The following is a 71,301-nucleotide window of genomic DNA, read 5'->3' on the forward strand; positions in this document are numbered from 1 at the left end:
CACCCTCTAATCAATGGAGGTTGATGCCATCTCTGCAATGCAGGATCTGAACTCAGGTCTTCTTGGTTGTAAGGCCAGATCTCTATCTACTCTGTTATATAGACACACACACACACACACACACACACATACACAAACACACAATGGTATGCTGACAAATGTTTGTAAAATAACCAGGTTGTGGGGAAAAAATGATGTGTGTATGTGTGTGTGTGTGTATATATATATATATATGATCAATTTTACTTATATAAAGAATGGGTAGCCCACAATGTATAAACATGATAAAATATTTATTTATGGAATATAGAATTATATATAATAAAAATTAAAATAATTTGTTTATAATAAAATAATTAAAAACAAAAATACCCATATACTTAAAAAAATAAACCTTTACCTTCCATCTTGGGGTCAATACTGTGTATTGATTCCAAGGCAGAACAGTAATGGCTAGGCAATGGGGGTTAGGCGACTTGCCCAGGGTCACACAGCTGGGAAGTATCTGAGGCCAGATCTGAACCTAGGACCTCCTGCCTCTAGGCCTGGTTCTCAACCCACTGAGATACCCAGCTGCCCCCTCATATACTCTTTATTGTAAATTCCATAAAACTAATTGGTTCTTGCAGAAGGTTTTCCTTGATTTTTGGCATGCTGTTGTATCCAAAGCCAAACTATGGTTGCAACCATGATTTGACAAATGAAGCTGCATCTTAATCCATTAACTCTTCCCAATAAATTGATATATATTTCTCTCCATCCATCCATCCATCCATCCATCCATTGGTTTATCTGTTCATTAGTCCATCTACCTGGATATATCTACATATATCAAGTCAATTAACCTGGTATGTGACCTACTATTAAGTTATGTCTCACTCACTTCTGTACAAATTCTGCTCATTAAATGGAAACCTCTTTCCCTTCAGTACCACTAAATGCAACAATGCTACTGATTTGTTAGTTTTTGATATAATAGCAAGGATTGGAATGTTGTTTGATTTCTATATTATCTGCATAACCCTAAAAATGGCTCAAATAAATTTTATGTTTTCAAATTCCACTTAAATGACATTTTTTCCAGGGGGCAGCTGGGTAGCTCAGTGGATTGAGAGCCAGGCCTGGAGGCAGGAGGTCCTGGGTTCAAATCTGGCCTCAGACACTTCCCATCTGTGTGACCCTGGGCAAGTCACTTGACCCCCATTGCCTAGCCCTTACCACTCTTCTGCCTTGGAGCCAATACACAGTACTGATTCCAAGACATTAGGTGAGGGCTTAAAAAAATAAAAAAATAAAAAATAACACTTTCCCCCCCTAATCAGCAGTCCATGGTGAATTTAGTTTTTTTTTTTTAAGGCTAAGTTAATGGTTCTGGTAAATCGAAACAATTAAAAAATGCTTTCATGGTTGTTTCTGTCCAATAAAAGATACACGTTCATCAGCTGAATTATATTTCTAGTTAACATTCTTAGAAAAGGACATTATTAAATTTATTAAATGGAATGTCTTTAAGTGTATCCATTTCTCAAACCTTCCATTTGAGGCAGCTAGACTCCACAGGCCTGGAGTCAGGGAGGCAAGTCTGATTCTCCTTGTATGTCCCTGCCTCACTCACTTAACCTTTGATTGCCTCAGTTTCCTCAATTGTAAAATAAGGATAACAAGAGCATCTAACCACCATTAAAGGAGATAATTTGTTAACAGTAGGCTCTAAATAATGCTCGTTTCCCTCCTTCAACTTAAGAGCTGTCTAGATTTCCAGAACCCTTATGGTGTCTGTACTTTCTGAATGTTCGTTGATCTTGGCTGACATGCTGCTGAAAGTCATGAAAATTCAAGACTGCCAGGCACTAAGGAAGGGCTCGCAAGGAATCCGTGTTGGCTGATCTCTTCGCCAAACCAGAGTGAGGAGAAAATGCACCGAAGATGCGAGCTCCGAGCGCACGGCTCGTCCATTACACGCCGCCTATCCTGGACCAATTTTCGTCAATTCCACTTCAAGGTCTCTTCGCTGCTGTTTCTGTCTCAGGGTGATTTTTATTAGAAGAGTGAAAAACAGAATCCACTGCATTCAGAAATATTTCCAACACGATTAACTTACTCTACTTCAGATGTGGAAATGTTAAGAGATGGCTGCAGCTGGCGATTTAAACAGAGCCAGGTGAGGAGTTTAGGAAACATTTCTAACAGTTTTGTCGCTGGACTTTTTTTTAACTCCCACCTTTCGTCTTGGAGTCAATACTGTGTATTGGCTCCAAGGCAGAAGAGCGGTAAGGGCTGGGCCATGGGGGTCAAGTGACTTGACCAGGGTCACACCGCTGGGAAGTGGCTGATGTAGCTGGACTTTCTTCCTGGTACTGTAAGAACAAAATGCCGTTAAGTTTGCTTTCAGATATTCATTATTAAATCACAATCATTTAAAAGGAGACAATCGTGTTTTGAAAATACACGCCGCTGTGGTTGACATCAGTTCTTCTACAGCGACAAATACCATTTGTCAGGAGCTGTGATTAACAATTGGCGTGCAAAATGCCTCAACATGGAATTAGCTCTTGGGAGCTGCTATGAACCGGCTCCAGCATGTGTGCGCGCACACACACTAACTAGGAGGCACAATGGACAGACAGAGCGCCGGGTCTGGAGTGAGGAAGACCCGAGATTAAGTTTGGCCTCGGATACTTCCTAGCTGTGTGACGCCGGGCAAGTCACGTAACGCTGTTTGCCTCAGTTTCCCCATCTGCAAGATAGGCCGGATAATGGCCGACCACTCCATGATCTTTGCTACCCCTCCCCCCCCAGAACAAAAACAAAACTCAAAACAACTGAGTCACGAAAGGCTGGACGGGACTGAACAACAAAATGAACATGCATTTGTGTGTGGCTTGTAGAGAGGCTCTCCTAGGGATCTCCAGCATCTTCTCCCTCCATTCCTGCCAGAAGCGGGAGGTTGGGGATCACACACTTGGCCATTCTATGGATCAAAATTAGGTCTGCCTGCTCCCTTAAATATTACTAGTCTGGGTGATGTCGTTTTAGGTTCAAGATAAACTTCTGAATTCGATTTCCTATGGAAAAATCCCTGACCTTCTGTTTTAGCATCCATATCGTGTATTAATTTCAAGGCAGAAGCGTGGTAAGGGCTAGGCAATGGGGGTGAAGGGACTTGACCAGGATCATCCAGGTAGGAAGTGTCTGAGGTCACATTTGAACTCAGGACTTCCCATCTCCAAGTCAGGCTCTCCATCCACGAGGCTACTTGCCTCCCTTCTGAATGTGATTTCTTAATGCAGAAAACAGGGCTTCTTCCCAGTGTTTCTCTTACAGCAGCAACCTTAAGAGATTCTCTTCTCTTGAAGGTAGACATTAGAACCATCCCAGGTTACTCTCACTGACTCTTCCTCTGCCCCCACCCCCGCCCCAAGCAGGCAAATAGTCGCTCTCCACCAATGAAGAGAGGGTCCCATACGATTTATCTGAGCCACTGATGTTCTCCAAGTTGAAAGACAATTCCTGATTATAAGGAGTTCACAGGCGAATGGGGAGATATACAAAAATTACAATCAATCCGCCACATTCCTGGGTTTGACTTTCATGAATGACTTCTAGCATTTTTGTGATTTTACTACAAATCTCATTTTTACTTTTGTGTTGGTATACTGAGCACTTTTCTGAGCAGGTGCAGTAGAGAAGAAAAATGAGAGGCAACTAGGGCAACTAGCTTCACCACCCTGCTGTAAAGTCCCTGTGCAATCATCGTATATTTTTATTGCTTACCTTTAAAACTCAAGATTCACATTGCAATCACGCAAGTCTTTTGGACTCTAAAGTCCAAGTCTGCAGTCAGGGATGTGGTTTAGGGAGAAAATAAAGCAATTTGGTAAAATTTATTGCCAGAATGTCTATGGCTCCTGTTGGTGTTCACAAATCTTGTTTTATCTCAAAAAAGGGAAGTATTTATGGGAATGTAGATTTCATGTATTATGAAAAGTAAATGTTATCTGAAGTGAAATTAAAAAAAAAATTGACATGGTAGCTCAAAAGGTCAGAGAATTCCAGGGAATTAATTCGTGAGAATAAATGTTTTGCATGTTACCAATTTTATTTTGTCTACTGCATTTTATGGGTTATTTCATGGTTACTGTATTAGGAAAAGTGTATATTATTGGAATTAATATTTTGTTACAAAAATTGCATGCAGGAAAGTAAATTTTTAGTACTCTAGTGAAAGACTACCATTTTGGTGATCTCAGGAACCAAATTTCCTATTTTGTACATGTTCAGTGTATCAACATTCACTGTTTTCTAGTGTAACATTTAAATTTAGTTTCTCTGCTAAAAGTATTATATTTTTATGAGGTTTATTAAAGATTAAGAAATAAAGAAAATACAAAATAAGATAGCACGTGCCTGGGAGGGCCGAAAGGCCCATTCTATTTCACCTACTACATCTCTAGAGAAGCGTGTGCTTGGAAGCAGAAGCAGGAAGGGCCTCAAGTAGGCGGTACAGTCAGTTTAAATAGCCATTGTGTTCTCGAACTCAGGTGAGGACTCAGGGAGATTATAGGGCAATCTGGGAACTAGCAAGGACTTCTGGGGATTGAAGTCTGGGGTTCAAATCTCCATTTTTACACTACGAATGTTTTTCCAAGAAAGTTGGGGATTATTTGCATGTACAAACAATAGATAGACAGGATAAACTGGAGATAGTCAACGGAAGGAAGGCATTATCACTATGGAAGATTAGGAAAGGAAGATGGGATTTGAAAAGAAGCCAGGAAATGGAGAGGAAGGTGGAATTTACAGGTAAGGGGGAAGAGACAGTGAGTCAGGAGATGGAGAGTGTTGGGGAACCACTCTGCTGTTCCTCATTGTTTGAAAAAGACACTCCAGCTCCCTACTCCATGTCTTTCCAGTTTGTACCTGTTTGTCCCTAACCCCTAGCACATAGAAAAATGCTTACTGAACAAATGAATCCTGTTATAACAAGGGGCTAGTGTCAGTGTCCTAGCTAGGTTCTCTCAGACAGTGGAATGAGCCTGGGGAGATCACAACTAGGGCATTTTCTGTCTTTTTCAAATCACGAGTCTCTGGACCTCATTTTCTTATCTGTTAATGGAAATAATCTCACCTATCTAATTTACCTCAGAAGGTTTCCTTGAACTTCAAAAGGGGAAACAAGAACTATTAACGTTCCTTGAAGACTAACTCACTCCCTAGAATAATTAATAATTAAGCAAATTTAACCTCTGAGCCTGTTTCCTCATTTATAAAAAGGGGGTGGAGTGGTCTATCTGGATGGCCTTTAAGGACGCTTTCTAGCTCTAACTCTCCGATGCTATTGTCCAAGCTGCTATCAAAATTACAGTTCAAGTGGGATTATTAAGAAACATTTTTTGAATAGGAATAAGGATGTTTCAAATAGTTATGGATTTATTTTTCTTCTCTAAGAAAATTTACGCACACATGTTAGAGATAAAATAGCACACGTGTCAACTACATTTTTGGGAAATGCTTTAATGCTGCTCTTCAAAAAATAAAAGTTTCTTTTCCCCAGCAATTCCCACCCCACCATAGTAGTCTCCCTTGTAAGATATATAGTTCAGCAAAACAAATGCATACATTTCCCACATTTCCCCCCATAGTTACATGATTCTCCTTCCGCTTTATCTCAGGGCAGGGTATGTCTCTAAAGTGCTTCTCGCCATTAGAGATTGCTCTATCTAAATGCCAGTTATCATGAGATGCCCCAAAGGACCAAGGAACGCCCTATGTGCATTGCTGTCCTCCTTCCCCTCCCCTAGACTGAATTTGACTCTCTTAGGGTGGGTCGGGGGGATGTAGAGCCCTTGGCTGACCAGGCAAGCTTCAAGCTCAGGGCGAACGCGAGGCAAAGAGAAGCAAATCGCCAGTCACTCCCGACTTGCATCCAGGGCACCGGCATATTCCCTTGGCACAGAAATGACTGACGCACACTGTCCTCCACGTTCTCGCATCCACTTTTTATCAGCAACCCCTGTCAGACTACGTGCTTCAAGGCTAGCTGGTCCTACGAAGGTCAGAAGGGCTGCGATTGGCCCCTGATGGATGCCAATTCATTTCCTCTGGGAAGTATATCTCCTAAGCCTGCAGAACCACTTGCCCACTCAAGACACTGCAGTTGTGGACACAGTGGTGCGATTTTGTTCCCGAGGGAGCTCGGCTAGGAAGCTGCCTCTTTGTCCCCAGTTCTAAGAATTCGCCCCTGAAGGCTTTGTGTTCTCATCACGGGCTGCGGGCAGGAAAAGGGTGCCAGCCAGGAGTCCCCCTGGGTGGAACCACGCCGCACACAAGGGGGTCTGAGCTTACATTACGGGGGGCCTTTTACTCATCCAAAAAAATCTCTAGCAGGGTCCCTTCCTACCGAGGAGTCTCTTTATAAGGTGCAGGAATATAACAAGGTGGAAAAAATGTCATTGTGTGTGTGCGTGCGCACACACACGTGTCTGACCATTTCAAACATTCCTATGTGGGATCCGCCCATGTGATGGAAACTCATGGTTCACTTAACAGTCAATTAGCCTTCTGGGATATCATCTTTCCTCTCTCATATAGATTCTGGGCCCAGAAGACCCACGTGAAGTCCTCACATGACTGCAACCGAATTTCATGGACAAAAGCAAAGCTGGAATTTCGGCCTAACTTAACATTGACTTTGAATCTGCCATTTGCTTTCCTAGATGAAACCTGGCTTTGGCAGACCGAGTCGGTGGGACTCTTCTAATACTGGAGAACTACGCAGAAACTACGCTGTCCATTTAAAAAAACTCCTTACCTTCCGCCTTGGAATCATTATTGTGTATTGGTTCCAAGGCAGAAGAATGGTAACAGCTAGGCAATGGGGGTTAAGTGACTTGCCCAGGGTCACACAGCTAGTCTAAGGCCAAATTTGAACTCAGGACCTCCTGTCTCTGGGTCTGGCTCTCAATCCACTGGGCCACCTAATTGCCCCCTGTCCATTTGAAAAAACAAAACAAACACCAAACCAAACCAACCTTCTTGATAACTTTTGCCAACCCTAAAAAGAGAAACACAAGGATTGGTAGAAGTGGATTCTGGTTATCTGGAGCTTCACCACCGTGTGATAGCAAATGGACCACTTTAACCTCTGCACTTCGGCTTCCCTGTTACCCAAAAGAAGCTGTGCCCACTTCATCAAGATGTGAGAGTGAGAACTAACAGATGAGAAGGAGGAGGTGAGCTCCCCCACCAAAGGGACTGATGGCCCAAGGTGGCAAGCAGTATTCATAACCATGATTTGGTGATGCCAGATAATTTTAATTTTTTCTCTTATTTGCCTGCTAAGAGGAAAGCCAGACACTTGAAAGGGTTCAGAGAAAGGGTAGGGAGGGCTCCAACAACCCAGCATTCTCTGGGAGAAGTCAGCTCAAGAGAAATCTAAAGGTTCTCAAGAACAAAATTCAGTGGGCAGCACTGGGTGAGAGTATGAAGAGAACTGTCCAAGGAGACGGATGTGGCCACACAGGGAACTCACGTCCACACCAGACAAAGATCCTCAGTGAAAACTGTGGAGGAATGCAACAGAGAGCCACCTGCCCGTAGGAATAGTGTAAAACCAGGTGAAGCCTAGGAGCTGAGGCAAGGATGAATGCTAAAGATCATAAATGTGGGTTGGGTCCACTGGAGGCAGAGGAGTTTATCAAAGAAGAGAGAGAACTCCTTTGCAATGGACATGAGATAATAACAAAATGGAGAGAGGCTGAACTAACCTTCTGGTCAACTTCTAAGAAGCAAACTATGGAAGGAGAGAAAAAAGTGAACAGGAAGTTGAAACTCAAGATAAGAAAGAAGATAAGATGCATCTAGCTTTCTTAACAGAGCTACAATGAAATCTTGGGTATTGGAAAAACTGGCAGAGGTGACTGCTAACTGTTAAGTTGATTTGATGACCTTTGAAAGATCCTAGAAAATGGGAGAGATGCTACAAAACCGGAGAAGACCAATGTAGTCCCATTTGGGGCAGAGATGAGGAAAATGCTTTACGTGGAATAAACTGAGATTCCGTACAAGTCCTTGTCAAAACCTCTCACACTATCCATGTAGACAGGATAGAAATGTGGGGTAGAAGACAGCCCAGTTGGGCAGCCCGAGTTCTGCCAGAATGCCAGGACCCAAAGGACAATCATCAATGGACTCATGGAAATCTTGAGGGATGTCTCCAGTGGAAAGCCCCACTCTTGTTAGTTCTGTGCTATTTAATATTTTACCTATCTATGACTTGGATAAAGGCAGAGAAGTTGGGCTTCTCAAATATTCAGATGCCATGAAGAGAGAGAGAGGAGGTGGTACATTGGATGGCGGGACCCCAAAAGACCCCGACGACATATCAATAAAAGGAAGTGACGTTTAGTCAGGGCCCACTCTGGTTAAAAATGAATCTTCACCAAACTTGAGGATGACCAGCGAAGTGTGACTGGCAAAAGTTCCAATGGAAAAAAATCTGGGCATTTTTCATCTCCAAGTTTAAGATGTGTCCACAGTTTGACAGGCCAGTGGAAAAAAGCCAGGGCTGTCCTGGGCTCTGCTAGCCCCAGCCCGAGAGTACCCTGCCCTCCCCGTGACCAGGCGGCACTTAGCGCATTGCATTAAAATCTGGACACTTCATTTTAGGAACCGCATAGACCAGAACACATTCAGAAGCGACCATCAAGGATGATGGGAGGAAGGGAGAACATGCCATACGAGAACTGGTCGAAGGAACTGAGGAGTCTGAGGCTGGGGGAGAACCGGATTATCTTCCAATAGCTGAAAGGGCTCCCACATAGGAAGTGGTTAGTAAATGTTTGTAAAACTGGAAGGCCATTATGTGTCTCTATACCTTCTGCTTGGCTCCAGAGGGCGGAACTCAGAAGAAAAAAAGGAGAGTTGGGCTTGAGACATTTTCTTTTCCTTTTGAAAACAATCAGAGCTGTCCCCAGCTGGAGGAGGTTGTCGCTAGTGAGACAGTGAGATGCTAGGCAGCCCCTGGTCACTGATTGCCTCTCGAAGCCTTCCTAACTCTGAGGAGGAGATTCCCACCAAGGAAGCCCCAGTGGGCTGCACGAAAAGTTGGCTAGATTTAGACTCAGAAAAGTCAAGGTCCACATCCCGGCGCTGCTGGGTGGCCTTGGCCACAAACTGGGGAGGGGCACGGGAGAGGCTCTAGGGTCTCTTCCAGCTCAAAATCAAGGCTCCTAACCCCTCTAAGCCCATTTCTTTGCTCGCAAAATGAAGGCGCTTTGCTAGACGATTTATTCAAGAATTTTAGTGATGGAAGACCCCCAAGAACACCTGACACACTCTGCCGGTTGTTCCCCGTCTTATCCAATAGGGTCTACACCTGTGCCGATTTTCAAGTCTGCCAGAGCTCCACTTCTCCACCCAAAGGAGGTGAGGGCGCCATGCTTCTGCAGGGGGCATGGCCCCTAAGTCCCGCCCCTTCCGGTCTCTGGTTGGGCCTGTGTCTCCAGGGCCTTCTCTTGGGTCACGTGTGCTCAGTCACATTTGTCTTTGCCTGTGGTGCCGATGGGACAGTCGAGGATTGATGACCCTGATGCGTTGCTGGGTGAACACGGGCCTTTGTGTGGGCTGCAGAGAGCCTGGACGCGCAGTAATGGCAGGGTGGCCTGAGGTCCTGGGCTGGAATTCTACATCTGCCTGGGAAAGCCACTTAACTCGAGCCTGTTTTCTCATCTGTAAAATGGGTGCGTTTCTACTTGGGCTCCGTCCTTTCTGGGTCCAGGGTGCGGATCCACTGAGGCGGTGAATGTAAAGTGCAGGCGTGAGCATAAAGCGCTAACTAAAGGTGCGGACGTCCTCAGCGACAGAACAAAGGAAAATAAATACTTACTCACTGGAAGGCCGTATCTTTTCGGATACTGTCTCAAAACCATCATCACAGAGCCCGGGCGGGGCTGCCGCACGGGGCAGTGCAGTGTTCAAAGCGCCCGGGGCCCGAATGCGCTCCCTCGGGACTTCACGGCTGCGTGGGGCCCTGGCCGGCGAGCCCAGGCCCAGCTTCTGAAGCGCCAGGGCGCCTAGGGGGGCCGAGGCTAGGAGGCAAAGAGCCAGAGCTCGGCGTCCTCCGGAAGGGCCTCGTTCTTGCAGTAGAGGTAGCAATCGGCCTGTGCCACCTGCGGCAGCTGTCCCAGGGACGCCACCACGGTGCAGTGCTCCCGCAGCCGGTCTGGGTAGTGGGGCTGCGCATGCTCAATCCTCAGGGAGCGCCGCACAGGCGTGACCAGCTTCACGCCCTGGGCCTCGGGCATCCCAGGGGCTCTGCAGGGGAGGAAGATGGGAGTGAGGAGGGGGAGGAGCCAGAGGGAGGAAGGGGAGGGACAAGGGTGGGGGTGGGGTCTGGCTCTCCACAGTTCTGGCACGTTTCTGGGAAGTGGAGAAAGACGCCCTCGGGTGATGGACGGCTCAGACTGGATGGGTGTCCCTGGGACAAGGGAACTGCCAGGACAGGGCGTGGATCTGCGGAAATCGGGTGAGGAAACTCCTCTCACCAGCGCCCGGAGCACCTTCTCCACTGCCCTGGGGGCGGCCCCGGAGCTGCGGGGAACAGAAGTGGGCCAGGAGCTGGGGGAGGAGCCCGGGGACCCAGACCAAGAGTAAACCGTCAAGTCTCCTGGGCCCTGAGAACACTTCTGACGGGGGGCCTTCTGGGCACGTCCCTGCCAGTTCCCTTCCACACCAGCCCCAGCCCACTCGCTGTATCCCCGGGCCCATATCCGCTTCCGGGGTCTAGCCTGGGCTTGAGGAAAGGGAAATGAGCAGTGATGCGGCGGGGAGGCCCACGGAGCAGGAGTAGGAGAGGGCCCCTTCCTGGCATTTGGGGAACCAGAGCCTCGGCGGGCCGCCGTTTAGTCACCTGCCCTGGCCCTGTGCCTCCTGGAGCAACAGCCCCCCCAGTCCTCCGAGGTGGCCCCGGGCTCCTCCGTGCTTTGGACTTAGGGGAGACTCCTCTGCCTCTCCCCTCCTTCCTGACCTGCCCGAGGCCCCCATCCTCAGGGGCCTGGAGCTGCCCGGCCCTGTCAGAGCCGCTCTTGTCGGAGGGTTCAGTTCTGAGCTGTCGCCTCAGACCTCTGGGGCCACAACAGCGGTTCTATGGGAAAATGTGCTGCCTCCCACGCCCAGAGACGTGGGAAAGTCCAAAGGAAACCTTCAGGACCGGCTGTCTTAGAACCGTCCTAAGCTTGGTTCCGAGGCAGAAGAGCGGTCAGGCGGGGTGAAGTGACCTGCCCAGGGTCACACAGCCGGAAGTGTCTGAGGCCAGATCTGAACCCGCACCAGGGTCCGGCGCTCCATCCACCCCCAAAGACAGAGCCCACGGATTGATTGCCTTTCCCCAGGCACCCCCCGCAGCCTGCATGGGGCGCCCTGCCCTCCGGTAATCGACTGTGCCGACCCTGTGCCAACAACGCCACATGCGTGGGACACGTAACGCCCGTGCTCTGCCCTGCGGGGGTGGAGGCTCAGCTGCGGTCAGGGCGGCTCCGGGAGCCCAACATCCTTACCTCGGCAAGGGGGTGATCTGCAGCTTGATACAAGGCAAGGAAGGATGGTCTCTGCCGCGGCCCGACGCTCCAGGAGTGGCTCCAATGGCTATTCTCTCTCCCGGAGTCAGAAAATTGGGTCCTCGGGAGCGCTCTTCCTCCGGCCTCTCCTCCGCCGAAGTCGTCTCCCTGCCAATCCCTAGAGGGACGGGTTAAGCATTTGGACCCACGAAGAGCAGAGACCAAAGCCTGGACGAGGAGGCTTGAGATGCGGGAGGGGGCTGACCGAAATCCATCCTGGGAACCCGCCGCCCTGCCCTGTCCGTCCTCCTAACTCCGGACCCGTAGCTGCTGGACGGCGCCCGCGGAGCACCAGCTAACCAAATGCCAGGAGGGTCGGCCTCCTCAGTCACACGGGCACAGCCGGCCTTTTATTTCTAGAGACGTTCCTGGCTTGGCCAGGCTGCCCGAGGGTCCAGGACAGAGCGGGCGAGGACGCTGGCGCTAAGGGACACGCAGCGTCCTGGGCCTCTGCTCGGAGGGCAGGCCATGGATCTCCCTGGACGGCTCCTGGCCTCCCCCTGCCTCAGCCTCCTCGGGTCACCTCCCTTGACCCGCCTGGCACCCCGAGCCGGCCAATACACAGACTCTACAAGCAAGCGTGGAACTCCGGCGGCCTTAAATTGCAGAGAAGACAAAGCTCCGAGCTTGTCTTGGACGCTAGTCCAGGAATCTGCCGTTGGCTCTGGAAGCGAAATCTCCCAAAGCCTGGGGCTGAGCAGCCCTGGGGGGGGGGGGGGGGCCGAGCCTCTCGTGGGCGCTGACCGGTGCCCTGCAATGACAGAGCAGCCGCGGGCATGCGGAGGGCGGCTCCAGAGGGTCCCCATCAGGGCTCCCCGGCCGGGCTGGGCCCCTGACCCGGACCGTGGCCCAGCGCCCATCCCTACCTTGTGGCGTCTTGGCGCTTTTCAGAATATCGAGGACGACGTCTCGCAGCTCCTGGATGGGCTGTGGGGAAGGAGGCGCACGCGCACACACACGCACACACATGCACACACACCGCACGCACACACATGCACACACACACACACGCACACACACACAGAGTCACCCAGCAGCCCCAGAAGGACGGTCTCCTCCAGCCCCCCCCCTCCCGTGGCCCAGCCCTCAGGACACGGCGGGCTTCCAGACCAAGAAGTTCCTGAAGAGCTTCCAGCAGGAGGCACCATCAGGGCGTCCCGGAGCCTCTGGGGCCGGCCTTCTCCCACAGAAGCTCCCAGCCTAACCAGGAACCACAGAGAGAGCCGGCCCGGCCCTGGGCCCTCAGGGCATCGTCCCCCATCACAATCCCTGGTGGGCCCAGAAGGGGGTCTCGGAGCCCCTCAGGATAACTTGAGGCGTGGCCGCCTTTGTGTCCCAGAGGAGCCGCCTGGGCTTCGGAGGCAGAATTTGAACCCAGGTCCCCTGCCCCAGGGCTGGTGTTCTTCACGGTTCAACCCCCTTGCTTTGGGCCGTGTCTGGTGGACAGCCCTGTTTAGGTGGGAAAGGCCCTGTGGGGTCGGGGCTGGGCCATTCCCAAGGCAGCAGCGTCCCCGGCACACGCGAGCTCGATTCGCTTTAGCTGTGCAAGCATTAAACGTCAGTCGGGGCCCCGCGCGGTGCCAGAGTGCTGGCTGCCTCCTCCGAGGCTGGGGTGGCTGATCGCGCCTTCACCAAAGCCAGGCCATGCTGGGCCCCTTTCAGAGGGTCCCTGATCCCTGCCTGAGCCAGAGGAGGGAAGCCCCAGCCCGACAGCCCAGCCTCGAGTCAGGAAGACCCGAGTTCAACTCCTACCCCAGAGCTTACTGTGTGGGCCTGGGTGAGTCACTGATGCTCTTTGAGCCTCAGTTTCCTCATCTGTAAGATGAAAGGGTTGGACTCCAGGCCCCTGAGGTCCCTCTAGCCAGGGGTTTGGGGAGCGTGTCCTCACTTCCCAGGAGACAGAGTCTACTTTGCGCGTGGGCATAGTGTTTTTAAAAAACCCTTTTCACCAAAGTGTGAGGGAGGTGGCGCAGCACTCACCGTGGCCCCGCAGCGGACGGCGGCTTCGTAGAGGCCCATCACGGCCTCGATGTCCTCCCCCGCCAGGAGCCGGGCCTTGCAGATCCAGAACATGGAGAACTTCTCGGCCTGGGGGATGCCCGAGAGGATGGCCAGGATCTCCTCGGAGCGCGCGCCCTGGGGGACAAGAGCCCTTTACCCGGGGCAGAGGCGCCCACACGCTGTGCCCAAGCCCCATGAAGGCCCAAACCAGCTGGCGCCAGGGAAGCCAGATCCAGCCAGGGAGGCTTCTGGGAGAGGGAAGGCCGGTGCTGAGGGTCCGAGGAAGGTGGGAGCTAGGAAGGAGCTCATGCCAGGCTCCACAAAGCTGTAGCAAATGCCTGGAGGAGGGAGATGGGAGTCTGTAACATGGGTACAAGGACTGCTGTGAAAAGAGGCTGGGAAGGCAGGTTAGAGCCAGACTGCACTGGAGAAGGAAACGAGGACGGCTTTGAGGCTGGATTTGAACTCATCTTCCCCCCCACAGAGCCACCTAAACCCTAACAGCTTATTAGGATGAATTCCTGCCTCGCCACCCTGGCCTCTTCTTCCGCCACAGAAGGCCATTTTCTTCTTTTTTTTAAACCCTCACCTTCCATCTTGTAGTCAATACTGTGTATTGGCTCCAAGGCAGAAGAGTGGTAAGGGCTAGGCAATGGGGGTCAAGTGACTTGCCCAGGGTCACACAGCTGGGAAGTGTCTGATTTGAATCTTGGACCTCCCGTCTCCAGGCCTGGCTCTCCATCCACTGAGCTACCCAGCTGCCCCCCAGAAGGTCATTTTCTAAATCCAACCTAAGACTGTATTTTGATTCCTCACCAGTGGTCTCTTCTTGGTTCCAACCAGACTGTGCTGAAAGATGCTTCTCTCATCTAGTAAGCATAGCTGGCCTCCTGTCCCCTGTAATCTGGTTGAAGTGATGGGTAAGAAAGGCCCAGCCCGAGGCATCCTGGGACGTCTAGGCAAGGGGGGCCAGGCAGGACCCACAGCACAAGCTTTCTGCATTGAAGGAAATTCTGGATGTGCCCCGACGCTCCTGACAGGGTCCCCCCGGGAGGAGGAGGAGGACAGGAGACAGGCCTGAGGAAACCTTCCTGGCTCTGGGCCATACATGCTGGCGTCTTTTTCTTGTTATTGTCCATTCATTTCCCTTTAATATGTTCCAGAATTTTGCCAGGAGGGAAGCTCGTTGGCCTGTGGGTAACCTCCATTCTCCTCTCCCTGTCGCCCTCCCAGGACCCACAACTTGTTTTTTAACTTCAGCATTTTCCCTTCCTGCAGAAGCCATGTTTAATGACTCATGTGACATCGGGTCCCCCGGAGGCCGCCCCTTCGCCTCCGCAGGCAGTAAGCAGTTGGCTCTAGGCAGGCCCCCGCACGTCCCCCAGCAGCGGTTCTTGTGGCGGCAGAGCCGGCCGCAGCCAGGCGAGGTAGGCACGAGAATACTTCCGGGCCGTCGTGAGAAACGACCAACAGACCATCTCAGGAAAACCTGGCCAGACTGAGGCGGAGGGCTGCCGGGCACCGCCGCAGAGCCGGACTGAGGGCTGGGACGGGCACAGAGCGGAAGGCCCGGGGAGCCCAGTCCCCTTGTTTTGCACAGGGGAGACGGAGGCGCAGAGGGGCTCCGCGGTCTGCCTGGGGTCCCCCAGGCTCATGGCTCCCTCCTGTTAGACTCTTCCTCTAGGAAGCCCCGGCCAGGTGGATGAGCCAGGCTGGATGGCGCGCAGAGAGGTGGCCCTGGGAGCCGACGCTGGCCGTGTTGTTGTCGTATTCATGATCGAGAAAAAGGCCCCGCTGGACGGCTCGTCAGGTCTGCTCACGCACACAGCTGGGAGGGACGGGCTGCACTCAACGAGATCCGGAAGGGCATGAAAACCGGGGTTATCTGAGAGCAAGAAATGGGACAGGAGCACGGCGAGCCTTCCTTTGGGGCTCCGCAGATCAGGGGCCGAGTCCTGGGGACAGATAGAGGGAGCTGGCGTCCTCAGAGGGAGAGGCTGCTGGTGCCGGGTGACACTGACGGGCACACAGCTTCCAGGCAGCTCCGTGACTGCTCCTAGAGCCAGAGGGTCCTCGAGAGGCGCATGGCAGAAGGGTGGGGCTGGGGAGCCGACCCCCCCTTATCTGCCTCCGCCGACTCCCCCACAAATCCAGCTAATTCGCCGGGGGCTGCAGGAGAGACATTTGGCCCCGGGCAGCCTGGACACAATGGGGACCGTCTTGTCCACAGCTGTGATGGAGAAAATGTGCCTCATGCAGACTCAAAGGGAAAAGGGTGCTCTGGGCTTCCTTTGGAGGGCCAGGCTCACTGCTGAGCCAGCTCCATCTGGGGCGCCGGGCTTGCTTCTGGGCCTCCTTGTGGCAGGGATTTATCCTCCAGAAAGTGTCAGAGGCAGGCTGGTGGCCAGGATGGGGAAGGACCGAGATCACGCCACACAAGGGGAAGTCTGAGAAAATGGGGGGCGGTTTGTGCGGATGAGCCTGGAAGGGACAGAGGGGCTGCCTCGAGGCCCGAGAGACTGCCGAGGCCTGGGGGATCGCTTTGCTCTGCTTGTTCTCAGAGGGCAAAAGATATGAGGGGGAAGGGACCAAAAAGAGGAGCAAATGGAGGCCCATCACCAAGAGAAACTCCCTCAGGGTGAGGGCTGCTCACGAGTAAAGGGCTCCAGAGCCGGGCCGTATGGCTCAGTTGGATCCCTGTTCACCCGTGTGCCTAGGCACATGCTGTTTTCTTTGGAGAGCCAGGTCCCGGGGCTTCTGGGCACTGCCAGGTCTCAGATTCCGAGGCGCCCATCTCACCCGTCGAAGGGCGACATCTCTTTTGTTATGTGGGCGAGCCAGCTACAGATTATGGGGGCCTGAGTGGGCATCTGCTCCTTCCCCGTCCTCTCCCCGGCGTGGCCAGCATCCGGGCCCTTTGTGCTCACCACTCTGTCCCTGTCCTCCCTCCTCTGAAGCACTAAGACCCCCAGACCCAGTCCTGTAAAGCAGCTCCCAACTCGAACCAGCTTGGTTCCCTTGGCCAGAGACCTCTTCATCTCATGCCCAGTCATGCTGCCAGGGCAACACCTGCTCTGGGGGTGAGCCCTGTTCTCAGGGTGACTTCACATCCATGGGGCCCTTCTGCTCTTCCTTGCACGCAAAGCCCCCCCAAACCATGTGCCTTCTTCCTGGGTGTGGTCATGGATGTGCCCATGAGGCCCAGATCAGCAGGGAAAGGGGAACAACACAGAACCCCCATCTGCAAGCAGAAGCCCTTAGGGCCTGTCCCCAGGGCGCTCAGCCAGGAGCAAGGCACAGCAGCCCCCCCCCCCAGCCCCCTGGGTCCTGCCAGGCTCTCACCTCTTCGATGAGCTTCAGGCACTCCGCCAGGGTGCTGCTGATTCTGTGTGACAGGTCCAGATCGGCTTTCTGGGTCTCCTCCTCCTCTTCCATGCTTTTCCAGAATGAATGGTTGAGTTTCTGCACTCTTTTAGTTTGGGCTTGAAATTTCATAGGCGGCCGTTTATAGGTCTTCCCTTTGGACGCCAGCCATTCTTCGAGCTTCTTCCTGGGATGGGATTTAAAACAGAAGCTCCAGGAGGTCTCTCTGGGGAGGGGGCGTGGGGAAGGGGTGCAGGGCGAAATCAAGGTAGTGAAAATACATGCGTTTCCCTCTTCCCACAGACAGGAGCAGCAGGAACTCTGGACATACATTTGAGGACAGAGAATTAAAATCATTCACAAAATCAGGCAAATGGAGCTTTTGTTGACCAAAACACTGTGTTCAACTCTAATGCCTTTCAACAATGTGTGAGGATTTATTTCTCATTATTGTACTAAATCCTACATCAGGGCTCTGGAATACAGAGGCACCAAGTCTTGTCTACTAGGGAGAATGACCATGTCTGGGATCTGGGTTGGAGATGCTATCCAGTCTATGGGGTTTTTCTGGGTCCTGAAGAATCCCGAAGAATGTCCTTTTTTTTGGGGTGGGGGGAACCCTTGCCTTTCATCTTAGAATCAATACTGTGTATCGCTAGGAAGTATCTGGATGCTGATTTGAACCCAGGACTTCCCCTCTCTGGGCTGGATCTCTATCCATTGAGCTGTCCCAAATGGCCTCCTTTTTCATATCATTTGGTCGATAAATGAAGGGGCAACGATGTGCAACTCAACTCTCCCTCTGCCCATCCGTCGGTGCGGATCGCCTCTCAATGAGTTAGTTACCAATTACTCTTGGGACATCTGAGGAAGGAGCTGAATAATGGATTCCTAGAATTACACTGAGCGAGCCGAGCCGCCCAGCCTGGGCGCAAGATTTCACCCCCTAGGGGCTGCTGCCTCACAAGTGGCTCTGGATGCTGGGATCTCAATCAGCAGTGGGAGGTGCTCCCAGAGTTCCTAGCCCACAGGCCCTCACACCACCTTGGAAGAACTAAAATGTACAGAAACCCAGAACTAGAGCAGAGGGAATCAGCAAGGACTAACTAAGGTTTAAAAGAGGATTCTATCCTCTCTGAGAACAGAGCACACCCTTAAGATAAAAGAAGAAATAGGAAAAAAGACTAGGAAAATGAGAAAATATTAAAAAAAAAAGAAAGAAACCAAAATACCTAACCATAGAAAAACTGTTCTGGAGACAATGAAGAATAAAGCCCAACATCAGAATGAGACAGTGAAATCAAAGTAGTTACATGCAAAATGTGAGAGAAAAATGTGAAATGGGCTCAGGCTCTGGAAGATCTCAAAAAGGAATTAAAAATCAATTAAGACTGTCTAGACACAGGAAAATGCAGAAGAGGAATGAAAGCAAAATTGACCAAATGTTAAATGAGATATAAAAAGCCAATGAAGAAAAGAGTTTCATAAATAGAAGAATTGACCAAATGGAAAAGGAGGTTCAAAACTTCATGGAAGAAAATCATTTCTTAAAAATTAGAATTGGGAGAAAAGAAGCTGATGACTTCCTGAGTTATCAAGAAACAATAAAACTATCAAAAGAATTAAAAAATAGAAGAAAACATGAAATATAGCTTTGAAAAAACAATTGCCTTGGAAAACAGATCCAGGAGAGATAATTTAAGAATTATTGAACTACCTGAAAAGTGATGATCAAAACAAAAAGAAAGAAAGAAAAAAGGGGAGGCCTAGTCATCAATTACAAGGAATTATCAAAGAAAACTGCCCTGATATTCTTGAACAAGAAGGCAAAGTAGAAATTGAAAGAATCCAACAATCACTTCCTGAAATAAATCCCCAAATGACAATTCCTAGGAACACTATAGCCAAATTCCAGAGCTCCCAGGCCAGAAAGAAAGAGTTAAAATATCATGAAGTCACAGTCAGGATCACACAGGACTTAGCAGCTTCTACAATAAAGAATTGGAAAGCTTGGAATATATTCTAGAAGGCAAAGGAACTAGGTTTACAACACAGAATCACCACTCAGCAAAACTGAGTGTATTCTTTCATGGGGAAAAATGGTCATTTAATAAAATGAAGGATTTGCAAGTATTCCTGATGAAAAGACCAGATATAAATGGAAAATTTCATGTTCAAATAAAAGACTCAAAAGAAACATAAAAGTTAATAAAAGAAAGGGAAAATGTAAGAGATTCAAGAAAGTCAAACTGTTTATATTCCTACATGAAAAGATGATGATATTTGTAACTCTTAACATTTTTATCAGTATTAGAGTACTCAGAAGGATAGATATACATAGATTAAGGGTACAGGAGTTAAGTTGATTAGAATGACATGATATGCAAAGAAAAATATCAAGGAGTGAAAAAGAGGAAGGCACTGAGAGAAAAAGGAGAAGTGGAATGGGGTAAATTATCTCACCTACATAGGTATGAAAAACTATTACAGTGGAAGGGAGGATGAGGGTGATGATGGGCAATGCTTAAAAACCTTAGTTTCATCAGAACTGGCTCAGAGAGGGAATAATAGTCAGTCTCCTTGCAATCCTGTCTTACCCTAAAGAGAAGGAGGGGAAAAAGATGGGGGAGGTAGGAAAGGGAATAATATAAAGGAGGGAGGGGATTTGATTAACAGCAAAACACTTATGAAGAGAGTCAGAGTGAAAGGAGATGGAGCAGGACCAAAAGCAGGATCATAAGATGGAGGGGAATATACAGATTGTAATCATAAGTGTAAATATGAATGAGATAAACTCACTCATAAAACAGAAGTGGATTGTAGAATAGATTAAAAACCAGAATCCTACAATATGTTGTTTACAAAGAACACTTTGGAAGCAGAGACACACACACAGAGTAAAGGTAAGGGAATGGAGCAGACTTTATGCTTCAGTTGAACTAAAAAAAGCAAAAGTAGAAAACATTACCTTGGACAATGCTAAAGCAAAAATAGATCTGATTAAAAGAGATATGGAAGGAAATTACTTCTTGATAAAAGACCAGTGTTGGTGAAGCCATGGCACGCATGCAGAGCTGGCAGTTGAGAAGCTTCTCGTTCTCCTTCTTCCCAGCAACCTAGGGACATTTTTTGCATGTCCTGTGCCTCTGTCCAGCTGCTCAAAGCAAGCACTTCCTCCCTCAGCTCTCTCTGGTAATGTGAGGGCTCACAGATAGCTTGAATTTGCCCTCAGGGCACTCTGGCTGTTATAGACAATGAAATAAATATCAATACTAAGCATATATGCACCAAATGGGATAGCTTCTAGATTTTTAAAGGAGAAATTAAATGAGCTTCAGGAAGAAATAGTAAAACTATTGATTAAAATAGGAGTCAGTACTTAGATTCTAATAAAATTTATTAGGATTATTTGGATAGGTAGAAGATGAGAGATAGAAAAGGGACCCATATCTAACTTTTCCATATGACTCCTTCAGCAGACCCTGGCAGGGAAGTTTGTAGGCAGAGCATCAGAGACAGAGAGAGGAAGAATTTCCTGATTAGCCCTTTTTATAACCTCTTGATTCTCCTGCTCCTGTCCTAGCCTTTTGGGTCATGTTCAGGCTGATGCCAGGTATGCAGATAGGTGACAGGAAATGATGTCACCTGTGTGACCCCAGAGAGGGTACGTTTCCTTTACACAAAACTGTGCTAAATGGTGGACCTCAACTTTATACTCTCAGATCTAGATAAATCTAAACAAAAAATAAATAAGAAGTGAATAAAGTGGATGAAATGTTAGAAAAGTTAGATTTAATAGCTCTCTGGAGAAATCAAATGGGAACAGAAAGGAATATACCTTATTTTCAACTGTACATAGTATCTACACAAAAACTGACCATGATCAGGGTATGAAAACTTCATGACCAAAAAAAAAAACAACAGAAAAAATAAATGCATCCTTTTCAGATCAAAATGCAATAAAATTATAATTGATAAGTGTCCATGGAAAGATAAAATAAAAAGTAAATCAGAAACTATAAAAATATAATTTTTAAAGAGGTGGGTAAAAGAAAAATTATAGAAACAATAATTCATTAAAGAGAATAACAACGAGGAGACAACATATTAGAATTTATAGGATATATAGCTAAAGCAGTACTCTGAGGGCAAAATTTATATCTCTAAAAGGTTACATCAATAAGATAGAGGGAAAAAAACCATCAATGAATTGGGCATCCAATTAAAAAAAACTAGAAAACGAACAAAGTCTAAATTGGAAATCCTAAAGATCAAAGAAGAAATTAATAATATTGAAAGTAAAAGAACCATTGAACTAATAAATAAGACTAGGAATTGGTTTTGTGAAAAATAAAGTAGAGTATTGGTTAATTTGATTAAAAAAGGGCAAGAAGAAAATCAAATTACCAGTATCAAAAATGACAAGGGTGAAATCACCACCAATGAGGAAATTAAAGCTATCATTAGGAGCTATTTTTGCCCAATTATATGCCAACAAATCTATCAATCTAAGTGAAAACATAGATTTACAAAAATATAAATTGCTCAGTTTAGCAAAAGAGGAAATAGAATATTTAATCAAAAATATTAATTGCTGATGGGTAGGCTGAACTAGTATTATAAAAATGATAAGTCTATCTAAATTAATTTACTTATTCAGTGCCATGCCAATAAAACTACCAAAAATTATCATGATTATTTTTTAAAATCCTTACCTTCTGTCTTAGAATCAATACTGTGTTTGGTTCCAAGGCAGAAGAGTAGTAAGGACTAGGCAATGGGGGTTAAGTGACTTGCCCAGGGTCACATAGCTGGGAAGTGTCTGAGGCCAAATTCAAACCTAGGACTTCCCATCTCTAGGCCTGGCTCTCTATCCACTAAGTCATCCAGTCACCCCCCCCCCCTCACCCCCCAAACAAACAAACAAAAATAGAAAGAATAATAACAAAATTCACCTGGAAGAACAAAGAGTCAAGACTATCATGGGAATTAATAGAAAAAAAAATATCAAGGTAGTGACCTAGTAGTACTAGAGCTCAAACTACTATAAAGTAGTAATCACCCAATCTAGAAACTGGTTAATAAATAGAATGGTGGATCAATGGAATAGATTAGATACACAATATGCAGGGGGCCAATGACCATAGCAACCTAGTGTTTGATAAACCCAAAGGCCCCAGCTTTTGGGATAAGAACTCACCATTTGACTATAACTACTGGGAAAATTGGAAAACGCTATGGCAGAAAAGCAGTAAGGTCCAAATGGATGTATGATTTAGACATGAAGGGCGATACCGAGTAAATCAGAGGAACATAAATTGTTTACCTGTCAGATCTATGAAGAAGGGAAGAATTGATGACTAAACAAGATTGAGAATGTTACAAGATGTAAAATGAGTTATTTTGATTAGTTCAGTTTTTGTACAAACAAAACCAATGTAACCAAGATTAGAAGGGAAACAACAAACTGGGGAGAATTTTTTTTTTTACCAAATTTCTCTGATAAAGATCTAATTTCTATGGAGAACTAAGTCAAACTTACAAGTATACAAATCATTCCCCAATGGACAAACGTCAAAGAATATGAATAAGCAGCCTTCAGATGAAGTCAAAGCTATCGATAATCTTATGAAAAAATGTTCTAAATCCCTCTCGATTAGAGAAATGCAAACTAAAACAACGCCGAGGTGCGGCCTCACACCCAGCAGACTGGCTGCTAGGGCAGTAGAGGACAATAATAAATGCTGGCGGGGATGTCACCAAACCAGGACACCAATGTGGGGGAGTTGTGACCTGATCCATCTGTTCTGGAAGGCCACTCGGAATGAGGCCCGATGGGCCGGACAAGGCTTCGTCCCTGCTGGCCCTGCCATTCCCCTCCTGGGGCTGCCCCCCAAAGAGATCATCAAAAAGCAGGAAGGACCTATGTGTACCTAAGCACCGAGAGCAGCGCCTTGTGGGTGGCAGAGAACCAAGTGCGGGCTGGGATGGGATGGAATCCTGTTGGGTGCAAGGAAGGGGGACCAGGAGGCGTTTGGAGGGAGCCCGAGTGACCTCCGTGGACTGACGTGGAGGGAAAGAAGCAGAGCCGGGAGGACGTCGACCCCACGGAAGGTGACAGACTTGGGACAAAGCACAGTGCCCGCCTCCAGCCGAGGAGCCCGGGAGCCGCGATGCGGATCAAGCTCCGCTACCTTCTGCGCGCGTGTTTCTTTTGGGGTTTGGGCTCTCCGGGCTTATTCTCTTACACGCGGAGTGCGTCTGGGAGGGAAGAGGGCCGCAGACAATCTGGAGCCCGTCATTTGGTGTAAAGTGGGAAAAGCTTGGTGCGTGTAATGGGGAAAACCAGTACCTCAAACCCACAGAAGAGCAACGTCGACGAGGCCCTCCCCACACGCCTCTGAACCCGCGGAAGGGAAGACAGCGGAGACGGGCAGATGCCGCCTTTTGAGAAGCCAAACCAAATACCTTCGGTCCTCCCCGCCTCTCTTGGGCTGGGTCCTGGGCTCTGGTGCCGTGGGGGGCTTGGTCCGGCGGACGCAGGGCTGCGCTTCGGGGTTCACGCATTTCACCGAACAGTTCCAGGACACGGTCCTCTGGGCCTTGGAGGCCAGGCTCTGCGGCGGCTTCCTCGGAGGCGGCCGTGCAGGGGCTTTGGAGGGGCTGCCCGTCCGGTGAGGCTGTCCTGCCCTTCCGGGGGGCTTCCTCGTGGCCCCGGCCTGGGCTCCCTGCAGGTGCTGCGGACCTCTGAGCTTCGCCCCTGGAAGCCGTGGGGGCTTCTTCTGCGGGAGGCTCCCTCTGGGGGCCGGTAACGCTGCGCGGTAACCTTCCGGCTCGCCCCTGGGGCCCCGCGTGGCCTCTTTCTTGGATTCCCGAGTCCTGGCGAGGCTCTGGGCTGAGACCGTCCTGGGCTCTCTGGCCTTCGGTCTCTCCCCGCCCGCCCCGCCGGGGAGCCACCGGTAGGACGTTCCCCTGGGAAGCCCGGCGTGGCTCGGCTCCTTCGGGGCGCTCCTGGCGGCCCCTCCGTCGGCCGGGCCCAGGCCGCGTCTGCTGGGATGGCCCCATCCGCCCTTCGGTCCGCCGGCGGCACGCAGGCCGGCATGTGGCCTCCTCTCTGGGCCCGCAGCGGCCGGGCCGGGCCGGTTCTCCTTGTCTGTCTCTTTGGAGGCGTCTCCCAGCAGCCGGTCCCCGGTGTGGATCCTCTCGGGGATGCCGGGCCCGGCCGCGTTCTGGGTCTCGTGGGAGCGGCCGGACGTTCCAGGCAGCGTCTGCACGGGCTGAGGCGCTGCCTTTGGCAGGTGCTGGGAGGGGGGAGGCCCCGAGGCCGGGCCGAGGGGCCTGGAGGAAAGGCCGCCCCGCGCCGGTCCCGTCCCCAGAGCGGCTGCAGCAGCGGCTTTGGGCCTTTGGGTTCCACGGACGTCACGGGGGCCCGGCTGGGGTCCCTGACCGGTGGGCCGCCCGGCCGCAGGCCGCCGCGCCTCTTTAATTGGCTCATTTGGTTGTCCAGCCGTCTGAAAGAGAAAAGAAAAGTCAGGAGAGCAGCGCGGCGGACGGGAGGAACACCAAACCCTTCCGCTCCGCCTCGGCTCCGAGGCCGAAGCGCCCGTTCAGGGTCAGCCAGCCGGGCAGGGAGGCCGGAAGGGACGGCAGGACCTCCTGCCCAGACACCGCACCCGGGGAAGCGCCCCCTGTCCGGGCCAGGAGGCGGCGGCCGGCTGCCTCCGCAGAGTCGCCCTGTCTGGGCCCTGCCTCCGCGCCTCGCTCCCTCCCCTCCTCCCGTTATGAACTCTGGCCGAGGGGACGGCGGAGGCCGAGCCAAGAAGCCGCTTTCGGCGGGGCTGCTCGGAGGCGGGAGCCCGGCCGGCCGGCTCAGGGACGGCCGGGTGCCCGGACATTCTCCAGGCTGCGAAGGGTCCGGCACTGGAGCCCTGGGGCGGGCCGAGGCCCCTGGTCCGGCCTGCCGCTCAGCCCCGCAGCCCGGCCCCTCCAGGCAGCCCCGGGAGCAAGCGCAGAGCCGGAACCCGCGGGCTCTGCTCAGACATCAGAAACAGGCCGAGGAGGAGACGCTCTGGGGAGCCTCAATCCGGGCTGCAGGTGCGAGTCCTGAGGGCCGAGGCACAAGGACACCCCCGACACCCCTGTCCCAGCGTGGCCTCACAGAGACACTTGGGGAGGGGAGGAGGGGGAGGGAGCAAGGGGAGGGGGATGAGGGGGAGAATTGGGGTCTCTAAACTTTACAAAAAATTGAATGTTGGGGGCAGCTGGGTGGCTCAGTGGATGGAGAGCCAGGCCTAGAGACGGGAGGTCCTGAGTTCAAATCTGACCTCAGACACTTCCCAGCTGAGTGACCCTGGGCAAGTCACTTGACCCCCATGGCCTAGCCCTTACAGCCCTTCTGCCTTGGAGCCAATGCACAGTATTGATTCCAGGATGGAAGGTGCGGGTTTAATAAAATGAATGCTAAGAAATCATTTTTATTTGTAATTGAAGGAAAAATAAGATCATATTTCAACAACGTGTCCAGAGCTGGAAGCGAGGCCAAATGGGTGTCCTTGTAACAGGTGAGCCTAGCGAGGGGGTTCCCGGAGAGGCCTCGAACTCAGGACAAGGAAGGAAGGTATGATGCAGGGCGACAGCCTGGCCGAGCAGGGGAGAGGCTGGGCAGGAGGGATCCCACTGGGGTGGCTCCATCCCAGCAGGCAGAACCAGGAGAGAAGAGCCAGCCATGGGGAGGGGAGGACACAGAGCCGGAGGACCGTCCAACCCTGAGACTGAGCATTTGTAGCTACTCACAGACAGAGATGCCACCGGCGGCCCCAAGCACTGCTTCTGCTCTCTCAGGTAAGGCCTGCCGAAGAAGAAAAATAAACTCAATCTACGGGTCACAAAGGAAGGAAGGGAGGGAGGGAGGGAGGAAGGGAAGAAGGGAGGAAGGAAGGAAGGAGGAAAGGAAGAGGAAGAAAGAGAAAGAGAAAAAGAAAGGAAAAAGGAGAAAAGGAAGGAAGGAAGAGAGAAAGAAAGAAAAAGAGGGAAAGACAGAAAGAGTGTGAGAAAAAGGGAAAGAAAAAGAAAGGAAAAAAGAGAAAAGGAAGGAAGGAAGGAAGGAGGGAGAGAAGGAAGAAAGGAAGGAAGGAGGGAGGGAGGGAGGGAAGGAAGGAAGTAGGAAAGGAAGGAAGGAAGGAAGGAAGAAAAGGAAGGAAGGAAGGAAGGAAGGAAGGAGGGAGAGAAGGAAGGAAGGAAGGAAGGAGGGAGAGAAGGAAGGAAGGAAGGAGAGAAGGAAGGAAGGAAGGAAGGAGAGAAGGAAGGAAGAAAAGGAAGAAAAGGAAGGAAGGAAGGAAGGAAGGAAGGAAGGAAGGAAGGAAGGAGAGAAAGAAGAGAGGAAGGAAGGAAGGAAGAGAGGAAGAAAAGGAAGGAAAGAAGGAAGGAAGGAAGGGAGGAGGGAGAGAAGGAAGGAAGAAAAGAAGGAAGGAAGGAAGGAAGGAAGAAAAGGAAGAAAAGGAAGGAAGGAAGGAAGGGAGGGAAGGAAAGAAGGAAGGAAACGGGATTTTCCTCTGGGCGAAGCTTCTCAGGCAATAAGCAGGAGCCAGAGCGGACCTGGGGGAGGGTTATTTATAGCATTAAAACAGACCCTCCTCATTCCCTTCCCTTCCCTGGAATAAGCCCCGTTACCCAGGACACTGGTGTCCTGAGGCCTTCCTGGAGCCTGAAGCTGGTCCTCACTCACTAGTGACAAACATCCCTGAGCCACCAAGGATCAGCTGGAAGCAAAGAGCTCGACCTGCCCAAAGACTGACCCAGGCGGCCCAGAGCTCTGGCAGGGGAGGAGAGCGAGGCTGCCTTTCCCTTTTCAGAGTTCTGCACCAACCGGAAAGGCGAAGGTTCCCAGGTGGCCCACACTCACTCACTTGGCGTTGGCGCATCTGAGCTTCCCTTTGGCCGCTAAATATTCCTGGAGCTTTTTGCGCCGCTCTTCTGCAAAGCCAAAAAAAAAAACCAAAAACGTTAAATGTTCGTTTCCAGCCATCTGCTGAGGCGTTTCCGGGCTCATACATCATCCTGCCGTCCTTTAGAGACAGAAGAGGGTGGATCTGGACACAGAGACCCCAAGTTCAAATCCTGCCCCTGCAGGGGGTCAGGCTAGGTGGAGGAGCAGATGGGGAGCTGGAGGGACCTGAATCTGAATCCTGACACAGACCCTTAGTAGCCAGGCCACTCCGTCCACCTCCATCTCAGTTTTCTGTCTGTAAAACGGGGCTGCTCTTAGCGCCCCCTCCCGGGGTTAGGAGGGTCCAATGAGATAACAGGTACGCAGAGCGGATTAGAGGAATGATTATCGATGTGATCGATAATGAAAAGGACCCTCCTTAATGGTGGGGATCAGACTAAGGGTAAAACGCGCCCCCCCCAGCCTGAGCGCGCCCCATAAAGACAAGCAGTAGCAGGGATGGCATTCCGAGGGCAGCCATGATTCTGTTACAATGTATCACAGCGTGTCTAGGTCTGGTCATAGATTAATAATGTCAGGAGAATCAGACTGCCACGCGGCCAGGTCATGTTAATTAAGGGGTGGTTATTGTCACTGTTAGACTTCCAAGCGCCCCGCCCCCTTCCCAGAGTAGCCGGCGGAGCAGGGGGTCCCTCTTGGCTGGGGCAATCAGGGAGTGACCTGCCAGGCTGGGGGGGGTCAATAGAGCCTAAGGGAGGGGTCAGCCATGGGGGAGGGGCTCCTCCCGCTGCCCCACCCAGCGGCCAAATCAATCATTAAGCCCCAACTGAACATTTCTAAATCAAGGTAACACTGCAAGCGGAACGGGGCGAGGCAGGGGTCCTGTCAACTTTGTGTCAAAGTATTGGGGTGAATGGGGAGGACGCGCCAGGCCCCCAATGAGGTAGAGTGGGAAAAGTGCAGGATTCGTGGGTGAAAGGATCTGGGTCCGAATCTTGCCCCATTCTTGGGCGCTCGGTGCCTCAGTTTCCCCATCTGTGAAATGGGGCCAGCGACGGCCTGTTGAAGGGCAGAGGCGCACCCACCCCCGGGGGGGGGAGGCGGGGAAGGGCGCACCTCCCGCCCAGCTCAGCTGTGCTGAGCAGCACGCTGACACTCACCCACAGCGGCGGCGTGGGCAGCCCCCGACCCGACCATGGCTCCGCAGCAGCCTCAGCTCGGGGCGCTATCAGCGCCCAACTCTCCCCAACGCCCGGCTTCTTCTCTACTTTCACATTGGCTGCCGTTGTTTTGAAACCTGCCAATGGAAATCCGGTAAGAGAGCCCGGCGAGAAACGGACCGCTTGACGATTGGCCTTTGTTTCCATTTGATCCGCCTCCGGGGCCCGGTGATTGGATAAGGCGGCGGCTGCAGGGCGGGTTCGGCGGGCCTCTGACGCGGGCTGGGTGCTTCAGTTAACTGCCGCCTGCAGTGGCGCGCTGAGTTGTGGGAGGGAGGGGCCGGAATAGGACTGGAACCTGTGTTGGGGCTCTCTCTGCAGGGTATGGGGCACCTTACGGGGCGAGAGGGCCAAGGGGGTCATGGGGCCTTGACGGATCCTAGGGACAGTGGGAACTTTGTGGGACTCAGAGGACCTTGGGTTGTGAAGACTTTGGGGGCGCTAAGGGGCCCACCAGAGAGGCTAGGGGCGACGACTTTGGGGGGGCGGCATTAGAAGTATTGGAGGCACCAGGAGTGTAAAGGACTTTGGGGGTCCTAGGAAGATATAGAAACCACCTGAGAGGGTAGGGGCATGGAGGGCAGTAGGGATGTAAGGATGTGGTACTTTGGGGGTCTTAGAAGGGTGTAAGAGTCATGATTACTTTGGGGGACACTAGGGGTACAGTGGTCATGAGAACTATAGGAGGCACTAGGGATTATAGGAGCCTTGGAGACTTTGGGGAGCATAGGGATACAGAGGTTATTATTTTGAGGGGCATTAGGATTATTAGAAACTTTGGGGGACACTAGAGGTATAGTGATGAGAAATTTGGAGGGCACTATGGGTTTTGGGGTCATGGAGACTTTGGGGGACACTAGGAGTGTAGAGGTTGTGGGGATCTTGGAGTCATTAGAGGAAAAGGGGCATTATGGGTGTAGGGGTCATGGGGGCTTGGCAGGGCACAGAGTCCTGGCGTCTGGAAGCCTCTGTGCCTTTTGTGGAGGATATCGGAGTTATGGATACGGGTCCCCCTGCTCTCAGAGGACTGCCCAATGCTCTTCCTCTCAAGGCTTCTGTGTAATTAGAATTTTGTGTCCTTGAACTACATTTCCCAGCATTCCTGTTTCGTCCCTGCCTTACATCCTTATGTTTTGTAGATAACGTTTTGGGTAACCCAGCCCTCTCTTTGGCTATCTGGGCTGGGAAAAGTTCTCTTTATTCAGCTTTTTCTATTTCCTCAACTTCAAGTGATTAATAGATTTAATAAAATATAATACTTGGAGTTATTGAATATTGATTTTTATACTAAACTCAGAACTAGCCAGGTTTAAATGGCATTTGAAATGTAAGATGCTGTCTGTTGGAAGAAATACAGACTCACCTTGTCACAGATAGTCTCCTCTATGTCTTGTTGAAATTTCCCAAGCATAGCCAACACATTTGTTTTGTGATATCTCCCTCCCATGATCCTTCTTCCTCCCCCCTCCCAGCTCCAATCCTACAACAAACATACATAGTACAGAAAGACAAAGTCCTTTGTTGACTATGTCCAAAAATAAGTGTCTTATTCTTCATTTTAAATCCATCCCCTCTGACTAGAGGTAGAATGGTGGGATTCACCTTCTGTTCTCTGGACTTAGGGCTTATCATTGCATTAATCAAAGTGGTTTTTAAATTTGTTTTATTTTAACTCTTACCTTCTTTCTTAGAATCAATACTGTGTTTTGGTTCCAAGGTAATAGAGAAATAAGGACCAGGCAATTGGGGTTAAATGACTTGTCCAGGGTCACAAGGCTGGGAAGTGTCTGAGGCCAGATTTGAACAAAGTACCTCCTGTCTCTGGACCTGACTTTCTATTGTGAGATTTAAAATGGTTGAGGTCTTAAACTGTAGTGATTAAAATAGTGGGAGATATAAATTGTGATAGATATAAGAGAGGGTGAGTAAATTTGACCGCAGAAATATGTTTCACTACAGTGTCTTGGGTTTTAAAATCAAATATAAAGTGGTCGCCAGGGAAATATTCCCAATTATTCAAATACCCAAGTCAATTGGGTTTTATAGAGATTTTAATTAACAATACAATGAGTAATCAAAGAAAGAGAGAGTAAGAAAGGAATAAGTATGAAGGGCCTCAAGCCAATATGGCCTAGACCTGAGTCTTAAAAGAGAAATCAGTCAGTTTTTTAGCACTCACCACAAGGTCTGACTAAACAAGGATTCTAGTAACACCAGGCCAGCGTCCTTCCTCAAAGAGTCTTCCAGCCAGAGATTGTTTCAAAAGGCCTTTCTCAAGAGCCTCCAGAGCTTCTACCCCAGAGGGACAGAGCCTCTCAGAGGAGCTCCTCAAGGAGCTCTCCTCCAGAATGAGAATCAGAAATTGAAATCCTCTGAATGAGATCCAAGCTCTTGTTTTTAAGGGCAAAATCTCCTCTGTCACCTCCCCTTAGTCCTTACATCTACCAATCACTGTAGATGTTTCTAAAGGACCGCCCATTTTGAATTCACAGCTGAGTAGTTTTAATCTCTTTAGTAAGTCAGGAAAAAATGCTGCTGTGTTGACAAATTTCATTAGAAAAAACCTCTGAATAAGTTATCACCCTTTTAGGTTTAAGTAGTTTACAAGTTGCCCCACCTTTATAGGTACTTAGTATCCCATTGTATCAATTCTAAAACAGTCATGACTCAAAGAACTTCCTGTCCCTTCCATAAGCATGGATCAAAGCACTTTCATTGTTCAGCAAGGCCTAAAGCAGTCTTAAGTAGGGTGGAGTAGGGATATTCCCAAGGCAAGGAGTTCTCACTATCTGCTAGGGAATTTTTTAAAGTAGACGATTCCCCAATGGGGGAAACCCCTAACATTCATAAGTCTGAGAAATTTTGAGGTTTACACTATTCTATTATTGAATATTCCATTATGAGCCACCTTGTTGATCCCTCAATCAGAGTTTTAAAGTCATTTTTCTCTGTAATGCCGCATAAATTGTTCTGGTGGTGCTCACTTCAGGCTGCAGCAGGTCACAGAGGTCTCTGGTATCCCTGAATCCCCGGCGCCCCCAGACCTCGTGAAAATCTTGTCTCTACATACTATAAGAACACTGAAGCCTGCAGCCTTCTCTTTGTGCTGGGTTACACTGAGCTGCTCTCACTCAACAGAAACTAACCCTACCTATGTATAAACAGACACACACACACATATAATACCGGTTTTACATGTATGTATTTATTTTGTTCTGAGCTGTATGTGGGAAAGGTAGAAACCTGCTGATGCTCACAGCTAATGAGGGCAACAGGAAATATTTTGTGATTATGGGGTTTCCCTCTTCATACTCATCTTTTGGAAGGTGGACACCTTCCTGCATCTGGAGTTGCAATACAACAAGAAGAGATTCAGTAAAAAGTAATTCAGGCTGAAAACATGAATCAGCTCATAAGTGTCCAGCTACATTCACAAATGATGCATACTAAATGATTAAGAGTCCCAGTACTGAGAAAGAGGACTGTGAATTAGTTTTCTGGGTCAAGCCTAAGGCCCCCGTCTACTGCATCACCACCCCTGCCCCCCCTTGGATGGCTCCTCTAGGAACTTTATTTCCCTTGTCCCCATGAAACAATTTGTTCAAGCCCACAGCACAAAACCTTACAATACCCCTGAACCAGTGCCTGGGAAAGCTGTTTATGACAGATTGTAAAAATGGAGACTTAAACTCTGGACTCCAAACCCCAGAAGTCCTTGCTCTGGCTCCCAGAATGCCTTGTAGCCTCACCTGGGCCTAGAGCGAGATGGGGTATTTAACCTGGCTGTAAAGGCTACTGGGGCCTCTTTTTCCTGTTTCCGCTTCCAAGCAGACACGTCTCTTTCATGATGTAGGTGAGGTTAAATGGGCCTCTCAGCCCACATAGCACATGCCTTTCTTACTTGTATTTTCCAAAATTCCTTATCTTAAACAAACCTCTAAAAATATAATACCTCTAGAGAGAAATTAATTTCTACCTGCCTCAGCTTGGCCCCCCAAATTTTAACTCTTACAAGGTGTACATTTTTATCTGAGTTTGGAGGCAGAGCTCCCTTTAATCCGTCTGCTGGGGCTGCCTGCTTCCAATTGCTCTCCCCAATGGTCAGATGGGCTCACAACTCCAGCAGAAGTACATTATAGTCCTTCCTTTCCCACACCAACTCTAACCCTTGTCATTTTCCTTTTCTGTCATGGTAGCCATTTAAAAAAAACCCTCACCTTCCATTTTGGAATCAATACCATATATTGGTTCCAAGGCAGAAGAGTGGTAAGGGTTAGGCAATGGGGGTCATGTGACTTGCCCAGGGTCACACAGCTGGGAAGAGTCTGAGGTCAGGTTTGAACCCAGGACCTTCTATTTTTGGGCCTGACTCTCAATCCACCAAGCTCATGGTAGCCATTTTGATAGATATGAGACGATACCCTAGAGTTGTTTGAAAGTGAATTTTTACATTCCATAGTGATTTAGAGCATTTTTCATATGACTATTGATAGCTTTGATTTCTCTATCTGAAAATTGCCTTTTCATAATCTTTGGCCATTTATCAATTGGGGAATGATTTATATTCTTAAGTTTGATTCAGTTCTCTATATTTTTGAAAGATCAGGTCTTTATCAGAGAAACTTGCTATAAATCCACCCCCTGCCCCAAGTTTTCTGCTTTTCTTCTAATTCCCTAATTTCCTTCTGATTCTAATTTCCTCTTGTTTGTGCAAAATCTTAATTGAATATAATCAGAATAATCCATTTTATATTTTATAATGAACTCTATCTCTTGTTTGGTCATAAATGCTCCCCTTATCCAAAAATTTGACAGGTAAACTGTTCCATGATCCCCTAATTTGCCTACAGCATCACCCTTAAAAAAAAACAAACCCTTACCTTTTGTCTTAGGATCCATAGCAAGTATTGGTTCTAAGGCAGAAGAAAAGTAAAGGCTAAGCAAGAGGTTAAGTGACTTGCCCAGGGTCACACAGCTAGGAAGTATCTGATGTCAGATTTTAATCTAGGCTCTCCTGACTCCCAGGCCTGGTTTTCTATTCACTGAGCCACCTAGCTGACCCTTGGTATAATTCCTTTTGTCTAAATCACATACCCTTTTTAACTGGCTGCGCGTGAACGCTGACACCAGGCCACAACCGCACCTCCTGTAACAACTGGAGTCCCATGCCCCATGTGCCACAAACTCTGCGTCTCAGCCTTTGGACTTCAAAGCCACATGAGGGTACATCAATAGATGATAATGCACAAAGACAATTGTCATTCTCAATCACCAAGAGCCTACCACTACTATTAGTATACAATGTGAGGTATTGGTGTATACCAAGTTTCTGCCAAACTGCTTTCCAATTTTCCCAGCAGAGACTTATGGGCAAACATGGCAGCAGTGTTGACCTAAGACTCTTCCTCTCCTCACCACCTACTGATATAGACTACCTCAAAAGGCCAAAAAAACCAAATTCACAAGAACGAAGGGACTCTACAGTAGGGTGCAGCATTGAAGGTACGTGGAATTTGGGCATTTCCACAGTATAAGGGGGTGAAATAGCTTCCACCAAAATGTGAGCTGATCAACCCTCCCCCACCCCACTACAGAGCCAGAGTCAGAGCCAGTGTGCTAGAATCAGGGAGTGAGTGAGGGGCACCTCTAGAGTGAACAAGGGGCACCTCTAGGTCCTTGGCAGCTGACTAAGACCACCAAAGACCTACCCCTGAGAGCAGCTAGACCTGAGACCCCAGCAGGCTGAAGAGCGCATACCTTGGGCGCCTACGTGGGGACAGCTCAGAGAAGGGCACTAAACAGTAGAAGCTGCAGAGACTTGAAAAGAAAACTGTGCTCCTTAGCTCCATACATAGAGAGCCTGCTCTCCTCACTCAAGACTTCTGACTGGAAAGGGAAGGAAAAACCACCATAGTGATGGCAAACAATGCCCAGGAATAACAACTTCCCAACACCAAGAAAAACAAGAATAAGGCATTCACCCTGGATAATTTTTATGGAGGAAAAATTCAGACTACAGAGGAAATAGCAGAAGAGGCCATGCAAATAAATGTATCCAAACCTTCCCCCCCAAATGGAAATTGGCCACAAGCTCTTGAAGAATTTAAATCAGAGCTTATCAAAAAGATGGAAGGATTTTGGCAAGAAAAGTGGGAAATAGTTAAAAAAGAAAATAACAGTTTAAAGGACAGGAACTCCCAATTGGAGAAATAGCTGGAAGCCATGAAAAACAGGATAGACCAAAACAAAAAGGAAAATCAAAAGATTATAGAGGAAAACCAGTCCTTAAAGACCAGAAGTCAGCAATTGGAAGCCAATGATCTTGTAAAACAGCAAGAATAAAAGACTGACAAAATAGCAGAAAACTTAGAATATCTCACTGACAAGATGATAGATCAGGAAAACCAGTCTCAAAGAGACAATTTGAGAATCATTGGTCTACCTGAAAATCCAGAAATAATCAGAAATCTTGAAATCATACTACAAGAAATTATCCAAGAAAATGGCCCTGATGTTCTTGAACAAGGGGGAAAAATAGACATTGAAAGAGTTCATAGAACACCCTCTACACTAAATCCTCAAAAGACAACCCCCAGGAATGTAATTGCCAAATTCAAGAGCTTTCAAGCTAAGGATAAAATTTTACACAAAGCCAAAAAGAGCCAATTCAGATATCAAGGAGCACCAATCAAGATTACAGAAGATCTGACAGCTTCCACACTAAAGGACCACAAGGCTTAGAATATGATATTTAGAAAGGCAAGAGAATTGGGTCTTCAACCAAGGATCACCTACCCATAAAAACTGACTATATACTTCAAGGAGAAAGTATGGGCATTCAACAAAATAGAAGATGTCCAAGTATTTGTAAAGAAAAGACCAGAACTAAGTGGAAAGTTTGATATCCAAACACAAAAATCAAGATAAACATGAAAAGGTAAATAAGAAAGAGAGGGGAAAGGGAAAAATGTCTTTTATTTAAATTTTCTTCTTTAAGGGCTTCAATGAGATCAAATTGTTTATATTAATATATGGAAAATGTTCTTTATAATTCTCAAAAATGATATTCACTATTGTGGAAAGGAGACAAGACTGACTGTTTGTGGGGGAAGGGGTCTTGTGACTAGCACTTCCTTCCTGCCATGTGGGACTATTTATCCTCTCTCCCCTCTCTCCTCCATACAAACCTCCCATTATCCCCCATTTTTCCAATCCCATTTCCTTTCCCAATAAATATAACACTATTATAGTAATTAGAAGAATCATTCACAGGTAGAGATTGGGTAATAAGATGATATGCAAAAAATGAAAAAGGGAGGGGGGAATAGAAGATGGCACCAAGTGAAACTTGAAGGAATAAGATAAATAGGATAACCTATATTATAGAAAGAGGCATATGGGAAGCGGAGGGGAAGAATACTATTATAAGAAGGAGAGGAAGAGAGTGCTAATAGGTAATACTTAAACCTTACTCTCAGTGAAATCAGTTCTGAGAGGGAAGAACATCTAGATCCATTGGGGTATCGAATTCTGTCTTATTCTACAGGAAAAGTGAGAAGGGAAAACCAAGGGTGGGGAGCAGGAGGAGTACAAAAAGGGAGGGAAAGAGAGGGAAACATAATAAATATAGGGATTAGGGGGACTGATTAAAAGCAAACCACTGATTTAAAAGGATATAGCAAAAGAAGAAAGGGCAGAACTAGGAGAGGATATCAAAATGTTGGGGGAATACACAAGTGGCAATCATAACTTTGAATGTGAATGGGATGAACTCACCCATAAAACGAAACCACATAGCAAAGTGAATTAGAAATCAAAATCCTACTATATGTTGTCTACAAGAAACATACATGAGGCAGGTAGACACTCACAGGGTTAGAATTAAAGGTTGGAGCAAAATCTATTGGCTCTCAACTGAGAAAGAGAAGGCAGGAGTTGCAATCATGATATCTGACAAAGCCAAAGTAAAAATAGATCTGATTAAAAGAAATAGGGAAGGTAATTACATCCTGATAAAAGGCAGTATAGACAATGAGGAAATACCACTACTCAACATGTATGTACCAGATAGTATCGAATCCAAATTTCTAAAGGAGAAACTAGTGGATTTGAAGGAGGAAATAGATAGTAAAACTGTACTAGTGGGAGACTTGAACTATCCTCTATCAAATTTAGATAAATCAAACCAAAAAATAAATAAGAAAGAGGTAAGAGATGTGAATGAAATCTTAGAAAAATTAGAGTTAATAGATATATTGAGAAAAATAAATAGGGACAAAAAATAATATACCTTTTCAGCAGCACATGGTACATTCACAAAGATTGACCATGTACTATGGCATAAAAACATGGCAAACAATTGCAAAAAAGCAAAAATAATAAATGCAACCTTTTCAGATCATAATGCAGTAAACATAATAATTAGTAAGGGTACATGGAGAGGCAAATGAAAAAATAATTGGAAATTAAATAATAAGATTCTCCAAAAATCAGTTAAAGAATAAGTCATAGAAACAATAATTTCATTGAAGAAAATGATAATGATAAGACATCCTTTCAAAATCTATGGGATGCAGCCAAAGCAGTACTCAGGGGGAAATTTATATCCTTGAGTTCATATATTAATTAACAAATTAGAGAGGGCAGAGGTCAACAAATTGGATAAGCAAACCAATTTTCCCAGAAGTTTTTGTCAAATAGTGAGTTTTTGTCAAAAGTTTGGATCTTTGCATTTATTAAAGCACCAATTACCGTGATCAGTAAGTAAGCATTTATGAAGTGCCTACTATGTGCTAAGTGCTTTATAACTATTTAATTCTCATAACAACCATGGCAGGTAGGTGCTATTATTATCTTTGTTTTATATTTTCAAGTGACTGAGGCGAGTAGGGGTTCAGTGACCTTAGGAATCATCTCATTCACTCCCCTCATTTTACAGATAAGGACACGAAGGTCCATAGAGTATTACTGCCTTTGTGAACAGAACAGAGATTTGAAATTAAGTCCATGTTTAGTGCTCTCTTCACTTTACTATAATATCTTCTGGGTAGAACAGATGTGGCTACCATATTGATTTTTGCTTCATTATTGAGGCATTCCCACAAAGCAATGTGTTAGATATTTACCTAGTGATATTCCGCTGAGAAAATGCTTTCTCTGCAGCCCATTGCAGGTCATAGGGAATGTTTATTCTCACATAAAATCTGAAGCACCTAGAGGCCCTTTGCTGAAAAATGGAGATGGGGAGCCTTTCAAGTCCTTGGGATACTCCCTAGAAGACACTTATTTTTCTAATCTGCTTATCATTTTAAAAGAAAAAAAATGCTGAGACATTATGTTTCAGCCTAAATGGTTCAAAGGGAGCTTGACCATATCCTAGATTGTCATGAACTGGTTTTTACCCTCATTGCTCCTATGAGGGATTATTCTTTAACTATACTATAGATGTGTATTCTGAATATCTGTCAAATTTACAGGATAGTGTGCAATTGAGAAATGAAATACTATCTACTAAAGTCATCCAGGCACAGAAGCTGGCAATTTTTATTTCTCTGAAGACGTGCATCCTGGCAGGCATTTCATCAGTAGTTAATGTATTGTTATCAGTGAGGAGGAAATTGTTTCTCTTGGACTTTACCTCAGAGTTAAATCATCCATTATCAATGATTTCCTCTTTCATATGTTCCACAACAACATCCTACCTCTTATTCCTATTAAACAAACAAAATATGAATCATGTGTAAGGAAAATTTTAGCAAATATAGAATGGGCCAAGATTTTCTCTCCATGGATTTATCTTTGGGTAAGTGTTCCCAACCTATAGCATGCATTCTCCATGGGATGTATGGGAGATATTTTGATTTGAGTTTTTAGAATTGATTTCCAGGCAAATTTCTTTTCCTGTGTAAAAACAACATTCTTTTATTCCACATGCTTTAATTTCAGAATAAAATAAACAACTAGCCTACACTATAAGCCATCCTGTCTCCTAGTTCTGGGTGGAGGAACTGGGATCTTATAGTTCTGCCTCTTTACATTGGAGAATATTTAAAAAAAATAACCCATTGGACACTGGTTGACAAAGCCAGGCAGGGCAGGACCTCTACTGCTGCTGTGGCAAACATGGGAGTCATAATAGTTTTGGAGAACAAATTTAAGAAGTCTCACCCATTCTTAGTAAATGTGCTGAGGCTTTAATTATTTTATTTTATTGGTGTGTGTATGTATGGAAAATACTAGAACTTATTTCTTTTAATACTAAAAGGGGAGTCCAGGAAGTTTTTCTGAAATCTAAGGGGCATGAAGACAGAAAAAAGTGAGGAAGCCTGTTGTGGATCAGGAACCATCATCGCCTGATGGATGTGAGTGTGCTTAGGGGAGCTATTCAGCACCATGGACATCCACAGCTGGCACCTGGGTCTCTAAAGAGAGGATGAAAGAGGATGGCTAGAGCTTTCCTACAGTGTGCCCCCAAGGCACTGGGCTGGGCTCTGGAGATCCAACCACAATCACTTTTTCCCAGGAGCCAGTACGCTATTTCTGTAGCCCGCCAAAGGCTTCCAGGTCTTTACAAATATTGTCCCTCTTTTCTTCTCTCTTGCCCTGCCCTCTCTTGTCCTCTTCCCTCCATGGTGAGAGACAGAGGACATGGGTTCAGATCTTGACGCTTGCCCTTATTAGTAGTGTATCCCGGGGGCAACACCCGCAATGTCTCTAGGAGTCTGTAAAAAATGGGAGAGATGAACTTTGAGCACTCTCCCACTTGTAATCTCTGTTAAAAACCAGTTCACAGGACTAAGTAGTGGCTGCAATTTAGAAGCACGCCAGCAGGGAGCAGCAAAGAGCAGTAGAGCCAGTGAGGGGCTCTTGGCCTTCACTGACTGGCCACTCCATGGCCCACGCCCTGATGACATCACCAGGTTTCCCCTGAGTATTTCCTCTTCCACCACTAGGGGGAGCATCTAGGGCTTCCTTTTTCCGGTCACTGGGAGAAGTGGGTGGGGCGGCTGCCTTTGAGTCTCACTCTGGTTTGGTCTATGGATGTTCCTTCTGCCTTGTGGGAAGAAAAACTCCCTGGCACGGCCTCATTCCGGGACCATTTGCAATGAGATTTTGGCCCAACCACACCTTGAAAGTAGAAGTGTCGAAACCATGGCCCCATGGGAATGTGGAAAAATGTTTAAGGTCAATTCACTTTTTTTTTTTAAACCCTGACCTTCTGTCTTAATAGTAATTCTTTGTGTGTGTGATTTGAAAAAAATTTAATTAATTTAGAATATTTTTCCATGGTTACTTGATTCACGTTCTTTCCCTCCTTTCCTCCCACCCCCCTCCTGGAGCCAAAGAGCAATTCCAATGGGTTTTACATGTGTCCTTTATAGTAATTCTAAGACAGAACAGTGGCAAGGGCTAGGCAAGTGGGGTTTAGTGACTTGTCCAAGGTCTTGTTTGCCTAAGGAAGTGTCTGAGGTCAGACTTGAAGCCTGGCACTCTATCCACTGTGCTACCTTGCTGCCCCTTAAGACAAATTCTTTGCACCAAGGTGTATGTAGAATCCATGACCTACCAGGGCTCCAAGGCACTATTGTTTAATATATGTCTCAATTGCTTCAATAGATGTATAGATGGCACTCATAAATTTGCTAGGACAAGTGATGCTTTGGAAGGAAGATAGAATCAGTTTTCTGAAAGATGCTTGTATTTTAGTACATCGAATCAAATTTAATGATGTGAAACTTAAAAAGATAAATGTAAAGCTTCCATTTGTTTGGATTTAAAAAAATGATTTCACAATGATGAAATTCAGGAAGAATGATTTCATTGCAGTTTCTTGGAAAAAGATCTGGAAGTTTTGTTCCACTACAAACTTGGTATATGATAAGAGCATAACACAGCAGCCAAAATGGTTAGTGGGTTGCTTCTGGGAACAAGAAGGAGAGGATTCTGATACTCCTGCCCTGACCACATCACACTGAGAGGATTCTCCTCTGTTCTGGGCATCCTCCTTTATGAAGGAAATCCAGTAATCAGGAATGTTCCAAGGAGGCAAACATAGTGATAAGGGGCCTGGAATTCACACCATCCAAAGATGAATTGAAGGAACTCTGGAGCTTTAAACTTTGAGTCTTAAAATCTTCATGAAATAGTTCTGACCTTTAAAAATTGTATTCTACCACACTTCCATTATTTTAATCTAATCTATTGTTCATCATCAACAGTGAATTATTGCTGAGCAACCACTATGTGTATCCTTCTTTGTGAAGCCTATTGATAGAGAATTGCCATTCTCAAAGTGGGGGCTGTGGACATCTGGAGCATTCCTTGAGATCCTTTCAGGGAGCCCATGAGGTCAAAACTGTTTTCATAATAATTCTAAGACATCAGTTCCCCATTAAAATATTCCTCTGCTTTTCTAACTGTGTTTCTATGAAAGGCTGGATTTTGTATTTCGACTACTTCATTTTCATTTTTTTTTAAACCCTTACCTTCTGTCTTGGAATCAATACTCTGTGTTGGCTCCAAGGCAGAAGAGTGATAAGGACTAGGCAATGGGGGTTAAGTGACTTGCCCAGGGTCATACAGCTAGGAAGTATCTGAGGCCAGATTTGAACCTAAAACCTTCCATCTCTAATCCTGGCTCACAATTCACTGAGCTACCCAACTTCCCCCTTTCATTTTCATTTGTATACTTCTACCAAAACATCACATTGCCACAGATTTAATGCATAAGCACATATGATAATCCAGCTGTCTTCTGTTAGTTTAGAGCAAGTGACTAAATATAATAGAATGAAAGTTAATAGGGATGAATGCAAAGTCTTGCATTTAGGCTCCATAAAATCAATGGCACAAATACAATATGAAGAGCACGTGGCTTGGTTCATGTGAAAAAAGATTTAGTTTGAAGTGTGATATGTTTGTCAACATACCACACACAACAAAACTCACCTACTGTGGTTTTGATTTTAGATGAGAATGAGTGACACAAGAATGCTGACACATATAGGGTGTAATGAGAGAGAGAAAGTACAATGACCCAAAGAAAAGCAGCTCTATTAATTTAATGGTCATATTAATGCCCAGAGGCTGCCCACTGTTAAGGGTAAATTTTATGGTTGAAATTGAATATATTTTAGTTGGTCGCCAGGTATTTAAATTTTAAATCCCAATGAAATACTCAAGCCAGAATGGTTTATAGTGGTTTATTTATAATAGAAGGAAGAAATTAAGAATGAGAGAGAGGGAAAAGGGAAGGATTGCTGCCCTGGCTTGGTCTGTACCCAGCAGGAGTTCAGAGGCCTCAGCCAAGGGGCAGCCTCTGGAATGCCAAGGAAATGGGGTCCCAAGAGAGGGGCCTTTCCAGAAGCTGTTCCCTTCAGAAAAGCCAATGAAAGGGGAGTCAGCCTTATCACTCACCATGAGATTGTCTAAGGGAAGCAGTCTCAGGTCTCATGCACAAGCTCCTCCATGGCCAAGTCCCTCTTGCAGGAAGTGATGTGAAATGTAAAGGCAGTTCTTTATGTCACTTCCTGTGTCTTACATGTACCAATGGTGGCTTAAATTTGGCTTTGGGCAGCCCAGGGGGTCAGTCAGTTGTTTTTGATTTGTCACTTGCTAGCACACTCAGGTCATAGACCTTCCTCCCCCACACTCAATCCTTTCGTGGGGATGTATACATTCCTGGTTGCTAAAATTCTAAAGACTAGGCAGGGTGGAGTAAATCTAAAATTCACACCACTAGGGGCTTGACTATAATAGTCATAGTTGCTCTCCAGTACAACTTAAAGGAAGCTGGTTCTGCCATCATTCACTGGGAATAGCCAGCTCACACAGAACTGTTAGTTGGAGCAAAAACACTTGGATCAACCCAAAGCAGTTACAAGCTCTGAAATGGTGTTTCCAGTCATTATTCAAAGGGAAACCATAGCTGGGCCCCAAATGCAAGGGATAGCTATTTCATATCAGTTTATTGAGGCATATTTGGAAAGAAATCAAAATACACTTTGTTAAACCTTTAAATATGTTTAATCTTTTCATATTTGTAGTAACAATAAATCTTTCAATACATTAATAATAATAAATAAGGAACATAATTTGAGATATAAATACATGTATGTATATCTACACATACGAATAAATATTTATTAAGTACCTACAATGTGCTATCCTCTGTGAAATAACTTCCTCTTCACTAAAAGCTTACATTATAATGGGAGAAACAACAACTTTTATATAAGCAAATAAAGAATAAGTATTCAGTGAATGAATATAGGTACATAGAAAGAAGGTGAATACAAGGTAGTTTGGGAGAAAGGACACTAGCAGCCAGGAAGATCAGGAAAGACTTAAGGCAGAAGATGGGGGTCATTTTGTTAGTCTGCTCTTTCCAGACATGAATGCCCAGGTTTTGCAGCGAAACAACCCATAGATGTATCCATTTTTGCATCTTTGAAACACTTTGTGTTTGTACAGCCCCTCTCAAACCTCATCTGGAGTCATGTGTTCAGTTCTAGGCATCCTGGTTTAAGAAGGTTTCTGATAAGCAGGAGAACATTCAGAATGAGGCAATAAGGATAGAAAGGAGTCTGGATGGAGTCCATGGCATTTCAGAATAGATTGAATGAAGTGGAGATATTTAGCCCGGAGAAGAATAGACCCAGAGGAGCTCTGAGAGCTCTGCTCAAGTATTTGAAAGGCTGTTACATGGTGGAGGGATTAGATTTGTTCTCTTTGGTCCCAAGAGGGCTGGCCCAGGATCAATGGGTGGTGGCTGAAAAGGGACCAATTTAGGTTTGCTGTCAGGAAAAAAGCTAATAAATATCTTTCAAAGAATTAAAGCTGTCCCATAGTGGAATGGACTACCTCTTGAGGAGATAGTCTTCCCTTCCTTGAAGATCTTCAAACCAAGGCTGGTTAAACACTTGTTAGCTATGATCTGTTAGAGACAGGATTTTTTTCATGGACAATTTGGATTAGTTGGTCACTGAAGGGCTCCTCTCACTCTTGAATGTTGTGATTTCATGGTTCAGAGGCCCTCAAAAAGTTTGATAGAAATGATCATCTTGATAGCACTTCTGTTCTAGATAGGAAGGAGATATAGAAGTTCCCTATCTTAAAGATGGTGAACTCAGCTATACTACTTATCTGAAACCCACTCAGCAAATAAAGATGAGAAGGGAAATAGGAAGTTTTCTAAGCAACAGACAAAAAGATTCTGGTTGTTTTACCTTCTACATTCTACATATGTCTCAATTTTTCTCCTTCCTCACTTCATCCCTCCATAATATAATTAGAATAATGCCAACATCTCTAATAGTGTTGCTCTCAGATGGTTATGGTCAGTTGTAGTCTGCCTCATAAAAGAGCCATAAAGAATATTAATATTAAAATGATCAGCTCTTTGTAAAATATAGGATATTCTCCAACTAGTAAATGATCATCTTGAGCTAGTACTAGGTCCACTGGACTGTGGCAACTCTTTCACAAACATTCATTTAGAATAACAGAGGCTTATCCCAAAGCCATATGCATAGCACATGACTAAGAGTAAAGGATTTGGTTACATCATGTACGTAGTACATACCAGCTTGGTACAATAGACTACAGCAGTATGATTCAGTGGAAAGCATGGTGGCTCTGTAGTTCGGGTGTGGGTTCAACTACTGCCTCTGACACTTCATATGTGGGACCATGGGCAAGCAGTTTCCTCACCTTCAAAATGAGGATGTTGGAGAAGAAGGTCTTGGAGGTTGCCTCCCAAATCCTCTGATGAGATTACTGTGGAGGTCCTTTCCTCCTCCCAAACTTTGTGCTTTATGCATCAGTCACTAGGAAGTGAATAAGAGAAGGCAGTCCTTCAGCCATGTGCATCAACTGATCTTCCATGGGGGATGTAGCCAGATACAGTTCTGGATTGGCAACAGAGTTAAAGGTGCAGTAATTCTGAGGGTCTAACTGGTAGAAGAGGATATTACTCGTAGAACCATCAATCCATTTAGGTGTCTCTGGAATTTCCTACAGCAAAGAGAATAGACCAGACTTGTTAAGTGAACAGAGGGAGGCTGTAGAAGATAATCCATTTTGTCCTTTGGTGCCTGGTCTACCAGATGCAACATTCCCCTCTCCCCAAGAATAATGGCAAATGGATTCTTAAGGACAGATTTCAGCCCACTTGATTGAGAGGCATCCTGGATGAGCAGTGACAGCTGCCCCTGGACACATGCCCTTGTACAGCAGGGAGAATGGTGAAAGGGGCAGTCAGGGGTATGGTGGGTGGGCAGAGGGAGGTAGGAGCATCTCATCCTCTTCTTTGTGTTATATAGGGTTAAGTGCTAAAGGTTGCTAAGCTTTCAGAATTGGTGACTCCATTTTCCTTTCTGTGTCTTAGCCATTGAATATATGGGGTAAAGGAAAGTAGGAAAGGGGTCTGAAGCTCAGCTGCTAGTATTGTCTCTGTCCTGTCCAGTGTCCCTCTGTACATGTAGCAACAGAATAATGAGAGCCTGGACTGTTCTCCCTCCCTATTTCCCCCTCTAGGCTTCCCTAGTTTCCTTCAGTTCTCAGCTTAAATCCCACAGCCTGCAAGAACCTCTTCTAGATTTCCAAAATGCTAAAAACCTTCTTTTTTAAGATTCTATGTAGTTTGCCTTGCATATGTCTTCTATGCACATTTTTTTTGCTTGTTTTCTCCCTCATTAGAATGTCAGCTCCCTGAGGACAGGAGCTGTTCTGATTTCTCTTTGTCTCCCTGGCACTTAGCACAGTGACTGGGACATAGTGAGTACTTAGTAAATATCCCTGTTGAATTGACGTTTAGAGTTTTGGAGAGCAGGTAGAAAGAGCAAGGATTATCTCCCACAGGCCTGGGTTTGGGGGTTCAGCTGTGAGTTTGGGGTCATCAACTTTACCTGCAGATCACAGATTTATTCATCTGTCAAATATTTATTGAGAGCCTTGTTTGTGCCAGGCACTTTGCAAAGTCACATGTGGGATACCCTCAAGGAATTTATAATCTAGGAGGAATTGGAACTGACAACATGGGCATTTTAAATAGTGCATCTGCTAGCATTTCAGGTTAACCAAAATCTTCTAAAAATTGGGGTGGGGGAAGTTCTATGAGAATAATACAATTAGGGGAGTCCTGACCACCCCATGTATAGCAGCTTCTCAGCCTCTGGTAGCTTGCTCATCTTCTAGCAAAGCTGGTAAATAAATGCCAAGCCATTCTAGCCCCTTTAGGAGGAAGTTGGGTAAGTTGTGCCCATCAGCTCTACCTGCTGTGAGTAGAACTATAAAACCATCAAAGTTGGATTTGATGCCAAGTCTAGGTGAGTGTGAGCTTTTCTTTAATATGGAAACCTTCTGGTTTGTCCATGGGCTGGTAGCTAGACCCTCCCTATGCAGGCAACCCCCAACTTAAATCCAATTGCATTATGTTCTGCTTTGCTAAAATTTGGTTTAACTTGATAGGCTAAATTCTGCTCATCTGCTAGTTCAGGGAAAGAAGGAAGGGAAGAAGGTCTGGCATGATCTTTTTCTGATGAAACCTTAATGGTTCTTTGTGATTATTGCTGCCCTTTCTACATATTCTCCATCCATCTCTTTCTAATTATTTTCTGTCCATCCAAGGTTTCATCTAGAAGTTGGGTACATGTAGATTGGATGAAAATATAAATATTATATTAACATGCTTACCAAATAATTACATATCAGTATACTAGATTACCATAATATACAGTATGCAATCTTGTATAATAAATGGTTATATCATATTATATAATACATATGCTGAATAGTATAAAATATGATCCAATTCAGGATGATGGAGTCAGGAACCAAAAGGATTTCTCAGGGTTAGGGCCCTGGGCTGAACTTCCGAAGGTGAAATTCAATAGAGGGGAACACTGAGTCTGACACTCAGCTGCAAAATAAACTCCCTTCCCAAGTAGATGCTGGAGAAGCAGCATTAGAGATCTCAGTCATTGTTCTGGCAAAGATTTGGGACGTGTAGCCGATTTAAGTTCAACATGAGCCACTAGTCTGATGAGGAAGCCCCAAAAGCTAACATGAGTCCCTTAAAAGAGCTAGAGCTTCCAGAAATAGGAGGAGGAGGTAGCCCTGCTGCTACTCCTGCCAGACCTCAGCTGGACTATGTGTGCAGTTAGGGGCTCTGTCATTTCAGAAGGACGTGGATTATCTGGAAAGGCTCTAAAGAAGCAAGTCAGGTGGAAAGAGTCTCGACCCCTTGTAATATGAGGACTGGTCAAAGAAATTGGGATGTTTTGTCTATTTGGGGCTCCCAGGTCACCCTCCTGAACCACACCGAGTTCTGAAATTCCTGACTTTTTTTCAGAATGAAAAGTTCAGAAACTTAGTTCTACCTCACCCTGGTCCTGATGAGCCTGATGAGGCTCCTTTGGGAGCTCCCTGAACCATTTCAGATTTTAATACTACAAAGATGGGAGAAGGAAGGCAGGAAGATGACTGAAGCTGAGTAGAAAGGGGGTGGCTCAGTCTTCTTCAAAATCCTGCCAGGAATACAAAATCTTGGGATCATCTTAAAGATTGCTCACCTCTAGGTATACAGGTTCCTTTTCCTTCCCTGCTGCCACGTACAGGTTTGTGTTTGAGATCCTTAAAGTCACAGGGATCACATAATGTGGTATAGGTCCTAAGTTTGCATACATGCCTATATCAAATATCACTGGGGGAAAAAAAAGAAAAAAAGGAGGCTTTTTTTTCTATAGAAAATGTCTACAGAGCTTCAAGGTTTACAAAACACTTTAAATATGTTATCTCATTTGATCCTCACAATAACTCCATGAAATAGATGCTTTTATCATCCTCATCTTGTAGATAAAGAAACTGAGACAGAAAGGTAAACATTAAGTGGCTTTCTATAGTGACACAAATACTTAAATCCCAGACTTGAAATCGAGTCTCCTTGATTCCAAGTCCAGTTGTCACTACCTCACTTAGCTGCCTAATACAGTGATAGAATCTAAGGAAGTATGCAGAGCTATCTTCCTAAGCAGATTAAAAATTTCCAGAGAGAAGCAGCTAAGTGTCTGACACTAGATTTGAACTTAGGTCTTCCTGACTCTGGGATCCATGTTCTATCCAAAGCACCACCAGCTGCCCATATTAGACTCTAAATGAAATATAGTGAATGAATACCAGGGAGTTTTCCTTTTCCTGATCCATTCTAAGGGGAAAATTACGATATGATCCAGATATACTTATTTTGCCCATTTCTTTTACAAGTTAGGTAACGAGGCTCTGTTGGCCATAGGATCACAAAGTTTGGCAAAGTTCCTTACAAATATGATCTTATTTTAGGCTCACATTTTAGACATCCCAGGAAGGTAGGCATTCTTATCACCTCCATTTTACAGAAGAAACGGAGGCAGGCAGAGGCGAAGTGTCTGAGGTTGGCTTTGATCTTAGATTTTTCCTGACTCCAATTCCATTGTTCTAATAGCCATTACACCATCCAGTACTAACACTCCAGAGCCAGTATCCTTTCTGCTGTACCATGCTCCCTTTTAATTTTAATTTTCAGAAACCTTGCTTTAAAGTTAGCCAGTCTGTCACCAAACATTTATTTTGGTGATATTGTTTTACTTTCTCTTTCTTTTAAAAATCATTATGCTGTTTGGGGTAAAACACTAAACATGGGCTGAAGGGATCATTGGTCTCGCTCAGTTTGATATTACTCATGTGTCGTATTGAGTGAACATTAACTATCAAGTTAAGTTGCCTATTGAAGACATGTTGAATGAATATTTGGGAATTTGTATTTTCTTGAACTGTTTTAAGGCATGGAATTATAACTTTCTCTAAATGTGCCTGACTCATGGTTGGCCCTTAATAAATACCTCTTTGGAAGAGATCAATAAACCTGGAAGAGACCTTAGAGATCATGAAATCCAATCTCCTAATATTTTAAATGAGGAAACTGAGACTCCAAGACATTAATGATTTGTTCAAGGTCACATAGCTCATTAGTGGCACAACCTGGTCTCCATACTCCTTAACCAATGGTCTTTCCTTCCCATCATTTGTTGCTATTGAGTCATGTCACCCTCCATGGGTTTTCTTGGCAAAGATACTGGAGTGGTTGGCTATTCTCTTCTCCATCTCATTTTATAGATGGGGAAAACGAGGTTAAGTGACTTATCTAGGGTGATACAGCTAGTAAATCTACTGTCTGAGGCTGAATTTGAATTCAGTAGTCCTGAATCCAAGTCTGGTACTCTATCCATTGTACCACTTGACTGCCATTTCCACATTGACCACATCCAAAAATATACATCTTATTTTTCATATTAGTTTCTCTCTGGGATTTGGTAAGGCAGCACTGTGATCTCCTCCATCTTTGAAAATGAACAATAGGAGAAGCCAGGGACCCAAAGAGTTTTTTCCTCTGAAAAGTAGAGTTTGATGAACAAGAGAAAAAGAAGTAAGCAGAGTTCATAATTTACCTTCAGGCGTGCTGCCCTGTATTGGAACAGCTTTGAGGTTCTTTCCTGTTTTTATTATTCCTCGGGCCATTTGGTCATACAGTGTTTGTTTGAAGGTATAGGAAATGAATCTAAAATCCATCTTGTTTTGAAGGGCGAAGGAAGCTGCTGCGTATTTGGTTACATCTAGAAAACAACAACCATCATTAATACTTTGCCTCAAGTAAACATTATGGATTCTAATCTATGGATTGCAAAAACATCTCATGCAAAGTTAAATGACATGCCCAAGGTTGCTCAGCCAGTTATTAGTTTCTCTGTTCTATTACACTGCTTCTTTACTGTGCCCTGGGACCTGGTCCTTGACTGAAGGAGGGAAATGATGCTCACGACAACCCATATTCTCTTTCCTATTTTTAAAATTGAACTAGTAACATTGACAGTTGTAATGCAGGCCACTTTATCCAATGACTCTCTGATGGCTAATATTAAATGAAACTTAAAGCACCAAACACCGAAAGATGTCTATCATAATGTTTGCATCCAGCCCTGGAACTTTGTAGAGACTCCTAAATGGTCTTTCAGAAGAATTTGGCCAAGCTTTCAACCACAGAGGCTGAGTTCCTCAGCTAGGAAAAATCATGGATGGATAATGCCTACCATCCAGACTGATTTGCAATTAAATAGCCCATGTAGCTTATCTATTAGGCCATATACCTTGTTGAACAGATGCTGAAAATGGACAGAGAAGTGGTACCAGAATGGAAGATAAAGAGTAGAACAGGATGGATTGCCTTTGGGAAACTGAATAGTGCTTTTAGTCACTTCTCTCTCATCCTGAAGGTGTGTGTGTGTAAGGCCCATTTAAAAAATATCATTCTTCTAATGATGCTGTATGACTACAAGTCATGGAATTGCATAGCATCTGAAGAACTAAAATTATGAGTCACCCAAAGAAAAATTGTGAAGCAATTTTGGGGCAAGAGTTGGCTATAACAAACCATAAGTTACTAGGGAACAGCAAGATGACTCATTTGGAAGAATATTGGATTTGGAATCAGAAGAGGTAGATTGTGATCTTGATTCTGCTTCTTACCCCTTGGGTGACTTTAAGAGAGTCATCTACCCTTTCTGGACTTCAGTTTCTCCATCAATAAAATGGAAAGTTGAATGTCCTCTGAGGCCACTCCCATTCCTAAAGCTATGATCCCATGATGTTTAAAGTATGAAAGAAAACAAAGGTGAACAAGTCAGAAATTGAGGATGAAGGATAATTAATGGAGAGCCTCCTAGGCAATGTTAAGAGATCTAGAAGAAGATTCCTCAGTACATAAGGGGAAGGCCTCCAGATAGAGAATCTGAGTTGAGTAGGCCAAAAGTCACATAGGATGAGGTGTAGATTGGTTGCCATCTGTACCCTTGGAGACAGTTCCCTCATTGATAAAATCATAGTCATCAACATGCTGAAATAGCATTTCCCAATGAATCTACTCTGGGGAATTACTAATGACTCCAATAAGCATTTAAAGAATGGGAGAATTTAGAGCTCTAGATCATGCTGATTTAGAAGGAATTCAGCACAGGAGGAGGTACCAGGGGATTAATATAAGTTGCTATAAAAGATCAGTCTCCTTTTAACTGGTAGCTTCAGTCAGGGTGAGTGTCATTAACTACAATTTCTTTCAATTCAATCAACATTTATTAAGAACTTTTGTGTACCTGAGGACTCTCTAAGTCTTAGGGATACAAAGTCAGGTATGATAAATAATCTCTTCTCTCAAGGAATTGATCATCTACCAATGAAGTGCTAACAAATTAGTTTAAGATCATTTGATTAAAAATTAGGAGAATAAGGAAGGAACACATTCTTGGAATGTGTGAATGAGGTAAGGATGGTCTGAACCTTCTAGGAAGGAAAGAATTCTAAGAGCTAGACAGAAAGAGGGCGTACACTGTGGGAATGGAAGACAAAATCTTGGAGGTGGGAAGTGAAAGGCTGTGATTAGAAAAAGGCAAGAAGGCCAATTTGGCTGGAATGAAAAGTAGTTGGAACAGAAATTGTAATAAAATACAAAATCTCAGATGAAAACTAGAATAGTGGTCAAGTTAAGGGGTTGGTTTATACTAGAGGCAATAGGGAATAGCTGAAACTGCTTGAGTAAGAGTGACATGTTAAGAGTATTGTTCTGAGAAGGTTGTTTTGGCCATTGAATGGAGGATGGATTAAAGAAGGGAGAGCCTGGAAACCAGGAGTCTAGTTTAGGAAGCTGTTGCCTTTGCCCAGGTAAAAGATGTGGAAAGTTAGAGTTAGAATGATGGCTATCTTAGTGGAGAGAAGGGCATGGATGTGAGAGATGTTATGGAAATAGAACTGAAAAGAGTTGGCAACTAATTGTATATAGGGTTTGGGTGAGGGAGAAAGAAGTATAGGAGATGACGGAGAGATTATGAACCTGGATGATTAGAAGGATGATGGTACCCTCTCCCAAAATAGGAAGTTTGCAGGAGAGAGGGATTTAGGGGGAAGGTAACCAGCCTGTTTTGAGCATGTTGAGTTTGAGGTGACCATTAGAATTCAGGAAAGAGAAGAGGTCTAGCTCTCTATATGTAAAGGTCATCTAAATAGCGTTAATAATTGAGTTCATGGGAACTGAAGAGCTTTAGCAGGGCCCCAACAATTTGGAGGTCATGGATGATGATCCCGCAAAAGAAACTGAGAGTTGTCAGAAGGTTGGTGGAGAAGAGAGAGTAAGGTCACACAAATGGAGATCCTGGAGGAATTTTCAGGAGGCAAGGGTTACCTGGCAAAGTACCTCTGCATCGCTCAGGCCATCTTCCCTCCAAAGAGGAAGATAAACAAGTACAGGTTCTCATGTTGTACAAGCCACAAATGCTATATTTCCCTCTAGGGCCACAAGAATCTCCAGATATCCACATTCCAAAGTGTAATGGGAAAAGGATAGAGATAGAATAAGACACGTCCAAACTGTTCCTCCTCAGCCTTCTGCCAGCTAAAATCCTTTCCCTTGAATTCCTAGTCTGTGCCTTAAAGACAGTCTTCTGCTTCTCTTAAATCTTATCCTACAAAAGGAACTTATTAGACACAGTTAATAATTCCCAGAGAAGATTCCGTTGGAAATGTCATTTAAAATACTGATGACTGTGATCTCATTGATAAAGATACTTTCTCCATAAAGGTACAGATAGTAACAATCTATACTTTCTCTACATTTTTGAATTTGGACTCAATATCACCCATACTTTCTTATTCTCATTCATTCGTAAATGGAAAAAAGGACATTAGTATTGACCTTTATCCTTTTCTGGAAGGCTGTCATTGTCAGAAGGGTAATGATTTTTGAAGGGACGCCTCTTCTTTTTGACTTTCCTTTGGGATACTGGTGCTGCCATACCCTCTTGGAAATTAAGCTGGTGGGCCTTCTTAGAAAACTCAGGGCTTGACCACCTCTCTTTGTGGTGTGAGCTGAAGCTAGGGTAGAAGGAGTCCTGTGGGGAAAGAAAAATATGGTTGAGAAAATACCAGGGAAATAAGCTTCCTTCTTCAGGAAGTCTATTCTTCCTTTTTCTTTCTTTCCCTTTATTTGTTCCTGCTCCCTATTTCTCCCTTCCTCCACTTCTTTCTCTTCCCCTCTCAACATCTGATTAGCTTATCATATTACACCTCAGAATTCCTGAACTTGAGAGATACACCAGCCTCAGTTTCCCTGGTAGCTATGAGCACCATGCCTGCCTTTATATCTTTTCAAATCTAGTATTCCACAATAGATTCACAGAAGGTTGGTCCCATTTACATGAAGAATAGATCATCCCAAACTTCCCTTCATTCTTTCCTTATATTTGATCTCTTAAGTATTGAAACTCCATTTTACTGAATTTAGTGAGTTATTTTCTGGGTGCCTTAGAAACTATTTGCAAGATCTCCAGTATAAGTTGTGATTATAGAGCAACAACAGTAGCCACTACCACAATAATGATAATAGCTGACATATAGCATTTTAAGGTTTGCAAAGCACTTTTATACCCGCCCCCCCCATGTGTTGGTCCTCAAAACAATCCTATGATACAGGTACTGTTATTATCCTTATTTCACATTTGAAGAAACTCAGCCAGAGGTCTAGTGAATTGCTTGGGGGAACATAGCCTGTCTGAGGCAGTCTTCCTGACTAAGTTCCAAACTCTAATCACTAGTCTAAAGAACCTATTCATCCAAATGAATGTTGTTCTGGGGCAGCTTGGTGGTATACAGTGCCAGGCCTGGAGTCAGAAGGACTTGGGTTCAAATATGGCCTCAGACACTTAACTGTGTCACTCTGGGCAAGTCACTTAACCCCATTGCCTGGCCCTTGCCCTTCTGTCTTAGATTTGCTGTTAAGATAGAAAGAGTTAAAAAAGTGACCAAATAAATGTTGTTTCTCAAAGTGGCCATCTTGAGTAACTATGCACTCATTTTTCAAATTATGCACTTTTCTAGGAATTCTATTATTCCTTAAAAGATTTAGAAGTTCCTTTTGGGGCATTTCCTTCATGGAATTCTTTGAGAAGTGACAGCATCCCTGAAGTAAGGATGTAGCTTCCCAAGATGATGAATTTAAAGGGGACAGCACTCACAAAGGCAACCTCTTTGTTTGAAAATTCTGGAACATTAAAAGAAGAAGTAGTCCCTTGTCTTCTAGGCATAGTTCATATAACCTAGGAGTGAGTTACTCAGATTACATTCATTACATAACTTGAAGAACGACACCTTTACTAAGGCAGCAGGAGTAGAGAGAAGGCAGCTGATATGAGGGATGCTGTTGTAAGACTTGAATATCAGAGATAGAAAGAGGAACTGGCCAAAGACGACTCCAGAATTAGAACATGGTGGCCAGGTGAATCATTATGCCACAGACAGAAATAGTAAGATTGGAAGAAAGAGTAGATTTGGAGAGAGGAAGATAATCTTGGTTTTGGATATGTTGAATTGGAGGTCTGGCAGGACAGTGTCCAAGTGGAAATTCATAATAAATCATTGGAAATGCTAGTTGGGAAGACTTAATTAAATTGTTAAAATTAAATTAAAGATAGAAATTTAAATTAAAGATAGAATTTTGATTTAAATTAAAGATAGAATTAAAGATAGAAACTTGGGAGTCATCTGGGAAGAGACTGAAGTCAAAATCACAGAAGCAAGTGATTTGCTGTGGGAAAGAGTGTAGAGAGAGAAGATGTTCAAGGATGGATTCTTGGGGAATTCCTACATTAAGGAGTTGGGAAAAGGATGAGAAGTCAAATGAAGTCAAATTGAAAGAGACAAGGAGAACTAGGAATGTGTGATATCTGTGAAGGTGAAATGAGAAGAAAGTATCCAGAGCAATTCAGGGAGGTCAAAAGTGTCAAAAATTTACAGAGCTAAGGGGGGATGAAGCCTCAAAAGACTCGACTAGATTGAATCACTAGCGATCTTAAAGCTGCTCCAAAGAGAGTAGGGTACGTTGGGGAGTGGAAGAGTTGAGGTGAATGCTAATGTCAATAAAGAGATATTAGTTCATGACATTAGAGAGCCTATGGTACAATATCAAGGCATATATTCATCTAGGTCATTGGACTTGAATCACACAGACTTAATAGGCAAGATATTTAGAGAGGACTTCAGAAAAAGGAGACAAACTATATGAGGACACAAGAGTTTGGCAAAGCAAGAAGGAGGCATTTACCAAATGTGATCGGAAGGGACCTGCTCATTAACAAATGTAAGATAAGGATTTCTCCCCAACAGAGTCTGTTTCCAAGGGTTTCTTTCATCTTGGGGATGGCCGCAGTAATGGAATCCCATCCCTTAGTTGGTGTCTGGTGTTAGAAGCCTGGCAGGCAGTTCTAAACCAACTCACTCTTCTTGGGGGAGCTAAAGTTACTGACTTAATCAGAAATTGTCTTATCTCCTTCTTCTGAAGTGCCAGTGATTGTGAACCCACTCTGCAGAATGAGAGGAGTAATAACAATCTGAGATTCCAAACAAAGGCTCACCTTCTGGCAAATTCTTCCACTCAATCAAAACTCCTCTGATTAACCCTCTTTATGGCTAAAACGTCTCCGGCAAAAGCAGTTTAAAAGTTATTTGGGATGTGTTTATTGGGTGAATGAAATAGGTCATTTAGAAGAGAGGCTGCGATATCTACATCCAAGGGAAGGGTTATTTAACCTGCCAGGGCCTCAGTTTCCTCATTTGTAAAATGATGGAATTGGATTTGCCCTCTGTGCTCTTCAAAAAACTCTAAAATCTTATGATCCTTTGCTATCATTATATTGATGGCTCAGAAAGAGCCCTTAAGGTATCTCTGTACTGGGAGAGAAAGGGACCTTTTTTAAAGGAAATCTACTGTAAGGAAATATAATCTGTTCCCATTCAACCTGGACCGAATCCACCACGAATCTACACTGGACCTCCCCACTAGGGCAGAGAGGCACCGAGAAAGATTAGATTTCTGCAAGCCCAGAAATCTCGGGAGATTTACAGCCCCTGCCTTACCTGACCCAACGAAGCTTGACCAATGTCCGAAATAAATCCTTCATTTTCACTGTAAAAACAAAGCACGGAGGAATGTTTTATTTTGTTTGTTGTTTTGCCACCACTCCTTGGCAACACATTTTAATGATCACGTTATCTCTAAGTAGTACACGCTGACAGATTCTAATCACACCAACTCTCGAGTCATCTTTAAAAATTACCTACGGCTCAAAGGACAGACACTTATGTACGTCAAACCCCGGTTGGCACAGACCCCTCTCATTCCTCCCTCGTGATCCTCGGGCCTTTGTGTTAGCAGGATAATAATTTGCTAGACGAATTAAAGAGATTTTTTAAAACCAAAATGCTTCATTTGGTTATGAGAGCAGATAGTTTAAAAAATGCCTAAATGACTCTTTTTTCCCCCAGATATCTTTCCTGTCAATTATACTATTCTTTTTTATTCATTAAACCAAGGCTGAAGGCTAACCTTCAGCAGAATGCTTTCCACCTTTCCTCCCTGCGGTTTGTTACTTTGTGTGTGTTGCAAAAAAAGAAGAAACTGTATTTCTTTAAGGTATTCAGTCATTTGAATCCTTCATGCAGTTAATAACTTTCTACCCACTAAGGAAAACAAAGGGGTGCCCCCCCCCCCCCCCAACACACACACAAGCACACACACGGTGGCAGATCTGTGTGTTTCCTTTCTCTGACAGCCCATCCCTTGTGGTTTGGCAAAGGGTTCTGAGGCTGAAATCAATCCAGAGGCCGGTTCTAGCTCGTGCCTTATCAGTCACATTCTGAAGTGCTTGTCCTTCTGGGAGAATTTCTTCCAGCTCTGTCTGGATTGTGCCTTTCCAAGGCCTTTATCTAAATCTGCCCCAATCACGCCTGTGGACGTTCCCGTTGACCTGTGCCCACGCTGGTCACAATTCCGATAACAGGACAATTCCGCTCTGACCCTCTCCCTGTGACCAGCCAGCCTGCAGACCCCTTTGCCCTTGTGGGATTAAATTAAAGGAAAATGACGGCTTACCTATGCAGCGCCTCCAACACGTCAGGGACTCTGGCCATGATAGTTTCTGCCATGACAGCAATGGAAAGGGAATAAGTTCTGATTAAATACCTTACAGGAATTATTTTATCCTCAACTCTGGGAGCCAAATGCTTTTATTGTCCCCATTTCACAGGTGAGAAAAGCCAAGTTTAAGTGACTTGCCCAGGGTCATACAGCTAGTCAATGTGTCTGAGGTCAGATTTGAACTCAAGCTCAGTACTCTAAAGCAACTCTTCAGCGGAGTCAAGCCCTCAGTCCAAGTGGAGACCAAGAGACCTAACTCTGCTCATTTGACCTCAGCTTTATGGGATTGTAGATCACCCACCAGGCTATAAGCCCGACTATGTGCCAGGCATGGTTCTAGGCACTGAGAATACAAAGAAAAAATGAAAGCACCCAGCCCTTATGGAAACAACATTCTACCAGGCACTCATGCCAGGATGGGATCTTTTTAATTTTCTTCTAAAAAATCCAGAGAGGAAAAGCAGAGGTAGATAAGGCTGTGTTTGTGTAGCCCCCAAAGGCAGGAGATGCTGAAGAGTTTCCCAGAAGGCAACAGCCCAAGTAGAAGAGCACACAGAGCTGGAGACAGAGAGTCACCCTACCTACCTGAGTGTCCTGGGGCTCTGTGTGACTGGCTCTGCTTGCCGGTGGAGTCTGGTGACTGCTGGAGCTTCCCCAAGTGCCTTTATATACACATATATGGCCCGGGAGGCGTGGTTATGTGGTTGCACAATGTCAAAAAGTCACAGGGAGGCATTTTTGCTATTCATGGTGAAGGCATTTGACCTTAGCCTGAAGGGAGGAAGTGCATTCACTAGCTATGGCTTTCAAGAGATGAGGTCTCTGGGCAGCTAGGTAGAACTGTGGGGAGAGTACCAGGCTTGGAGTCTGGGTTCAAATTTGGCCCCAGACACTTCCTAGCTTTGTGACCCTGGGCAAGTCACTTAAGCCCACTTGCCTAACTCTTGCTTTTTTAGAATGGATACTAAGATGGTAAAGGTTGAGTGAGTGAGAGAGAGAGAGAGAGAGAGAGAGAGACAGACAGACAGACAGACAGACAGACAGAGAGAGAGAGAGAGAGAGACAGAGAGAGAGAGAGACAGACAGACAGACAGACAGAGAGAGAGAGAGAGAGAGAGAGAGAGAGAGAGAGAGAGAGAGAGAGAGACAGGGTCCCAGCTTCTAGCTCTGCCACTTGCTAGCTTTGGGACACTGGGTAAGTCATTATCTTCTCAGATTCTCACTTTCCTCATCTGTAAAATGGGGATAATCACAGACCTTCCCAGGGCTGCCTTCAGGAAAGTGCTTTGCAAATCTATCTTAAGGTAATTAAGAGAAATGTCAATATCACCTCTGGGTCAGGAGTGGTGATTCTGGGGACCCACAAGGAGAGGCCAGTGAGTGGTCAGTTGTTGCTGCCAGTAGAAGTCCCTGCCTGAACTTTGTTAAAAGTTCTTTTTTGAGGAATGCGGTGGCTAGCCCTACTGCTCTGAGAAAGGGCTGTCCAGGGGGTGGGTGTCTCTGAATGATGGGGTATCTTTATGAAAGGAAGCACCACATCTTTATTTATTCTATTTATTTATTCATTCATTCATCTCTATCTATCTATCTATCTATCTATCTATCTATCTATCTATCTGTCTGTCTGTCTGTCTGTCTGTCTGTCTGTCTAGCCATTCATTCATCCATTTATTTATTCATCTATTTATCTATTTATTCATTTATTTATCTATTTAGCCATTCATTTATTTGTTTGTTTGTTTATTTATCTATTTATTTAGTAGCTGGGAGGCCCTTCATATCTCCTACAAATTCCAGTGTGAGAATCCTGCCTCCGGTTTCCCTGGAGCTCAGGACCAGGTGAAAGGGGAAAAGCCCAGAGGAGAAGCCAGGGCAAGTCTTTTGTTCTTTGGTCCTGAGCAGGCACATGCTCTGGTCTAGCCCTACTCAATGCCTTCTTGGTCTCTCCACAGCAATGAATACATTTGGACACATTGTCATCCTTCCTCCTATTTATAACTTGGGCATAATGAATGGCAAAGCACCAGGTAAGCTTCAAGTGCTATGGGGTGTTCAGCTAAATTAAAATAACATTTGTGGACTGAGTCATTTGACAACATCTCCTGTGATCTTTAAAATGTCTCCAGATATGTGTCTCATCTACCTTTCCAATCTTATTGTTCTCTTCTTTTTGTACCCTATGCTCCAGCCAGATTAGCCTCCTCAATATTCTCTGTACATTTATATGTATAATTTAAAGAAATGTCTTTAACTTTGCTCTAATTGGCAATCAGGGTTAAGTGACTTGGCTAGGGTCACACATCTAGCAAGTGTCTGAGGTCATATCTGAACCCAGGTCCTCCTGTCTCCAGGCTTGGTGCTCTATCCACCCTTTGTACTTAATGTTTCTTCCTTTGTAGTGGGAAGCAGTCTTTGAGTCATTCTAGAAATGGAGCTCCAGGGATGATGAATATTCTTTTCTCTTTGGTAATCTAGGAAAAACCCCAGTTTCACTATCAGTAGTTCCGCCCATTCTGGCCTTTGAAGTATTGACTCCTCCCCTGGAGAGAATTTCCCAGCTGTCAAGGAGAGGTGGTAGAGTGTAGCCATGGGCAGCTTGATTACTTCCTACTTTTGAAATGCGGAGGAAGGAGAGGATATGTGGGCTGATGGTATAGACTTGTGCCCACATGAGGAAGAATGTGCTGATTATAGGAAGGAAGGATCAGGTGTGGGTCCAGGACTGGGTCTGGGGTCTGGGAGAGTCAGAAGAGGTAGGTAGGTGTCTCAGTGGATAGAAAGCCAGGTCTGGAGTCAGGAAAACCTGGATTCAATTACTAGACACTTACTAGCTGCATGACCCCGAGTAAGCCATTTAATCCAGATTGCCTCAGTTTCCTCATCTGTAAAATGAGCTGAAGAAGGAAATGGAAAATGGCTCCAGTAGTTTTGCCAAGAAAACCCCAAATGGGGTCATGGAGAGTTGGACATGACTGAAATTGCTAAAAAACAACAGCAAAATAGATCTATTTGTCACTCAGCTTTTATGGAAACTTGGGACGTCTTGAGAAAGTCAGGTTACACAATTACTGATACTGGGAACCAGAGAGCTGGCCTTTGAGTCAGAGAAACTTGGGTTCAAGTCCTGCCTTTGACACCTCCTGTCAGAGACAGCAATCGAATTCAAGTTTTCCTGATTCCAAGCCCAACACTCTCTTCCCAGTGCTAGTGAGGAACTTTTGGCAAGAAAGCTGCTGGCCTCAGAGTCAGGAAGACCTGGGTTTAAATTTTGCCTCATAGTGGATTCTCTGAGGCAAAGGATCTGATCACTGAGTCACTCTCCTAGCCTAATTCCAAATTGCTTCCCAGAGTGGTTAGACCAATTCAAAGCTCCACCAACAATGCCTTGGCGCTATATGCATTATATCCTTGTGCCCATGTCTATGCATAGCCAATGGACCATGATGGTAATGGACTTGAATCCATTTTTCAACTCTTCTAGCAACCAAACAGTGGATCCAATCTGTGCCTGGTAATCAGCCTGCAGACATTCTGTCCAATTATGCTTTTAGACATAGTAGAACAGCTAGTTAATCTTAAACCCAGTGAAATATGTTCGTGAAAGCCATCTGTTGCCCCCTTTTAGAGTAGGAAGCATGGAGTCGTGGGTCCACACCTGGGATCCAGTGGGCAGGTATATTGCTATGGTTAGGGTCTCCCACAAGGACCATTGGTTCATAGAATGTTCTACTAGACAGAAAAGTCCTGAAGGGCTGGGGAATAAGAAGAAGGCCATTCTCTTTGACTAACTGTGTGGGAGTCAGAGCAAATCTTCTGATCATCCTTGGTCTCTGTTCTCTTATTTGTAAAACCGGGACTTCGGGCTGCATTACCTTAACTGGACTGCAATTTGGGTTACATTCGCCCAAAGGTGCAGTTGTCAAATTCTGATTTGGCTTTCATCATGTCTTTGGGGGTGTCCATATTATCTTGTTCAGTTGTTTTTCAGTTGTGCCTGACTTTGTGACCCTCTTTGGGATTTTCTTGGCAAAGATTATGGAATGGTTCATCATTTCCTTCTCCAGCTCATTTTACAAATGAGGAGACTGAGGAAAAACTTACTTACTCAGGGTCACACAGCTAGTCAGTGTCTGAGGCTGGATTTGAACTCCAGACCTGGCCACCTACTTATGTCCCCCATATTAATTTGGAAATGCCCACTTCACCCAGAAGGCTTCCCAGTTTCCTCCTCTTCCTTCTTGTACTGTTTCTCCCATCCTTTGATTTTTTTCCTAACTTCCCTTTGCAGAGTAAGGACAAATTTGATTGTGTCATTCAACTGATAATGGATGATGTTTGTCTAGACCAGAGGTTCTGAACCTTTTTTGTGTCCTGGACCCCTTTGTCAGTCTGGTGAAGTTGAGAGATCCTTCTCAGAATCATGTCTTTTTAATGCAAAAAATAAACCTGTGGGATTACAAAGAAAGCCAGTTATGCTGAGATACAATTACCTGAGTGTTTAAAAGGACAATTCCCAGAGTCCAATGAAGAAAACCCCTGATTAGTGCCTTGTGGTTTGTAAAAGTCTTTATCTTTCATCTCCTCCAAGCCTCACGCTGATCCTGTGAGGCAGTCACTCAGGTATTATTATCCTCTGAGTGCAGAGAAGGTAAAAGATTTACACATGACTGCACAGCTGGTTATATATTACAGGGAAGGAGGCAAAGCTTTCCTGTCTCCAAGTTGAGTATTCTTCTGTGAAGACCTACTATGTGCTAGGCACATTCATCTGTGAAGACCTACTATGTGCCAGGCATTAGGCTTGACTGAGGTGGGGTTACAAAGGCAAAAATGAAATCATCCTTGTCCTCAAGGAGCTGACATCATGGATTCCCTTTAGAGTAGGATTGTGACACAAGGCTGTGGTTGGCAAGTGTCAAAGGAATGGGGGTGGACAGGAAGCACATCGTTGCTTACTCCACTTTCTAGTAACTGTGCCCTGGTACAGCTAGATTGCCAGAAAGGATGATGAAGTGGATCGGTGGGCATCTGCACCAGTGCTATTCTCTAGAATGGAAGTACATTTCCCTTTATCATTTGCTTGGTCTGGGCTGTAGATTTTGGAGTAGTAGGGAGGGAGTGGGCTCCTCAAAGGACAGAGGATTCGAGCCTTTTGGGTAGAAAAAAGTGGAATGCCTATGTTGTCTTCCACATCTTGGGTCTGCTTCTGACTTCCTGCCTGCCTGCAGACCTGGCATCTTCGCTCTGTTTTTCAGGCAGGCCTCTTACTGAAGCTATAGATGGTGCCCACGACTCTGGAATGTTTGTCTACACCCTCTCTCGGTCACTCCACCAACTCCGAGGGTTCAATGATGACTTTTAAGCAGATGACTCCCAGACCCATACGTCCAGCCCTTATTCTAGTTATTGGGTCTGAGGCTCACCAATTACTTGTTGGGGATTGCCAGCTGGATATCCTCCAATCATCCTCCACTCAACTTGTTCCAAATAGATATCATCATCTTCCCCCTAAAGCTGCTCTTTCTCTAGATTTCCTTATTTCTACTGAAGGTGTCATATGAGGTTCCATAATGACTAGCAACCCTGCAACTCCCATCTTGCCATTTCTCTAATAGGTAATCAATGATCATTTTGAAAAATTCTTTGATTCTAGGCGCTACACTAAGCACTTGGTATAGCAAAAGAGACAAAACCCAGCCTATCAGTCAATAAGCACTTATTAAGTGCCATATATATGCATCTATATCTATATATGTATGCCAAGCTTTCTACAATACATATGAATGTGTGGGCATACACACACACACACACACACACACACACACAGTTTTGCTTCAAGTTAAGAAGCATTTATTAAGCACCTACTATATACCAGATACTTTGCTAAGTCCTGGAGATAGAAAGAAAAGCAAAAGACAATTCTTGCTCACATGCCAATTATTGTATAAGAAAGATTTTTTTGTCATTTGGAGCTGTCCTGAAGAAGAATGAATTACTCTCTTAAGAGTAATTGTTTTGGGGGGCAGCTGGGTAGCTCAGTGGATTGAGACCTAGGCCTAGAGACAGGAGGTCCTAGGTTCAAATTTGGCCTCAGATACTTCCCAACTGTGTGACTCTGGACAAGTCACTTAACCCCCATTGCCTAGCCCTTACCACTCTTCTGCCTTGGAACCAATATACCATATTGATTCCAAGACAGATGGTAATGGGTTTAAAAAAAAAAGTAATTATTTTTGTGTTTTGTAACTGGAGTATGTAGCTGACTCTTTTAATGTGTTTGTTGAACTGACTATACATACTTAGATGATGAGTTCCCTATTAATGAAAGTATTCAAGCAGAAGTGAATGACAAGTTGCTGACCATTGCTGGATTCCTCAGAGGTTAGTGCTCTGTTCCTTCTCAGTTTACTTTATATTGACACTATCTGTTGTATGATTAAAAATTTGTTATCCTAAAAAAGAACCACAAATCCCAAGAGCCCACTGACTTCCTATCATTATGTACTTCCTGTAGACAGAGGATAAAGGGTGTGGGCTTTGGAGGCTCCCACTCTCCAATGTAGAATCTGCAATGATGGTGGTGAGTGGAAATGGATAAAAATGGCTAACCAGCTATGGGCATGGGGTTTTTGATTTTGTATCCTCTTTATTCCTTGATTTCTAATGATCATTAATAAATCTCTTAAAATATAATATTATTATTGAGATTTAATTTTAACTTTTACAGTGATGGCAACCACTGTAAAATTTTTAAACCACATTTCTCCTGCCAAGGCTTTTTTCCCACCCCACCCACCCTTGCAAACTCCAACTCTCTTTGGAGCTGCTGCATTTTTCTTTTCCTACTTTTTGTCCAGTTGCTTGCTCTCCCTACTGGCCAGGCTATTTTTAGCGGGGGACGGGGGGACTCTTGGCGAAGAAGAAATAAACCCCTTCTCTCATCCAACTGCTTGAATCCTTCATTCTTTGTTCCTCCTTGCTGCTGACTCTGGCATTGCTGATACTGCTTCCTCCTGATCTTCTGGACCCATATCACTCATCCGGCCCCAGCCCCTGGCCTCCAGAAATCCTCCTCCTGATCTCAAGCTCTGATCCTAAATTGTCCTCTGCCCCGACCCTGATCACTGTTGCTGTCTCTGCTGGGCTGATTGCTGCCACCAAGAAGCTAGGAGTCCTCAGGGCAGATGGTAAAAAAAAAACCAGGGTGTTTTTTTTCCTTAGGCAACAATTAGCCTCCTAACTCCCTCTGGGAAAGCTAGCATTTTACTTTAGGAGGGAAGGGGAGAAGGAAGAGACTCTTCCAAACAGGAAATTTATTACAATCATGGGGTATTCTATGAAAGAGAACTGCACTACCTATTTCAAACAGCTTTCAGCTTTAGGATGTTTTTTTCTTTCTACCTCTGGTCCTTTCAATTATCTTGCTTGAGATTCAGGGGAGAAATTTATCCACCTACAACCCTTTGCCATTTGGGCCTGCCCAGTTTGAGATTCCTAAAACCCATGTTCTCCCTCACTATGGGAGATTCCACAGTGCTGACAATAGAGATCTGAATTTAGAAAAAGGAACTTTAAAGGGTCTGGAGGTGAAATTTTAAGCCTTTTCAGACTCCATTTTTTTGTAAAAATGAAAGTCTCTGTATCTTATTGTATTTTGCTGATTGTTTTGTTTAAGATTTAATTTTATTGTTTTAAGTTCATATATTAAATGTATTCCATACTGGTCTGTTACACTGAATCATTTTAAACTACAGCGTTTTAACTATTAGATATATTCTATTACCTTTCCCTTATGACTACTGAAGAAAATATTGTAAAATATTGTAAAAGTCCATAAATAGCCTTTTTTTTCCATTTTGCATTTGTTAATTGTCATATAGATGATGGATGGACTCAACCTGGCTAACAACCTTTAGAGAATTTAATAAGCTAAGAATTTAATTGTAATGTTAAGGGGTCTTCAGAAATAATTTTAATTAAGTAATGGTTTCTGAATGGATGAGTTTTTTTATATTTATATTTTAAAGAATGTTGTATTAAAGGTAGAGAAACAAAGAAATGTTCCTACCAAGGTATTTCTATGAAACTGGAAGCCAAAAAGAGCTCCTGCAAAATTCTTCAGTTTAATTTACTTCCACCAGAACAATCTAGATTTCTTGGTAATGTTCTAGACCCAAACAAGTTTTACATTGTTTAAGAATATATTTGCCTAGGTTGAAAGATTTGCTACATCTGTAAAATTGTGACAAATATCCATCAATTCATAGGTTTTTTTTTGTCATATAGCAACTGATATAAAATATGATAGTGAGTTTATTTGCTATTGTAATTAAATGAGCTACTATAACTTTGGGGATATTGATACTTTTTGAATTGCATTACATGTTGTACTATTGTTCTTTATTAAAAAAACTGTTACTTTGTGAAAATCAATTGCTTTGCACTCACAGTGGATCATGGCCAGCTATGAAGAGGAAATGGATCTCTTTTTTGGTGAGAAACCTTGTATTCTACATTTCCTTAGCTGACATAGTGTGTCATCGATTTTAAGTTATATATTTTTTCATTTTTAAAACTCTTTATTATTGTTTTTGTTTGCATGTGCAATATACTATTTCAGTTTTATTTTTTCTTTCCTTTTTGTATTTGAAGCACATGTCACCAGTATTGAGATTTTCTTTAACTTTTTTGATTTTGCAGTAATATGTTTAAAATATATTTGCTATAATGTCAATGCATACCCAAAAAGCTTTAGACTATAAAAATGATGCCACTGATTGTTTAAAAAGAATTATGGGACTTCACTTAATGATTCTGTCTGATTCCAGGACAAGAGAAAACAAAAAGAGCCATTGCACAGTGCCACAGAAGCATAAAGCTAAACCGCATAGTGCCAATTGAGCACAAGGTCAAAGAGATCAACCAATCCTGATTGGATTGATGGAAATTTTGAGCCAAGACAAGAGGACTTGAACTTATTTGGGGTTCGAGGTTGTGGCTGTTTAACATGTGTTAAAGGCAGGTCTTCCTTGTCCCACATTCTACCAAGTATCTCAAATTTGGCTCCTACCTGGTTCCTATAATCTTATCCCTTTTCTGTCTTTTATGGTGTGGCAAATTTTCTATAGTCTTGGCTACTGATTGGGTAAATGCATAATTGCCCATTTTAATTGGGCCCTGATTCAAGGACCTGTTATGGATTTATTTTTCTTTTACTTAGAATTTTTACACATGAGACTTTGATAGTCCATATTTCATCCAGAACTTATTTTTTTATTCGGATTTTTATAAGTATTTTTTATTTCTCTTGCCAATTGATTCATATACCTCATAACTCAGCCATGCATCCCTAAGTGATCCCTGTGTTTTTCAACACTCTCTTCAGAGGGGAATGTATTATTATTATTTTAAATTGCAAATTTTAAATTCTTTTTGAGAGTAATTTTAGGTTAAGAAACCTAAACCTCTCCAAGTCCAGAAAATGAACTCTTCAGAGAAGGCACCATGAAGATGCCTCCACAGACCACAAGCTACATCAAGAAGATCCAGAGTGAACTTTGGTTGTGTGGTTGTGGTTGATTGAACTGAAGGTTGATTGAACATTTAATTTGAATGTATACTCTTCTGCCAAAAGGGGACTGCCCCCTAACTGGCTTTTTGTCAATGTGCCTAGCAATTATTGGTTTTGTTCTCTTTTCCTCTTATCCTTAAATTATTGCAATTTCAAAGTTGGTATGTTTACAAGACCCATTCAGAGACTAGTCTTCTGTGGGTCTCAGGGGGAGATGTATGATTGAAAATATGTTACCCTAAAAAAGAACTACATATCCCAAGAGCCCACTGACTTCCTGTCATTATGTGCTTTCTGTAGACAGAGGATAAAGGGTGTGGGTTTTGGAGGCTCCCGCTCTCCAATGTAGAATCTGCAATGATGGCGGTGAGTGGGAATGGCTAAAAATGGCTAACCAGCCATGGGCACTGGGTTTTAAATTTTGTATCCTCTTTATTTATTGATTTCTAGTGATCTTTAATAAATCTCCATAAAATGTAATATTTTTATTAGAGATTTAATTTTTACATTGTGCACATATTTCCCCCACTAGAGCAAGGCTGAACCTAGGTCTGACATATAGTTAGTACTTAATGAATATTTATTGAATTGAATGTTTCAGATGCATTGAAGATTTAGAAGTAAATGATTTCTTTGTAAACATTTTATTATTAAAATGATCACTTTGTTATTAAAATATTATGTTAACCACAATTTATATTTGTTAATACATTTAATATTTATTAAACTTATTTGTATTAATTGATATTATTTTATTATTAAAATTAATGTAGTTTTGTTTTTATATCACATTTATTTTCTGAAATATTCCTCCCGTTGCTTCCTCTCCTAGATAGTCATCCCCTTTAAAAAAGAAGAAAAAAAAGGCACCTGAGTGAAACTAGCCAGGACCTCAACCAGCTTTGCCATTCTGCAAAGAAGGGAGAGAGGTTCTTTCTCTAATCTGTTGTGGACAAGGTTGGTCCTTCTAACTTCACATAATCCACTTTCAATTTCTATTGTTTTTCTCCATTTGCATGCTATTGTTTTTTGTGTACATTTCTTTCCTGATTCTTTTTAAAGCCTTTAGTCTATTTAAGCATCAGTTCTAAGAAAGAAGACAAGAAAGGGCTAGTAATTGGGGTCAAGTGACAACAACAATAACAAGTAACAATAATAGCCACCATTTATAGAGTGCCTCACAGGTTTAGAACATTTTATTGTTACATCAATCCTAGGAGGTGGGTGTTATTATACCCACTTTACAGATGAGAGAACAACCCTCTGCATCATCTGGTGACCATTTCCTGAAGCAGAGTACCATTCAATTCCATTCAATACCACAAGTTCTTCAGCCATTTACTAGTTGATGAGCATCTGCTTTCTTTCTGGTCTGGTTCATTGGTCCTACAGAAGATGCTGCTTAGAAATATTTTTTCCTTTGATCTTTCCTTTGATCTGGGGAATTTGCCTAGCAATGAGATCTCTGGGCCAATAGGTATGGACATTTCAGTCATTTTCTCATACAAGTTAAGTTCTCTCTGGCTCTTAAGCATCTGTGATTATATGACCTTTTATTTTTCTCCTGCCTCAGAAGTGGAAATCATCCTCTATAGAATAGTGTTGTCTATTCCTAAGAAAATTGACTAGAATATTCTTTTTTTTTCCCATTTAAATAAGTTTATTTAGTCTAGCGGTTCTCAACCTCTCAGTTTGTAGCAATGAGAATACATAATGCATATCAGGTATTTACATTCTGAATCATAACTGTAGTAAAATTACAGTTTTGAAGTAGCCACCAAAATAATTTTTTGTTTTGGGGTCACTGCAACATGAGGAACTGTATTGCGGGGTCACGGCATTAGAAAAGTTGAGAACCACTGATTTAGTCAATTTAGAACATTATTCCTTGGTTAAAATACTCACATTATTTCCCTCCTTCCCCTCTACCCACTCTTCCTGCAGCCAACACGTAATTTCATTGGATATTACATGTTTCCTTGATCAGAACCCATTTCCATGTTGTTGTTTACACTAGGATGTTCATTTAGAGTCTACATCCCCAACAATATGCCTTTAAGCCATGTATTCAAGCAGTTGTTTTTCTTTGGTGTTTTTACTTCCACAGTGTTTCCTCTGGATGTGGATAGTGGTTTGTCTTGTAGGTTCCTCTGAGTTGTTCAGGGTCATTGCATTGCCACTAATGGAGAAGTCCATTACATTTGATTGTACCACAGTGTATCAGTCTCTGTGTACAATGTTTTCCTGGTTCTGTTCCTCTCACTCTGCATCAATTCCTAGAGGTTGTTCTAGTCTCCATGGAATTCCTCCACTTTATTATTCCTTTGAGCGCAATAGTATTCCATCACCAACATATACCACAATTTATTCAGCCATTCCCCAATTGAAGGGCATCCCCTCATTTTCCAATTTTTTTGCCACCACAAAGAGCGCAGCTATGAATAATTTTGTACATGTCTTTTTCCTTATTATCTATTTGGGGTACAAACTCGGCAGTGTTATGGTTGGATCAAAGGGCAGACAGTCTTTTATCACCCTTTGGGCATAGTTCCAAATTGCCCTCCAGAATGATTGGATCAATTCACAACTCCACCAGCAATGCATTAATGTCTCAACTTTGCCACATCCCCTCCAACATTCATTGCTTTTCTTTGCTGTCATGTTAGCCAATCTGCTAGGTGTGAGGTGATACTTCAGAGTTGTTTTGATTTGCATTTCTCTGATTATAAGAGATTTAGAACATTTTTTCATGTGCTTATTAATAGTTTTGATTTCTTTAACTGAAAATTGCCTATTCATGTCCCTTGCCCATTTTTCAATTGGAGAATGGTTTGATTTTTTATACAACTGGTTTAGCTCTTTATAGATTTGAGTAATTAGACCTTTGTCAGATGTTTTTGTAATGAAGATTGTTTCCCAATTTGTTGCTTCCCTTCTAATTTTGGATGCATTAGTTTTGTTTGTACAAAAACTTTTTAATTTGATGTAATCAAAATTATTGATTTTACATTTTGCGATTTTTTTCTAGCTCTTGTTTGGTTTTAAAGTCTTTCCTTTCCCAAAGATCTGACATGTATACTATTCTGTGTTCACCTAATTTGCTTATAGTTTCCTTCTTTATATTCAGGTCATTCACCCATTCTGAGTTTATCTTGGTGTAGGGTGTGAGGTGTTTATCCAAACCTAATCTCTACCATACTGTCTTCCAATTTTCCCAGCAGTTTTAATCAAATACTGGGTTTTGGTCCCTAAAACTGGGATCTTTGGGTTTATCATAGACTGTCCTGCTGAAGTCATTTACCCCAAGTCTATTCCACTGATCCTCCTTTCTGTCTCTTAGCCAGTACCAAATTGTTTTGATAACCACTGCTTTATAGACTAGTTTGAGATCTGGGACTGTAAGTCCTCCTTCCTTTGCATTTTTTTTCATGATTTCCCTGGATATCCTTGATCTTTTGTTCTTCCAAATGAACTTCGTTATGTTTTTTTTTTCTAATTCCATAGAGAAGTTTTTTGGTAGTTCAATGGGTATGGCACTAAATAAGTAAATTAATTTGAGTAGGATTGTCATTTTTATTATGTTAACTCATCCCACCCATGAGCAATCAATGTTTTTCCAATTGTTTAGATCTAGTTTTAATTGTGTGGAGAGTGTTTTGTAGTTGTGTTCATATAGTTCCTGTGTTTGTCTCAGCAGATAGATTCCTAAGTATTTTATATTGTCTAGGGTGATTTTAAATGGGATTTCTCTTTCTAATTCTTGATGCTGAGATGGATTGGAGATATATAGAAATGCTGATGACTTATGCAGGTATATTTTGTATCCTGCAACTTTGTTAAAGTTGTTGATTATTTCCACTAGCATTTTGGTTGATTCTCTAGGATTCTTTAAATATACCATCATATCATCCACAAAGAGTGATAACTTGGTCTCCTCATTGCCAAGTTTAATACCTTCAATTTATTTTCCTTCTCTAATTGCTACTGCTAATGTTTCTAGTACAATGTTAAATAATAGGGGTGATAATGGGCATCCTTGTTTTACTCCTGATCTTATTGGGAAGGCTTCTAGTTTATCCTCATTGCAGATGATGTTTGCTGATGGTTTCAGATATAGTTTGTTTATTATTTTTAGGAAAGGCCCTTATATTTCTATACTTTCTAGTGTTTTCAAAAGGAATGGGTGTTGTATTTTATCTTCTAATCCACTCTGCTATTCGCTTGCATTTTATGGGTGAGTTCATTCCATTCACATTCAAAGTTATGATTACTAGCTGTGTATTTCCCAGCATTTTGATTTTTACTCCTCGTCCTGCCTTTCCTTCTTTCACTATTTCCTTTTATACCAATGTTTGTTTTTAATCAGTCCCCCTAGTTCCTACCCTTATTTTACTTCCCTTTCTACCCCCTCCCTTCCTATCCCCCCCTTATTTTCCCTGTAGTCTTTCTAAAATTTCCCCCTCCACCCTCTCCCTCCCTTTTACTGCTTCCCTCCCCACCAGTCATTTTGTTACCCTTATACTCCCCTATAGGGTGCAAATATTCTCTGCCCCAATGGATTGGATTGTTCTTCCCTCTTTGGGTCAGTTTCAAAGCACATAAAAGTTGAGTATTTCCTATCTCCAACCTCTTTACCCTTCCAGTGTATTGATGTTCTCCCCTCTCCTGCCATGAGTTTCTTTGTGACATAAATTTATCCCCATTTGTTTCTTTTCCCATTTCTTTTAGTATTAACCTCTTTTTTAGCTCTAGTTGTGTATACACACACATGTATATGTATTTATGCATGCATATATCTATATACCTATTTGTGTCTTGTCCTTTCATCCTATACAGTGACACTGTTCCCTCTAAGTGTAATTCTTCTAGCTGGCCAGGTGATAATAACAATTTTTAAGAGTTACCAATGACCTCTTTTCTTATAGGGATACATATCATTTTAACTTATTGAGTCTCTTAAAATTTTTTTTGTTGTTGTTTTGTTTTTCTTTTCCTCCTCTTTTTAAATTACCTGTTGATGATTCTCTTGAGTTCTGTGCTTGGACATCAAATTTTCTGTTCAGGTCTGGTCTTTTCTTTACTAATGCTTGGAATTCTTATATTGTGTTGAATGACCATACTTTCCCCTGTAAGAATATAGTCAGTTTTGTTGGGTAGTTGATTCTTGGTTGTAGACCTGGTTCCCTTGCTTTCTGGAATATCATATTCCATGCCTTTCGGTCCTTCAGTGTGGATGCAGCCAGATCCTGCGTTATCCTCACTGTGGTTCCATGGTATCTGAATGACTTTTTCTTGGCAGCTTGTAATATCTTTTCTTTGGTCTGATAGTTCTTGAATTTGGCTATAATATTCCTGGGTGTTGTCAGTTGGGGATTAAATACAGGAGGTGATCTGTGGATTCTTTAAATCTCCACTTTTCCCTCTTGTTCTAGGATATCGGGGAAGTTTTCCTGAATAATTTCCTGTAGTATGATGTCCAGGATTTTTCTTTTGTCATGGTCTTCTGGTAGACCAATGATTCTTAAATTGTCTCTTCT

The 71,301-nt window shown here is 44.3% G+C and overlaps 2 protein-coding genes across 2 annotated transcripts; both read right to left on the reverse strand.

Moving 5' to 3' along the window:
- Window positions 1–5,494: 5,494 nt before the first annotated feature.
- Window positions 5,495–28,298, reverse strand: CKAP2L (cytoskeleton associated protein 2 like). The gene is made up of 9 exons (XM_007477573.3): window positions 28,086–28,298; window positions 26,885–26,951; window positions 25,773–25,827; window positions 23,448–24,490; window positions 16,959–17,166; window positions 13,596–13,751; window positions 12,482–12,542; window positions 11,556–11,733; window positions 5,495–10,314 (listed from the first exon to the last, which is right to left on the reverse strand). Exons 1-9 carry the CDS (start codon window positions 28,120–28,122, stop codon window positions 10,089–10,091), a joined length of 2,031 nt encoding a protein of 676 aa, XP_007477635.2. The 5' UTR covers window positions 28,123–28,298; the 3' UTR covers window positions 5,495–10,088.
- A 13,894-nt stretch (window positions 28,299–42,192) lies between these two features.
- Window positions 42,193–56,824, reverse strand: IL1A (interleukin 1 alpha). The gene is made up of 7 exons (XM_007477574.2): window positions 56,779–56,824; window positions 56,149–56,194; window positions 55,134–55,182; window positions 51,919–52,114; window positions 48,629–48,793; window positions 46,718–46,848; window positions 42,193–44,159 (listed from the first exon to the last, which is right to left on the reverse strand). Exons 2-7 carry the CDS (start codon window positions 56,184–56,186, stop codon window positions 43,959–43,961), a joined length of 780 nt encoding a protein of 259 aa, XP_007477636.1. The 5' UTR covers window positions 56,187–56,194; window positions 56,779–56,824; the 3' UTR covers window positions 42,193–43,958.
- Window positions 56,825–71,301: the final 14,477 nt, after the last annotated feature.

The sequence above is a fragment of the Monodelphis domestica genome, chromosome 1 (genome assembly GCF_027887165.1).
Source record: "Monodelphis domestica isolate mMonDom1 chromosome 1, mMonDom1.pri, whole genome shotgun sequence".
Lineage (NCBI taxonomy): Eukaryota > Metazoa > Chordata > Mammalia > Didelphimorphia > Didelphidae > Monodelphis > Monodelphis domestica.

Bases quoted from the DNA above. Each gene is read 5' to 3' on its own strand.
- CKAP2L (XM_007477573.3), bottom strand. From the start codon at position 28,122: ATGGTCGGGTCGGGGGCTGCCCACGCCGCCGCTGTGG. The intron at 25,828-26,884 runs GTGAGTGAGTGT...CTTCTTCGGCAG, and splicing joins CTCAGATGCGCCAACGCCAA to GCCTTACCTGAGAGAGCAGA. The intron at 12,543-13,595 runs GTGAGTGCTGCG...CCTTCCCCACAG, and splicing joins CCGTCCGCTGCGGGGCCACG to CCCATCCAGGAGCTGCGAGA.
- IL1A (XM_007477574.2), bottom strand. From the start codon at position 56,186: ATGGCCAGAGTCCCTGACGTGTTGGAGGCGCTGCATAG. The intron at 52,115-55,133 runs GTAAGGCAGGGG...CTTTCCCCACAG, and splicing joins GTCAAGCTTCGTTGGGTCAG to GACTCCTTCTACCCTAGCTT. The intron at 46,849-48,628 runs GTAAATTATGAA...TTTTTCCCCCAG, and splicing joins ACAGGGCAGCACGCCTGAAG to TGATATTTGATATAGGCATG.